The 72089-nt window shown below is 32.6% G+C and overlaps 1 pseudogene; it reads right to left on the bottom strand.

Moving 5' to 3' along the window:
* Window positions 1-7411: 7411 nt before the first annotated feature.
* On the bottom strand, window positions 7412-22630 carry LOC100926191 (annotated as a pseudogene).
* Window positions 22631-72089: the final 49459 nt, after the last annotated feature.

Genomic DNA, 72089 nt, shown 5'->3' on the forward strand with positions numbered 1-72089 from the left:
AATTGCTAAAGTCATTAATTTTTGTGCCTTGTATGCCTAATTTATTCCACTAATTTAGCCCTTTGTGTCTTAGCTAGTATCAACTAGTTTTGATAATTCCCACTTTATAATATAGTTTTTATATCTCCTAAGGCCAAGCCCCCTTCCATTGCATTGTTTTCATTAACTCCCTTGATATTTTTGATCTTTCATTCTTCCAAATGAATTGTTATTATTTATTCTACCTCTATAAAGTAATCTTTAATAGTTTGAATAGTATGAAACTGAAAAAAATAAGTTAAGTTAGCAAGAATTGTCATTTGTCATTTTTGTTATAATAGCTTGAATATACATAGGCAATTAACATTTTTTCCATTTATTCAGATCTGATTTTATTTGTGTGGAAAGTGTTTTGTAATTGTGTTTATATAGTTCCTGTGTTTGTTTTGGCAGATAGACTCCCAAATATTTTATATTGTTTATTGCTTTTTTTTTTTTAATGAAATCTATCTATCTCTTGCTAAAGGGCTTTGCTAATAATATATAGAAATGTCAATGATTTATGTGGTTATTTTTATATACTACAACTTTGCTAAAGTTGCTAATTATTTCAAGAAGGTTTTTAATTAATTCTCTAAGATTCTCTAAGTATCTCTACATGGTCATAGGAAACTATCTTGGAAATATATTTATATAATCCTTTTGTTAAAAGATTTGCAGTGATATTCATTAGGAAATTAGCGTAATTGATTTTGTTTCTCTGCTTTGGCTCTTCACAGTTTAGTTATCAGCACCACATTTGGTAGAACTCCTACCCCATTTTGTTCAGATATTTTATATAGAATTGGAATTAATTGCTTTTTAAATGCTTGGAAGAATTCACTAGAAAATTCATTTGGCCTTGTAGATTTTTTCTTAAGTAGGTCATTGATGATTTGTTCAATTTCCTTTTCTTATAAGATTATTTAAGTATTTTTATTTTCTCTTCTGTTAATTTGGATAATTTTTACTTTTGGTAAATATTCATCTATATCACTTCACATTGTTAGACTAATAAGCATTCAGTTGAGCACAATACTTTTTAATTATTGTTTAATTTTTTTCATTGGTAATGAATGTATCTTTTTCATTTTTGATATAGATGATTTAATTTTCTCCATTTTTATTAAAGTAATAAAAAAGTTTATCTTTTTTATTGTTTTTCTTTCATAAAACCAGCTCTTGTTTATTCACTAATTCAATAGTTTCCTTACTTTCAATTTTCTTAATCTCTCCTTTGATTTTTCAGAATTTCTAATTTGATATTTAATTGGGGATTTTTAATTTGTTCTTTTTCTATCTCATTTTGATTGTATGTCCAATTCATTGATTTCTTCTTTCTCTATTTTATGCACAGAAACATTTAGAACTAATTTGGCTGCATCCCATAACTTTTGATATGTTGTCATTATTGTCATTGTCTTTGATGAAATTGATTATTTCTATGATTTTTTTGTTTGACTCTCATTCTCTGGATTAAAGTATATAATTTCTAATTAGTTTTTAGTCTATCTTTCCATGTCCCTTTATTTCATATAATTTTTGTTGCATCATAACTTGAAAATGGTTAATTTACTATTTCTTCCTTTCTGAATTGATTGTGAGATTTTTATGTCCTAATATATGGTCAATTTTTGCGTAGTGTCATGTATGGCTGAAAAAAAGGGTATATTTCTGACTATCCCCATTAGGTAATGAAGTGTACAGTATGAAATTTCAGTAAAATCATCATTCATTTATATTCATATGATCATTTATTTCACTTCTATCTGAATCCAAAATTGATTTCAGGTACTTGCAGTCAGGATCAGAGTGATAATGCATAAAAACATAACTGTATTCTTGTATTACATTCTTGTATTAATGATACAAGAATTATATAGATAATTCCAAAGTTGAGTTAGGTAGAAAGTATGTGATAAAAGAATGTAAATAAAGGAGAAATCATCGTAGAATACAATACTAGGCAAAACCTTGAGTTTGAGTTTGAGATTTGATCTGGACATTGCCAAACAGACAGAATTAGGCTAGGCAGAAATAGGATGAGGATTTACCAGATTGGAACCCTGAATAAGAAAAGTTTTGAACTAAAAAAATGAACATGATAGCTGTTGATAATCTGAGCTGGCTTAAAAAATGAGTTAGATAAGATTGACAAATTATAAATGGTCAAATTATGAATGGCCTAAAATGGCAGAGTGATAAATTGGAATTAATTTGTAAGCATTTTGTAATTACTGAAGTTCCTAAGTTTGGAAAAAAGTGAAATGGTGACAGGTTTCCTCTTTGGCTAGAACAAAAATGTGCTTAGTTCTAGAACTGTAACCATTAAACTTCCAGAGAAAATTCATATCAATAAAATGAGCATCATTGGCCTTTTTGGAAATCCCAAATGCAAACTTAGCCCTCTAAAATGATCTCACTTTGGTAAGGAAAAGGACCCACACAGTAGAAGACAGTTTTTGTTTTATTTATTTTGTTTATAACATTTATTGTCCAGGCCTAGTACTCTTGAGCTTCAGAGCATATTTACAAATGTCATAGGAAAGAAAGTGCCCTTGCCCTTGCAGTGTATAATCGATAGCAAACAACATAAACCCAGGCCACGCAAGCACAAGCACACTCTCTCACATTTAAAAATGAAATAAAAGGTCCCTGTTGCATCCTAGATCACTGCATGATGTTCCAAGGCAGAGAAAGTAAGGCCTCAGATACAAACAGCCAGGGGGACAGAATCCAAGCTCAGCCTGTGTTTATATAACACTCAGCATCCAGAAGGGAAGTTCTGGGAATCTTCCAGATGGTCCCCAATATCCAGATGTTCTGCATCATATAGTCCCAACATCTGGATGATGAGCTTTTTTTTTCTTTTATATTAGATAGTTGGTACATAGATATAGTGAAAGAGGTTTTTGTCTACAGCAATTTTTTTAAGTTCCTATAGAAATGTCTTAGTGAGAGAAACAATTCATAGAGAATGACAAGTCAACTTCAGCAAAAATCAATCAGCTAATCCTGCGTAAAGTTGGAAGGAATCAAAGACTATCCTCTTTTATCCAGTATGCTATTTTGAAGGATGTGCACATTCATCACTCTAGCATATCATAGGTCAGTGGGGCTATAAATACACTCTTTAGGTCACTTACCTTCACCCTACACAAACCTCTTTGACTAAACTTTTACATTTGTCAAAATGCCCAGAGAGCTGGATCCTGAATGTAGGATTATATAGATTTTAAAAGTTAGGATCAAATACAGAAATAACAACAACAACAAAAGTATATGAAAATGGGGTATAAACAAGTTTGGATTTTTTTGTTTGTTTTCATAATAAAGATGTAGCATATTTGCTTAGCTATTTTAAACCTCCCTAGCAAGCCCTTCATACAAATGTAGGAGGAAGCAGACTAAAAGAAATATTTATTACAAGCTTTTGTTTTCATCTAGATGACATACAATATATAATTGAATTTTTTGGAGGGAAAGCTGCTCTCAAAAGAAAAACTTGGCAGCTATGTGGCACAGTGGATAAAGTAAAGTCCTAGAGTTAGGAAGAAATATGTTCCTGAGTTCAAATCTGGCCTCAGACACTTACCAGCTGTATGACTCTGGATAACTCATTTAACCCAATTTACCTTACTTTCTTTATCTATATAAATCAGAAGGAAATATCAAACCACTGTTAGCATCTTTGCTAAGACAACTCCAAATGGGGGCATAAAGAGTCAAAGACAACTGAAAATTTCTCAATTTCAAAAACAGAAAAGAAGTGATTAATTTTGAGCATCATGGGGGAGGTCAGCTTTTGCTTTGTTTTTAAGAAATGTTATGTGAGGGTTCTGAAACATTTTTTAATTTTTTTTTTTTAATTTCATTGTTTGGTAAAGCCAGTGGAATACTGTTCAGATCATGGATCATGTTTTTTGTTTGTTTGTTTGTTTTTGTGTTTTTTTTTAATTCTGTTTTTGGCTGAGGCAATTGGGGTTAAGTGACTTTACCCAGGGCCACACTGCTAGAAAGTGTTAAGTGTCTGAGGCTGGATTTTAACTCAGGTCCTCCTGACTTCAGGGCTGGTGGTCTATCCACTGCACCTTCTAGTGGCCCCCAGATCATGTCTTTAAATACATACTCTAAAATACATAAGTTTATAGAGGAAACAATAATATGGAATTTATAGTTATTGTTTGTACACTTTCCCCCCAAATACATACATAATTTCATAATTAATATTTTGGAAAAGAAAATATCACTAGCATTGAAATCTTTATGTTATACCCAATTCATATTACATGGTACACCAGTCAGGACTGCCAAAACCATCTTCTGAGACCTACCATTTCAATAACAACACTATCAAAAAAAGAAAGGTTTTTGTCCCCTTTGGGGACTGGAATTCCCATGTGGATCTCTAGACTCATCAGCAGGTTTTAGACCTGGCCTCTGTACCTGAAGAGAGCCTCAGTTCAGAGCAGCATCTCCAACAAGATCATTACATTCTTGAGCAAAAGTTTATCAAGCTACTACTACACACTCCCAGATTGGCTAACATAATAGGAAACAATAATGATGAATGTGAGAGAGGATGGGGGGAAACTGGATCACTAATACATTGTTGGTGGAGTTGGGAACTGATCCAACCATTCTGGGGAGCAATATAGAACTGTGCCCCAAGGGCTTTAAAACTGTATACCCTTTGATCCAGCAGTACCATTACTGGATCTTCATCCCAAGAAAATTTTAAAGGAGGGAAAAGGACTCACATGTGCAAAAATGTTTATATCAGCTCTTTTAGTGGCAACAAAAAACTGGAAAATGAATAGATGCCCATCAATTGGGGAATGGCTGAACAAGTTGTGGTAAATGAAGGTAATGGAATATTATTGTTCTTAAAAAATGATGAACAAGCTAATTTTAGAAAGACCTGAAAGGATTTATATGAACTGATGTTTCACCAGGAATAAATTGTACACAGCTACAACAAGATTATATAATGATCAATTTCGATAGATGTGGCTCTTTTCAAGATCAAGGTGATTCAGGACAGTTCCAATATCTTGTGATGGAGAGACCCATGCACCCATCTGCACCCATGAATTACAACATAGTATTTTCACCTTTATGTTGTTGTTTGTTTGCTTTTAGTTTTCTTATTTTTGCCCTTTTTGATCTGATTTTTTCTTGTGTGGTATGATAATTGTGAAAAAAAAATATATATATATAAGAATTGCACATGTTTAACATATGTTGGATTACTTGCCATCTAGGAAGAGAATGGAGGGAAGAGAGGAAGAAACCATTTTGAAACACAAGATTTTGAAAGGGTGAATATTGAAAACTACCTATGCATGTGTTTTGAAAATTAAAAAAAAAAAGCTTTTAAAAAAGTTTACCAAGCAAAAGTAAAGCTAGCAAGAGCTCTGAAAGTCTTTCCACCAAGCCAGAGGAATGGGGGCTGTTTTCAGTGAAAACAAATGCCATCTTCCATGCCAGGAGTGTGTCTGGGAAAGATTCCTTCTCCCCCTACCCCTCCTACCCTGCAGCCGAGACATCATACAGTCTCATAAATCTAGTTCATTGGCACCTCATTTTCCTCAGCTGGTTCCAGGTTCACAAGCATCAGGAGGAAAGTTCTGGTTTTCCACAGTAACCAGGAACAAAGTAAAACAAAGCAGGACAAAAACAGCTCCTCAGAAGAGCTGGGATCCCTGGGAGAAAACATCCACACTGCAAAGTTTTTAATCCATTCACAGTCACAGAGCCAGAAGGTGAAGAATCCCAATGGATTTATCTCCTGGGGGCCACTTCTCAGATCTACTCATTGCTTCCATGTTATCCCTCCAGAATCCTCACCTCCAGAAGCCAGTGGGAGAACAGGGCCAAAACTCAATCCATCCATCTTCCTCAAAGGACAGATCAAAGTTCTAGGGCTGGAAGGTACTTTCAAGGCCATCTTATCCAGTGCCACATTTTAAGTCACATAGAAATTAAATAGTAGAGCTGAGTTTTGAGTACCTGTCCTCTGCCTCTGAATCCAAAACTCATTCCACTGGATTCTACTTCACCATAGAAAAGAAGATGGCCTTGACTCCTTCTTCAAAACTATATTCTCCATCCTCTATCCTGCCAGTGGCCCATCAGCCAGGCTGAAGGAAGGGAGTTGGGAGGGCGGGTGCTGCTGCTCCATCAGCTAAGGGGGATGGGCTGGATGGGGGGATAGGGAGTGGGGAGAGTGAATCTTTTTTTTTTTTTTTTTTTACTTATAGCTTTTTGTTTTCATTTTCAAAATTTATACATGGATAACTCTTAACATTCACTCCTACAAAACACTGTGTTCTAATTTGTTTCACTCCCTTCCACCTACTCCCTCCCCAAGTCAGCAATCCAATATACATTAAACATTTCTATTTTCTCTATACACATTCCCACAAATATCAGGCTGCATAAAAAAAATCAGATCTAAAAGGGAAAAAAAATAGAGAAAGAAAACAACACTCAAGCAAAACGACAAAAGGAGTGAAAATTCTATGCTGTGCTCCACATTCAGTTATTCAGTTCCCACAGTCCTCTCTCTGGGTGCAGATGGCCTTCTTCATCACAATATTATTGGAACTGGTGTGAATCACCCCATTGTTGATGAGAACCACGTCCATCAGAATTGATCTTGTTGCTATGTATAATGATCTCCTGGTCCTGCTCATTTCACTCAGCATCAGTGCATGTAAGTCTCTCCAGGCCTTTCTGAAATCCTCCTCCTCATGGTTTCTTACAGAACAATAATATTCCATAACATTCCTATACCACGATTTATTCAGCCATTCTCCAATTGATGGGCATCCACTCAGTTTCCAGTTTCTGACCACTATAAAAAGGGTTGCCACAAACATTCTATCTATTCTTGCATACAAAATTTCTCAGTGTGAACAAATTCATATTTATTTCTGGAAGACTAAGTATCATTCTCCAAGTGTGTCTGGGGGATGGAGTATCAATCTGTGGGTGACTTAGTGTTTGCTGTGTGCATAGAGGTACAAGTGTGTTTATTTCTGAATAGGAGTGTATGGGTATTATTAAGAGTATATTAAGGTTTGCAGAGCAAAGAGGAGTGGGCTTTTCCCCTCTTTTTCATAAAGGGATTTTCATGTGAATAATGTGTGTGTTTGTGTGTGTGTGTGTGTGTGTGTGTGTGTGGTGTGTGTGTGTGTATGTGTGTGTGTAGGTGTATTGTCTGTCCAGGGTGGGTGTGTAGGCCCTGGATCTTAGCATATGACCAGCATGGGTACAGTACAGAGGGGCTTGAAGACGGTCAGGGCCAGGGTTCAAAGGCCCTGGAAACCTCACAATACAGAACACCACCAAGAACACTTTCTTCAGGTCTTTGCACTGGCAGTGACATCTAATGTCTGGGTTTGGAGGCCGGGCTTCTCCCCAACCTGATTCTCTTCCTTGGTGTCCAGGGCAGTGGTGGCAGCAGTGGCTGATCAATCTGGGCACTCTCATTGGGTGGGGCTAGGCCCTCAACCACCACCAGCTCTGCCTTGATTGTGTCCTGTAAGCCCAAGACTTTCTTGGTCTCGGCCCACCTGATAAAGAAGCAAAAGCAAAAGGATGAGCTGGAGGACTCTATGCTGAAGATTTTTGAAGAACCCAGCTGGTGGATACCATTCTTTGCGGCACTATCCACTGCACAAACAACTTGAACCTCATCCTCATACATTTTCACTTCCTGCAGATAGGGCTCCTGTGGGTACAGGGTAGTACTGGACAAAACTTTCATTTCTTCAATCATCCTATTCTTTTCACCATTATCTCTACAGAGTACATGACTGCCTTCATCATCTCATTGGCTCTCACCACCTTCATGGAGCTGCTGGTGATGACTTTCTTCTCTCTGAGGGAGGCAGACTGGGGTCTTCTGGTAAATAAGAATCTTGTCCTTCTTCCTCCCTTCCTTCACAGGACTGGGACTGGCCTGGGACCATTATGTTCTCCCTGGTGGCTGGGACAGAGTTCCCTGTCTCCAGATTCTCTAGCTCAGTCTCCAACCTCAGCATAGAGTCCTCCAGCTCGTCCTTTTGCATTTGCTTCTTTATCACCTCATAGTTCTAGGAATCGGTGGAGAGGGCCCTCTCCAGCAGCCATCATTCCAGGTCTTGGACTTGTTGCTGCTGCTGGTCATTCTCCAATTGTGGTCATTTTTTCTCAATTTCAGTTTACCTCTTTCTCATCTCTGTAATGTCCTGAAGCCTTTCCTGTTGGAAGGAGAAGTCCACAGAAACTTCCAGGGATTTCACAGTCTAATTCACAGTTAGAATTAAAGGTTCTAGATGATAAATGTTAAACATTTACCAAATGAAATTTATTCTACCACTTGGTCATTGGTATTTTCTATTCAAATCAATTAGCACTAATTAAACTATAGAATGTGTACTGTACTAGACTTTAGCAATACAAAGAGCAAAATATGGCTCCTACCTTTCCTTCATTTTGTATGATATTCAAAAACATATCTTAACAATAACATTCATTATCAAAATGCATCCTTATGTTAAATTTATAAAATAGGAAAGTAGTATTACCTCTCATTTTGCATCTAGGGGTACAGAGAGATTCAATCACTTGTCCAATGCGGCATGTATCAGCCAATGAAAAAACAGGTGTCCTGATTCCAATTGTGGTTTATCTTTATGCTATGATCTCTTCCTAATAATTCAAATATTTTATTTTTTATTTAAAAAATGTTTACTTTTATGTAGATGAGATATTTCTTGTTCTCCTAACCACAATTTTTCCTGAAACTTAAATGAAAAGAATAGAATGATACCCAGATTACCCAGTTAGAACATAAAGACTAGAACTTCTTTAATACCAGAAAAAAATAGGTCTAAACGTAATTCAAGATTGAATTCACTTTTTTTTCTGAAGCAATTGGGGTTCAGTGACTTGCCCAGGGTCACACAGCTAGGAAGTGTTAAGTGTCTGAGGCCAGATTTGAACTCAGGTCCTCCTGACTTCAGAGCTGGTACTCTATCCACTGCACCACCTTGAATTTACTTTTTTGCTGGCATATCATAATATTGTCTTGATTGAACTGACCAGCTACTAAAACTTTAAATGTTTTAATCAAACTGATATCATACTTCCCATTTTGCTGTTGTGAAGATGATTTTCAAACTTTTGAAGATAATTTAAGTGGAAAAATTGACTTTTTGTGTGAGGGTCTATAGACTTCTCTAATTAATGGAACACTTTATGAAATTTGGTTTAACTGCACAAAGCTCTTTCTTGCTTATTTTCTGATTTCTGGCTATACTTTGGAATGTCAATGTTTTGAGAAATCAAGAATTCACTAGAACATGCTTTATATAAGACCAACTTATCAAAGACTATTTATTTTTGGAAGTTTTACCTTTGGAAAGATGTAAGTTGTAAGAAAGAAATAAATGAAGAACCACAGCGTGATACATATCTCAACCTGGTTAAACACTTCAGCTGATGAACCCCTGAACTTATTTATCTGCCATATTTCTGTTTTCTGTTTTTCCTTTTGTTTTTAAAAACCTGAATTGTTATTTTGTTAAATTTCATTTAATTCAATTTGATAAATATTTATCTAGAAAACAAAAAAACAAAAAGGAACTGACATTTCCCACCATTAAGTTTCATGTTATTAGATTGAGCTCTGGTATATTCTATCAAATTCTTTTGGAATCCTTATTTTTTCTCAATCATCCCTTCCAACTTTGTATCATCTACAGATTCAATAAGGATATAACCTCTGTTTTTTTTTTTCAAGTCATTGATAAAACTTTTAAAAATCATGGGCTGAAATCAGAGAACCCTACACTAGAGACTCTCTTCCCAGTTAATATTGGACAATTAATGACTATTCTTTGAGTTACATAGTTCAACAAGTAAATGGTTTCAATTTTCTGGACATGAGTCTCTTCTAACCATCTCACTCTCTGTCTCTTTCTCTTCTGTCACTGTCAAATTTCTAGAAAGAGTATACATTTACTGCTTCAATTTTCTAACCATCCAATCATTCTCTAACCTTTTGCAATCTTGTTTCCTTCCCAATTCACCTAAAACTAATCTCCCCAATGTCACTACTGAACTCCTATTCATCAAATTCAATGCTCCTTTCTCAGTTTTTGTTCTTCTTGACCTCTTTACTGGATTCAACTTTGTAGACTACCCACTCCTTTTTAATACACTCTAATCCTCTGGTTTTCTTGACACTACATTTTCCTAGTTCTACTTTATGTGTGTTCTTCGATCTGTAACACTGTTCTCTACTGAAACACATTTAGTTCTTACCATTATCTAGTGAATAAAATTAAACTATTAAATTTGGCCATTCACCCTCCCCCTTAACCAGACTCTACCTTTACTTTTATTTCCTTTCATATATGTCTCATATTCCTTCACTTCACAATATTAATTCATGCTATTTACTTTCATACATTATACTTCAGCCAAACTTATCTATTGTGTGTCAATCATTTTCTTTCTATTCTCTCCTGTTTCAATGATTTCAATGATTTATTTTTGACATTTTCCTCTCAGAATTGATTTTTCCCCATTACTTCCACCTATTCAACCATTTGCCTTCTTGTAGGATCCAATGAAGTATCCAATCAAAGGTTAGCCATATATTCTTTCACTCATTCTAGACTGTCACAGGTTCAATCAACATATATATATATATATATATATATATATATATATATATACATGTGTATATATCTATGTATACATATACATAGATATACAGTCGAGTCTTACAAAATTTGCATATTTCCATTTCTCTATTATGCATCTGTCTGTCTGTCTAGATTTCTATCCCATCATCTTGTTATTTAAGTAGCTAGCTAAGTAGATATTTTTTATCTCCTCTGTGACAGTACTGCCTTAATTCTAGTCCTATGTTGTCAACTACCAGTTAGGTAGCTTCTCCTAGGTGTCATAATTAGATCTTGAATTCCTTGGGATCAGGGAATAACTTTTCCTTTTTTATTTTGTATCCCAAGAATTTAATGTAGTGCCTGGCACAAACTAGGTATTTAATAACGTTGGTTGATTTTTGGTTGTTGATTGGTGGTTGATTTTAAGCACTTCATATTTAAATACTTAAAACAGATTTTCTTCCTTAAAATACACCCCTCCTCCCAATTTTCTCACCTTCTAATAACTCTCCTTGAATTTAATCATTCTTCTTTCAAATTTATGCTCCACAGAGTAGCAAAGTTAACATTCCTAGGTTGCAGGACTGACCATGACATTCTCCTGATAAAAACCTTTCAATGGGATCTCTATTCTTAGTAGTATACAATACAGAGTAACTTAGCATTTAATAGCTCCACAATCTGGAGTCTTCCTTTCTTTCCATGGTATTTCATATTATTTCTTCTTGCATATTCTGTGTTCAAGCTAAATCATACTACTGTGTGTCTACTGAACTCAATAATTCATCTATCAGCTTTCTGACTTTATATAAAAGGTATACTATGCACTAAATGTACTACCTTCTCATCACCCCAAGCCTCCAGAATATCTACTTTCTTTCAAAGTGAATTTCAGTTACTACCTCCTATGGGAATCTTTTTCATGATTGTAATGAATTCCTCTAATTGTTAGTGCTCTCTCCATCTTTAAATTGCTTTATTTATTCATGTATCTATCAATATCCACCAGGGAAATGTAAGATATTTTGGAGCAGAGACTATCTTAATTTTGGCTTTGTATTTCCACTATTTAGTACAGTGTCATACATGCAAAGCAAGTATAAAATTGATATTAATTGAATTAAATAAAATTGAATTGAATTGAACTGAACTGAGTGGTTGAATACATTGAGTTGAATAAAATTCTGCTGTCAACTCCCCTTTAAAGCCTGAAAAGGGCTACTCCAACCCCAATTTCTTAAAATACTTTGTCTTGATCTCTAATTTTCCATTCGACTTCTTTTGAGATGTTTAGTTATTTTCATGTCTTATCTCTCCATTATCTTTCAATTTCTTGATGGAAAGAGTTGATCCATTTGTCATATCTGTATCTGAAGGATCAAGACAGGGTTTTAAGGCATAAGGCAATTAATAAGTTTTTGTAAAGTTGAAGTGAAGTGACATCTGTACATATCTCTAACTCTCAAATGAAATCACACCTTAGTTGCAAGTTTCTCACACAGAAGGTAGTGAAAGATTATTATGCTGGCTGAAAAAAAAAATAAACTTGGCTTTAAATAAAGAAGATTGTCATTTGGGAACTTGAGGGTTTAAAGCCTGGTAGGTAAGGAATTCTTTGTATTGAGGTAGATAGAAGCATCTGCTCTGTTCCTATTACATTTCAGTCCAAACCATTTATTTTCTGGTTGAGAGAGAGGGAGGCTTATAGCTATCCTATGTAAGCTCATGGGGCTTTTGGTAGCTTGCTGGTTAGTCCTTAGCCTGTACAGAGCAGGATGATTCGTATGAGCTTGCCAAAGGCCATAGTCACTCCTTCAAACATCTGTGGGAGATCCATTTCTCCCAAATAACAATATCCATCTTTGGCCTAGCTGGCTGAAGAGGCTTCATGCCAAACTCTCACAGCTGTTGATGCAAGGTTTCTGATCCATCTTCCAAATGTGTCACATGCCAGTTGTTTGGATTGGGGTGGGTTAGAAAAGACATCCATTAAAAAGAAAGCAGCTGCCAAACTGGGACTCTTTCCTGAATTTACACATTTTTGTTTTTTAGTGTATAAGTGTTTAGGAAGTGAAAATAAGAAAAATATTATTTCCCGGATAAGAAAATCAGCTCTCAGTGAAAAGCTCTCTTCCTATCTAACTGTGTCCTGATTTCATAATATTCCTAGAGCACTGGTCTTAAGAGTCAGAAAGAACAAAATTTGAAAAAAAAAATTGAATAATTTGGGCATTAGTAACTTTGTGATCGAAGCCAAGTCACTTAAATTCTATCAACTTCATTTTTTTCTTATTTGAAAAATGGAAATGATTAATAGTACCCATTATAAAAGGTTTTTTAATGATGCTAATGTGAAATAATATGTAAAAAGTGTTTCAACCTTAATGTGCTATATAAATGTTCATTGTATTAGTATTATTTATTATAAAATCTTTTTATTAATAGTATTATTTATTATAAAATCCTAAGATTGTTCAACTATTGGGGAAAAAGATATTTCATCTTTCAGGTCTGTGCTTTAATTGGTGCTGGGAAATTCTGAAGAGAAAATTCCCTCTCAATGCAGATGGTAACTGTTTTCCCATTTATTATCTTAGATGACTGGATTATTGAAAGATTGTGAGTTTTTCAGGATCACAGTTTATATTAGATACAGAATCTGAATCCTGAACTTTATTTCTCAATGTATAGTTCTCTAGTCTCTCTGTCACACTTTCTCTCATAACATTTTACAGTTTCAAAGTTCTTTCCTAAGAACAATCTTGTGAGTCAGTTAACTCACACATAATTATCTCCATTTTGTAGGTGAATAAATTTATATGGTGATTATATGACTTTATCCAGGTGAAATAATAATCCCGAATAATATGACTGACTTTGTATTAAACAAAGCTGAAAGAAGCTTTGTTCCAGCATACTTGAAACTTCAGATCCATTCCTGACAGAATAGATTTTGTTGTTACCATAGCCCTCTTTTTTCTCATAGTAAATTCCTTTGACTATTCCAAGAGACAATGCAAACACTTTATGAAAAATTTCAGTCTTTAGATATTCCTTTATATACAGAAATGGGCTATCATGGAGAACATTTCTTTCTCTAAGAATCAGACATATCCTAAGTAGATGCATAAACAAATTCTTATGTAATTGTGCTATCACATAATCTTATAGAGTCTAAAGAAATAAGACAGTGGTAAAATTTATTTCATGAACTGATTCAGATTACCCTTACATTCCTATAATCAAGGATCCCCAAACCAAATGATTTTGAAAAATCACAGTCATAGAGGAGACTCGTATCAATACTAACAAAACTTTAGAGATTGTGATTCATACTATAATATCTAGTTTTCATATTCTGTTTATTCTGTATTTAAGGAGAAGTTAGGAGGAGTTAGAAGTTATTTTTATAAGTGCAAGTTCCTTTTATCCTCCTCAAGCATTATAAATGGATACTCCTTCCTAGAAAATGTATATATACATAGAGATACTAGAGCTTTTAGCTGGCCAAAATGAAGCAACAAAACATTTAGACTTTGCTATTAACAAACATGGAAAATAAAGATAAGAATGAATGTTCTCTAAGTAGGTAGTGAATACTGACTGCATCTTCTCATCTTGCCTTTTTTTCTTGGCCAAATTTATTTGCAACTAAGCAAAAGAGAATCTTGATATTACCTAGACAGCAAAACAGTATTAAAAAAAATTTAATTTATACCCAGACATAAAGGTGTGAAGGAAAGAAATTATCATCATCAGGGATCATTCTGCAATACTTTTGTCACACTGGTGTGATGACTAAGACTAAAGCTTATCCACTTACCTTTATTAGAGACATTTTCAAGTTGACAGACCTTAGCAGACTCAAGTGGAAATGGTTTGGTTAGTCTCAAAGAAAATAGCCCTTTGAATCAATCATTCTATCATTGGGTTCTGTGCCTTTTACATTTCAACCCTAACCATTTATTTTTATATTTGAAATGGAAAGTGACTTATGCAGTAGTTTTATCCATATTGTTGGTGATTTGAGGAGTGATACTATGAAGTCTGATTAAAATAAGCTTGCCAGAGGACAAAGATTTTCCCTTTCTACAAATATCTATGAACATGTTTGGCTTCAGATAACAACTATCTTCACTTTAAAATTAGAATAAGTAGATATCATTATCTCATAAGGTCAGCAGAGTAGGCATAGTATACCAGAAGAGCATGTCTGACTGAAATATCTCAACTACCTTATTTTTGCATCACAAAACCTCTTACTTTCTTCAGGACCACAGCTGAAACACCATCTTCCTAAGAAAAGACTTTCCTGATTACCCCCACCCCCGACTACTAGTGCCTTCCTTACTTTTCAAAGTATCTTGTATTTAATTGTATTGTATTAATGAGTAATTCTTTTCTTTATGCTTATATAGGAACAAAATTAGTTTTAGTGAATGTGAGAATTTCTTCACTTTGACTTTACAACTTACTTGACATCATATAATGCACATAAGAAAGATTTTATGATAGTAATGAATGGGAAAAATCTTCCTATATGATAGCATAGCTTATATAATATCAGAGAATTCATACTGGAGCAAAACCTTGTAAATGGAGTTAGTAATAGTCTTATCAGAGTGAAAATACTGCACTCAGATAGTCACCATTTGTTTCTGAGACAGGTTATGATAGAGGAATAATCCCTTTATCTTGTCCAGAACCACATCATCATAATATTTCCTACACATTTCTACCCTTTACACTTAACAATCTCTCTACTTAATTTTATATTTCCCCAGAATATATGCTTCTTGAAGTCAGGAATTAATTTGCTTGCACTTTTATCTCAATTAGTTAGCACAGTGCTTGAGATATAATAACTACTTTATATGAATATTTAACATTATTTTTCCAATTACATATCAAGTCAATTTTTGGCATTCATATTTTACAAGATTTTGAGTTCCAATTTTTTTTTTCTCCTCCCACTTCTTTATCTGAATATGGATGGCATTTTTCCTTCATGTGTCCTTTGTACTTGTGGACCATTGTGCAGGTGAGAAGAACTGAGTCATATATAGTTCATCATTAGCCAATGTTGTTGATACTGTATACACTATTTTCTGATTCTTCTTGTTTCATTTTGCATCCATTGGCAAAATCTTTTCAGATCTTTCTGAAATCTGCTTGTTCAACACCTCTAATTCCACAATAGTGTTGCATTACATTAATATACCTTAACTTGTTTAGTCATTCTCCAACTAATGGGCATTCCTTAAATTTTCAATATTTTACCATCTCTAAAAGATCTACTATAAATAATGGTTTTTAAAAAATTGGTTCTAAGCTCCTTTTAATTTTTTTCCCAGAACATAAACTTTTTGTAAAAAGGGACTGTTTCGATTATTGTATTTGAATGCTCAATTCCTACCCTAGTGTCTGGCACATAGCAACAAATCAGTAAATGTAATGTTTACTGATTGATTGATTTCAATAAATGGCTTTGCTTTAAACTAATTAAGTTCTTTGGCTGACTGAAGAAAAACTCCTCAATGGAGCATTCATAAGTTATCAAATTTGAGTGAAAGTCAATCAACATGCATTTATTAGGCAGCTGTTATTTGCCAAGAACTGTACTAAGCATTAGAATTAAAGTGATAGATTTTTTTTAAAAAAAATTGTGCTTGTAACGTCTTCATATTCTAATGACGGAGGCATCATTCACAGTATTATGTATAAAGGGTGTATGTACAAAATCAATTAGAGATGAGAATCTGAGGAAGAGTGTTAACACTAAGGATGTTACAATGTAGGATTTATCAGAGACAGGAAAAGAGGAAGGTGAATATGAAAATGGAAAGAATTCCTTAGATAGGGAACAGGCAATGAGAATGCAGGAAGTTGAGAGTCAGAGAATCTTGTTTGAACCACAAGATAATGTCATTATATAGACGGGTGTGTAAATGGGGATAAAGAATAAAAAAACAAAACAAAAAAAAAAAAAAACCTGAAAGCTAAAAGACTGATGAATTTTATGAAAAGCTTGAATGCAATAAAAAGTTGTTGTTTGTTTGTTTGTTTTGTTCTTTGTTGTTGTTGTTGTTTTTTACTATGAAGGTGACAGTGTCACTAGTGTTTCTTGAATGGGAATGTATAATACTAGCCAATCAATAAACATTTATTAAGCACCTACTATATGCCAATCACCATGCTATGCTTTATGAATACAAAAAAGGGGAAAATAGTCCTTGTGCTCAAAGAATTTGCCCTCTAATTGTAGAGACAAAATACAAATGCATGTATAAAAAGAAGCTATATATAGGATAAATAAGAAATAATTAGCACAGGTAATGCATTAGAATTAATAGAGGTTAGGAAAGACTTTCTGTACAGGAAATTTTCATTTCAGATTTAAAGAACATCAACAATGTCAGTATGCAGAGTTGGGGAAGAAAAGCTTTGCAAGTATAGAAGACAACCAGAGAAGGTGGTCAGAACTGTGAGACAGAGAATCTTGTTTGTAGAACACCAAGAAAGCTAGGGATATTGGACCAAAGATTATATAGTGGAAAGTAAAGTATAAAAAATTAGGAAAATAGAAAAGAGTTAAGTTATAAAAAAGCCTTGAATGTAAACTGAGTTTTTTGTATCCAATCCCAGAGGCAAAAGGTATGAAAATAGTTTATTGAGTAGGTGGATGGGTGAAATGGTCAGTCCTGAGCTTTAGGAAAATCACATTGGTGGCTGTATGAAGAATGAACTGGAGTGGAGGTAGAGTGGTGCTACTAACAGCTAGTTATTACAAAAGTCCAGCTGTAAAGAAATTAGGACCTTTAATAAGGTGGTGATATGTCAGAGAAAAGAGAGGTGTTGAGAAATGTTGCAAAGGCAAAGTTAATAGGAATTAACAAGAGATTATCTATGAAGATTGAGAGATGATGAGGAGTCCAGGATGGCTCCATGATTGTGAGCCTGAGGATCTAGGAAGCTGGAGTTTCTCTCTACAGTAATAAAGTATTAGGAAAAAGTAAGGTCAACAGAAAAAGTGAGAAAGGATAGTTAGATTTGAGTATCATTACTATAAATACTATAAATAAATTCATGGATCTGAAAAGAAGAATGGCGTGGGTCACTTGCACTTATGTCTAGAGGGAAAGAAATGCATGAGGATTTAGAAAATGGGACTGAGAATGAGCATTCAGATAGGAGAACAAGAAGAAAGTGATATGCCAAAAAATTAAAAAGAAGAGAGTATCAAGGAAGAATGGTGAGCAGCCATACCAAAGGCTGGAGAAAGTCAAAGAGAATGAGGACTGGAAAAAGCACATCAGATTTGGCAAGTACTAGAACACTGATAACTTCTAAGAGGAATTTTGGAGAATGAGATAAGAAGCCAATTATAAGGGGTTGAGAAGATGATAAGAAAAGTGAAAGTAAAGGCATGTATTTTGGAAGGCTTTTTGCAGGAGTTTAGCTATAAACAGCAGAAAAATTATAAAATGACCTTTAGTGAAGATGGAAGGATTAAGTTTTTTTTTTTTTTTGTTGTTGTTGTTGTTTTTTCAAGAAGGGGGAAGATATGTCAACATGTGTAGCTAATAGAGAATAAGGCAGTAGATAGGGAGAGAATGAAAATAAATGATAGAATGTGATTAATAGAGGGGACATAGTCAAACCTGCACTTTAGGAAAACAATTTGACAAATGAATGGAGGGTGGACTTGGGTAGGCAGAAACTTATACCAGGAAAACAAAATATCTTGCTGCTGCAATAGTCCAAGCATGAAGTGATACAATTTCCATAAGAATGGAGGCAGTATAAGATGAACAAAAAGTGCATGCACAACATATGTGATGAAAGTAAAATTGGCAGGACTTGGCAATCAATTGTATTTGGGAAATAATGGGAAAAATCAGGAATGACATCCAGATTTTAAACCTAGATGATTACGATTATAGCAGTGCCCCTGACAGTAGTTGGGGAAGAGGGGACAGTTTTTAGGAAAATACAGCAAATTCAGTTTGGAAATGATGTATTTAATATAGATATGGAACATCTAGTTCAATATGTTCAATAGGCAATTGCAGGTGCAAATGTGAAGGTTAGCAGATGAATTGGATAAATAGTTTTGATAATCCTCTACACTGAAATAAAAATTGAATTCATGGGAGCTCATGAGATCACCATGCAACATAATATATATAGAGAAGAGAAAAGAACCAAAGATAAATTCTTTCTGTCAGGGATATACTTGAGCCAGTTCTTACCAGCTTATGATTACTGATTCTTAAATTTTCAGTATGAGCATTTCCTCCTTGGAAATTGTCAAATTCTATAAATCATGACTTGATTCATTGTTTTGTTCATTTCCTTCACTTCAAAAAGTGATGAAAAATGTTAATAATGCAGATTAAATGTAAAAGTGTGTCATGCGTACTTTTTATGGAAAACCAGTTATTAAACATTTACCAGCATGATACTGCTTCGTAGATACATATGGTTACTGAGCACAGCCTGTATCAAGATCCATTAAAAGATATTGAAAAGGAGTCATCAAACAGATAAGGGAACTAGGAAAGAATAACATAATAAAAACCTGGAGAGAAGAGGATAACAAAGAGAGGATGATGATCAGCAGTTTCAAAGATAGCAGAGAAGTCAAAAAAAGGATGATAACTTAAGAAAAGACTATAAAAGTTGGCAATTAAGAGATCATTTGGCAACTTTGGAGAGAACAGTTTCAATAACAAGGTAGGGAGCCAGGCTGTAGAAAATTAAAGAAAAAATAAAAGGAAAGGAATGAAGATTCTTCCTGGAGATGGACTTTTCAAGTTTAACTACAAATAAAAGGAGAGATTAGAAACAGAGAATATACATATTAAGTAATGATTTAATAATAAGAGTCATGATCATGCTTATAGGCAATAGAAAAACAGTCAATAGACTGGGTAAAGCCTGAAAATAAATGAGAGAGTAGGATGTAATGGAGTCACTTACACATGTAAAGAGATTTTCATATAAGACTGAGATGAAGGAGGTCATGGAAGAAAAAATCTGATTGATGTGATATAAAAAGGAGAGGGATAGAGAATCTTCTTGCAAAATGTCCAACTTTTTTCAATGAAATTTGAGTCAAGGTTTTCAACTGAAAGGGTAGGAAATACAGATTGAAAGGAGATTTGAGAACACATAAAAAAGTTGGAAAAGAGCTTCAGTGGAGAATGAGATCATGAGTCAATTAAAGAGGTGTAATAGGATTGCCTTGTCACTAATTGAGATTATGTTACATAAAATTGTAGTGGAAGCAATCAACACAGTATTATGACTTTTCCATCTTCATTTGGAAGCGGAATAGGAGTAAAAATAGCAGATAGTAGGAGTAATGCAAATCTGAAGTCTGGCAGGGAAAAACTAATGACAGGATAAGGGGCAAGAGATTCAGGAAAATCAAGGCAGAGTAAAGTTAAATTGATTCACTATGGTATCAAACCTGAGGAAGAATGGAGATGGCAAAAGAACTGAGGGAGTGAAGGTTTAGAGGTCACAGTAAACTCTCATACTCTCAATTCAGAGGTCAACATTTATATGAATACATGGACAAGGTCGTTAATTCTTATGAATAATAACTATCATTCTCTCCTAAGGAGCATAACTTAAAATTGTTTGACTTGGCAATGAAAGAAGAATACTAGATGATAAAGACATCTTCTTACAAGTCAAAAATAAAATGAAATATCCCTTACATACTTATATATTCATAGCAATAATTTTCCCCAGTAGTAAAGAAAAGAGAAATAGTATAGATGCCTATCAATTGAAGAATGGTTAAAAAAAAAAATTAGTAGGTGAATACAATAGCAAATGAATACAATAGTTGACCCTTCACCCCAAAGAAACAATGAACAATTATGGTAATATTTGTATGAATTGAGGCAGTATGAATTAAACAGAATTACTAAAACAATATGAACAATTATTAAAATGTTATAAATAGAATGATAATTTAAAAATTAAATGGAATTCCATAAGTACAGAGGCCAATTTTGATCTAAGAGTTGAGAAAATGTATTCTCTTTGCATAGGTGAAATACTATTGAAATTCAGTATTGCATATACTCAGTTTATAACTTGATTGGTTTTGTTTAACTGTTGTCTTATTTTTCCTTTTTATTTCATATAAGTTGTGTTTCCTTGGTTAAGGCAATATGAAGGAATATATTCATAAAGGAAGCTTGAATACAAATAACAGATATATAGGAAAAAATTAAAAAGGAAAATTTCTCAAGAGATTTTGACCAATCATCATCTTTCTTGCCTAATGCAATATATTGCAAATTCACTATTTTGCCATTTACTTCTAAATTACTATGAAGATCTTTCCTTGCTTCTAAAATGATGATGATGCTAATCTCAACCAAAATGAAGTCTTTTTGATTTGCTTTGTTACTTTTGTGCAACAAAACTTCCTGGAACTACTGATCATAGATACATTTAAAAGAAAATAAATAAATAAAACTTTCAGTCTTCCCCTCATTAGTCATATCACTATACTAAAATCTTGAGATCTTAAAAACTATAATGTTCTTGGATATGTATTAGAGAAAGGATCTTTCCTATATAAAAAGGGAAGTCTGTAAAGCCACCTCTGGTTCACTTAGGGCCAACCACTCTCCACAATTGATCTGTAAATTCAGTTTAAGAACCAAAAACAAACAAACAAACAAACAAAAAACATAAAAGCAAGAACAGCAGAAGATAAACACAAAAGCATATACTGATCAGAAGCATAGTGTCATCGCTTCTTAAAATCAGAAAAATCTGAACTAGGTAAGGATTGGTATAGACTATAAGTGTATAGTGTGTGTGTGTGTGTGTGTGTGTATTGTGTGTATGCATGTGGTTCTGTGTACTGTTACTTAGCTATGTTGTGTAAAAGGGGGAAAATCAAAGACAGGGCAATATTACTGCTTACGTGGAAGGAATGATGAAAATGAGAAAATCATATTAAAAAAAATAAGATTTACCCAACTCATTTTATTTCTCTTTTCTCAGCCAACAAGTATGAATTTTAGATTGAAAAAAATGTTAGTTGTGATTTAATACTGAAAATAAATAAGAAGATTTCAAGAAAGCTAGCTGAACTACATGTAAGGGTATTGAAAAGCCAATGGTCAGATGGGGTTATGAAGTTGTCATCAGTGATCTTTGAAGGATAATGAAAAATGGAAGAAATATGAGGATGAATGTATTCTTAATTTTCACTCCCCCAAAAAAAACAAGTAAAGAAATGCCAGCTTCAAACTATAGGCCAATAGGTTTGTCAAGGATTCCTGGCAACATTCTAGAACCTATTGTTAAAGGGATGGCTAATGAATGTCTTGAAAAGCAAGCAATTATCACAAATTACCAGGACTTCATCAAAAATATATTAGTATTATTATTAAAATTATATTAATATGATAGTATTAATTAATTTATTTTTTTAACATCAGGATTACTAAACTGATACAACAGAAAAACTGCTGGTATATTGTTTACCTATATGTTAGGAAGGTATTTTACAAAGTTTCACATTTAATTTTGTGGCACATATGAAAAGATGAGAGCTAAATATTAGCCTAATTGTGTTAATACCTCATTAGTTAAAGGCTAGAACTAAACAATAGGCATAAATTTTCTGAGTCAAACTGTAGAAAGGTCTCTGTTAGAGTGCTCCAGGGATCTGTGATTGGTCTACTTTGACATTTTATTTATTAACATCTTAGCTAATGTTCTCCTTCATTTAAACCCGGTGACATTCAATCATTATTTCAGCTCATTGCCATTCCATTTTGGACTCTCTGGACTTTTCTTACAAGGCCAGAAAGGCTTCTCACCTTGGGAGATCCTTGAATCCGTATAGTCCCTTCATCTGATGAATGAATTCTTCCCTGAATCTCCATTTTGGGGAAGTGTTTACACCAACCATGCTCATTCCAAATTTCATTCAATTCATGATTCCTCAGATGACTTGTTGCTTTTGCCTCCAATGCTTATAATTCTTTCCTTATAGATCTTCATTATCCTTTTATACATTTTCTTCTACCAATATACTACATGCTGCTTGCAGGAAAGGATCATTTTATTTCTTTTTGGGTTTGTATCTTTATATGCTATATTTAGCACATTTCCTGATACTTATTAAAAGTTTAATAAATAATGCTTCTTGACTTGATTCCCTAATCACCTTCTAGCTAGAAATCCTGCTACTGAATGCTTATACTCTATTCTAATTCCAGTATTTCCACATCTTATCCAGTTCTTGGCTGACAATAAAGTGATATTGATCTGGGGGAGTATGAATCAGTCTTATGTCTCTATGATTTTATTATTCCTGTAAACTGCCAAACTTAAACATTTCTCTCTGGTGCTATTGCCATATTATTTCCCTATTAAAATATAAATCAGGAGCATATCTTAAGTTTTGCATTTCTATCTCCAGACCTAGGACAATACTCTGTATATAGTAAGCACTTTATACATTTTTTTAAAATTAGTTAATTCAGGCATTAACATGATATGATGGCATCAAATAGAAATGATTCTCAGAGTTTCATGATGGAAGTGAGAAGAAATGTCTTTTCAAAACATATAGGTTGTTGATTTCATTATGTATCTATTTCAGTCTCACTGGAAAACTCTTCCTTTTTTTGCTCATAGGAATTCCTGTATCCCTCTGCACTATAAAATGTAAGTCCAATGAAGGCAAGAGATATTTAATTTTAAACCTTATATTCACAATAATTTTACAACATAGTAGGTATTAAATACAAACTTATTAATTTGAATTAAACCAATATTAATTCAATCAAAACTGATGGTCTCTACTGTTGAGGATTATGAAGCTAATAAATCCCTTGAATTTAGTTGTTCAGAGTTGCAACAAGGGTAAAGATGATCCATAGTCTACCCTAAGTCCATCACTTATCATAAGAACTCTCAGTAGGGGTGGGAGGATACCATCATGTTGCCCAAGGTGGAAGTGAACGGGCCCAAGAATGGAAATAGAATAGATTTAGTGTTCTGTTCCATAAACAGTTACATTGGAGCAGTAAGTGGTGGCTATACTTCCAATTTAGAAGAGATAGGTAGCCTCAAAACACTCTCAACTCAACTATTAAACAAATTTGATGACCTTAGTGATAATGCCAATTCCTAAATGTATCAACTTTCAATTAGTTTTAGGCTTTAAATTTTCATGGTTAATGTACAGGAGAAGAAAAATAATCTTCTAGTCATATAATTTTCAAAGCATTTTAACATGCATTTTATCAATTGGTCCACAAAATAGTCTTGTGATTTATGATAAGATAGTATTTTTTCCTATTTGACAGAAAAAGAAACTAAGGCCTATCAAGTTTAATTAATTAGAGATGGAAGGAAAGAAACAAATATTTATAAATACCTACTGTATGCCAAGTATTTTGCTAAGTAGTTAAAATTATGTCATCTGATATAGCACAAGTTCATATTTAAGTAAGGCAGTGTCAAAATTAGACTCAGAATTCAATTCAATGAACATTTATTAGGTGCCTACTATTTGCCAGATTCAAAATCCACAAGATGCTTTAAGAAATTATGCATTTTATACATATATGATATTAGGAATACAAAGAAAGTATAAGAAAGTGAATTGTTGTACTATTTTTATGTGAAATTTTAAAATACATAAATTCCCACATTTCCTTGTTCTTTCCCAAATGACATTTCCTTCCAAAATTCAGACTTTTTGTGTACTCACTTGTTAAACTTTGCCAAAATACTTACCCTGGGGTTATCTCACCCTGAGGGGTCAGTGAAACACCTGATTAATTTATTGTTTTCCATTCCAGTCCCTTTCCCAGATAGCATCTGTGAAAGAAAATCAGGACAGAGTTCTAAAAGATAAATATCAGCATTCATATTTTTTGAGAGAAATAGAAGACATGCATTTGGGGGGGAGGGGGGTGTCTGCTTTCACACAATGATAACTTTATATTGATTGCAAATTCCTATTCTAAAAATGAAGGATAATATCAGAGAGAATGAAATTTCCTCCCCACATACATACATTTTTGCTGACCTGAAAAACATTATATAGCAAAATCTCCAAATGTCATAGTGGACCCTTTTTCATTCTTCTGATAAAGCCTCTCAATATTTTAAGATTAAGAGCAAGATACCTTATCTTCTTTAAAGGGTATGTTTTTGGCAAGGGGGTGGAGGGCAGAAAAGGGGAGAAAATTATTCCCTGGGAGGAAAATGGATTGTAGTATACCAGCAATGTATAGATTCTCTGAAGGAAAACAGTCATAGCTTTTTAGAAAATTATCCTTCCTTAGCATGTTGATAAACTTCTCTAGAAGAGGAGCTGCTTTGTCTCTTTAGTGGTTTAATTTCCTTTAATCATCTTTGATGGAGCAGCTTGTGCACATAATTACTCCAGGTATTTTTTTAAGTGGAGATTGAATTACTTTTATACTACGACCAAATCTAAAGAAAAAATAAAATAAAAATTTTGAAAACTTCATTTTTGCCATCATTGTGCTTTCCCACTGCCTGTTTGGAAAGGAAACTTCTCATTTTAATTCTATTTAAACCACATTTGCAAATGTGCACTAAAATATAGATTTTAGACACTTAGGTAGAATGGGAAGATGTTGTTGAGCGGAGCAAAGTAGTATTCATTATCTAACCAAAAGAAAAGATTTTGGAAAGGGAAAAACATTCTCAAATGGCAAGACTTTGAAGAATCTACTGGTTATTTTTTCCACTCCAATGATTTTAGACGTCCCCACCAAATTGAAACACCATTTTCTGAACAATAATGTAATACATTTTTGACATCACAAAAGAATGCTTTTAAGGCATAAAAAATGCATTTCCCTTATGTAATCAAAAACAAAAAACTCTATAAATTATAATGCAATAAACAGTTCAATTCTTCTATTGAATATATTGGAGCAGTATGTGCTGATTAAGCTCTTAGTCATTTATGTTAAATGTCTAATGAAAGCTTTTTGAATCTGGTTTAACCCATATTAAATGCCCTAGTGGTGGCCCTCGAATTAAAAGAGAAGAAGAAAATTAATCCTATTCTTTGTTCCCTTTATACATTTTAATAAATTATGCTGCATCCTCCTAATGCATTTATATCTCAGACAAAATGCCAAATGGTTTGATCCTTTCAACAAAAAGGCAAGGAACAAATTTGCACATTAAAATGTAAAGCAATTCAACAATTCAAGCATAGTGTTTTCCAGAAGATGATGTGTTTTCTATGTTTCTTAATAACTTTGCATGGTGATTTCTGCCTTATATGTAAGTAGGCTTTTCTGAAAGTTTGCAAAGATGTCCCTCATCTCCCCCTTTGTCACCTTCCCCAGTATTGTGAAAGTCTAAGGAGTATCTTGTACATTCATACATTAATAGATTCAGCTGCTTTAACATAATGATTTGCAAGTTGATAGGGGCATTTGTTAGGAAAAATAAGGATCTTGGGATTCAATCCACACCCTTTGTGATAAAGCCCTTTTACTTAGGGAAAAGGGGGAGGAGGAGAGGAAAGACTATAGAATCTCATTAGAAAAACCCCAGGGGAGAGTCTGGCTTGCTGTCCGGAAGGAAAGGCAGTCCTGGTAGGGTTGTCAGATGACAGTAGCTAACCTAGTTTCATTTGGGATGGTATACAAAGCACTTAAAAACACACCCTGGACCACAATAACCCAGCTTAAAAGTCTTTTCCTCCTTTGTTTTCTGTTTTTTTTTTTTTTTTTTTCTTCTCCTTTTCTTCCAGGAGTAAAATAATGCATGTGACTCTTGGTGTCTATGCAAATAATAACATTTTCTCTAATCAAGAAATAGTTTTGAACTAAGCCCATGGTATTTGCCAACTCAAATAAAAGTTGCATGTTCTGTAGAGGGGTGATAGGTGACAGATTTGGAATCATTTAAAACATCATCTAGAAACTGTTCCATGGTAGAAAGCATAAATTAGGTTAGAAAATAACTATAGAATGTAAGAAAAGTTAGATTAGACCAGGAATCAGGAGGCCTAATCAGGAGGCCCAAGTCAATAATAAGTTGTGTGGCTGTGGGAAAATTGGCCATTCTCCTCACTTGTTAAACTTAATGACCTTCAAGCTGCCTTCCTTTGCTTCCCTCAAAACAACTCAGAGGTAAACTTTTCAAGTTTCCAAGTATCAGTTATATAGTGTAAGTCACAGACATTGAAACAAAGGTTGGATCCAACATTCAGACTAAATATTGTGACTTCAAATGTTTTTACACTATATGTTGTTATTTTCAAAAGTTAGAAGATATTCCTAACCCAGAGATTGATGACAAAAAAAAAAAAACTTACATTAAAAACAAAACAAAACCCAAAAACTCCTCATTAAATATATATATATCCTTGATCATCAATATTCATTGGTATTGTGGAGATTTTTGGTATTGTAAAGCCTTGGATGGGATTATTCTATTCCCATGCATTTAGTAAAATTGCTCTTAAAGACATGTGAGTTGGCCACTCAAGAAGTATTTGAGAAGTAGATGGACTCTCCATCTGATAGCAGAAAGCTTTTCTTAATCATCACCATCATCCTAAATAGTCATCATCTCTAATATTTTAGTGAGGCTATAGGTAAATTTACATCTGCTCAATTTTTCACAGGACATTAATTATAAAATAATAGCAGAATAGTACTAATCCTCAGGTTCTTTCTATAAGAATCTTAACAACCACAAAAAGAAAAGATGAAAGGATAAGATAAATGATAACAACAATATTATTTTATATAATTTTATAGTAAAAGTTATTTTATTTATATCATTTTATTTAATGATTATTAAATAATGATCTTGTGAGGTAAGTAGTTTAACATTATTATACTGATTATAACAACAAGAAAGCTAAGGCTCAGGCAGATTAAGGGTTTTGTCCAGCATCAACAAATACTGGAAATAGGATTATATTCTAATCTTCCTATCACTTGGCTTACAAGGAAATAAAGACATTAAGTTTTAGATTTTGCAAGTAAGTGGCTCTAAAACAATGAGTTATGGTAGATAAGAAAGGTAGAAGATATCTCAGAAAATTCATCATTAATATGGTAGACTGAATCATGATAATGACACTATTATATTAAGTGGTTGGTTAGTTCTAGATCCCTCCCCTTATAGGAGCTTCATTTTTTTACACTAACACCAAACGTTGCAGGATAGCTTGTAGCCATATTATCAAACACACTACACACGCACACACACACACACACATGAACACACACACACCTTCATTATCCAGCATTAAAGTAATAAGGAACTTTCTGCAAGTATTTGAAAAAGAATCATGGAGAAGAAAATAATTAACACAAAAGAGTTCATGTTTATGGTAAAGAATTAAGTCCTTTAGCTGACCAGTACTGGAGACAGTTTTGTAAAGCAGTGACTATTTGAGCAATCCTGGGAGGGGGAAAAAAATTATATATATATATAAACTTTATTGGTCTATGTACAAGTCCAGCTATACCATTATGGTCCAGATATTCCTTAAATGCTTTAGTACTTCTGAAGTTTAGGTACTATCTGAAATAATGTAATTTCTATATTTTAAAGTAACCTTTAATTTCATGTAATCATTTTAATATATTTTAGTTCCTTTAAGCTGAGATACAATTATGGTGATTCAATAAAAGTCTCTGATTAGATGGAGATCTCACTAGTTAGAAGAAGAGGAACACTCAAAAAGTGAGGTCAGTGATTCATTGACTCAAGAATATCAAGAAGATTAACATGGATGATACCACCAGGGGCCCCTTACAAAAAAGATTAAAACATTATCACTTTGGAAACTGAATAATAGGAATGTTAGTCATACTTTCCTAGGGTTGTGTCCTGTTATGCAACTCCAATATCCTAAGGATTTAAACTCTCATTGGTTCTAAGTAAAACTGGCTGCTGAAAACTCTTGGCAAACTTGCTAATGTGGTACAATTATAATGTGACTTTCTTCATCCTGAATAGACTTTCCTGGAAAATTTTAGGAAACTCTCTACCACAAACGACATTTTCTACTAGTCCATGCCCTCTGATTCCATCACTTCACTAGTGACATAGCAGTTGATGTTACACATTTTTTTATCTGAAAACTTTACATAAACAAAGGTTCAGTGGCTCTGTGCCTTCAATCTGAGAGTGCAAGCAATCCAGAAGGGACAATTAAAAATTATTGACCTATCTGAAGGACATGACCAAAAAAAAAAAAGAAAGAAAAAAGCCTGGATATCATTTTATAAGAGGTCATTAATGAAAACTGCCCCAATATTATAGAAATAGAGGAGAAATATTCATTGAAAGAATCCATTCATCCCCCTGGAAAGAGATCCCATAAGGAAAACCCCAAGGAACATTGTTGTAAAACTCCAAAATTATAATCTCAAGGAAAAAATATTTCAAGCTGCCAGACAAAAACAATTCAAATATGAAGAATCTACAGTCAGAATTACATAGGATTTGGTAGCTTCTACAGTAAAGCATTGGAGGGCCTGAAATACCATATTCTAGAAAGCAAAGAGCATGAGGTTACAATCAAGAATTAACTACCCATTGAGATTCAGCATCATCTTTCAGGGCAAGAGATGGAGCTTCAATGAAGTAGGAAACTTTCAATGGTTTCTATTGGAAAAAAAAACAACTAAACAGAAAATCTACAAACACAGGACTCAAGGAAACCATAGAATGGCCAACAGGGCAAACATATATATTTAAAGGCTAAACTGTTGACATTCTTAAGTGGGAAAATAATATCTGTAACTTTTGAGAAAGTGTAGCAGAGGGGGGTATCACATGTACTGAAGGTGTGATTGTCAATGTTTGTGACATCAAAGAAAAAGACATTGTGGGGAGAGGGGAGAAGGTCTGTACTGGAAAAAGAGAAAAAAGGAGCATAATTGGATAATTAGTTCACACCAAGAAGCCCAAAAAACCTATTACAATGGAGGAGGAAAAAGGAGAGGAATGAGGATTATCTGAAGCTTGATCTCATCAGTTTTGACTATTAACAGGGAATAAATTAATCATTCATTTGGGTATAGAAATATATCTAATCCCATAAAGAAATAGGAGGAGAAAGAGAAAAAGAAAAGGGAAGGACAGACTAGAAGGGAGGGTAGAAACACTAGGGGAAAAGATAAGATAAGGGCTGATGAGGTGATAGAAATAAGATGGTAGGTGGAATGGGTTAAAAAATGTATTAAGGTGGTCATGTATACTTATTGTGTATCTAATTTATATTTTAATGTATTTAACATCTACTAGTCATCCTGCCATCTAGGGGAGGGGGTGGGGGGGTAAGAGGTGAAAAATTGGAACAAGAGGTTTAGCAATTGTTAATGCTGTAAAGTTACCCATGCATATAACCTGTAAATAAAAGGCTATTAAATTAAAAAAAAAATGTATTAAGGAGGGAGGGGTGATAGAAGATAAGGTCACCACCTTATCCACCCACTGGTGGGGTGGATTAAAAAAAATAAAAAAGACTACTATCCACTTAAAGTATATAGGTATTTAAGGAGTACTAATGTTTCTGGTATGAAAATTGTGAAGCTCTTTTCAGGGCTGCTTAGTCATCTTTGGGTGTCTACTGTCACCCAGCTCTCATTTGTAGCTCCAATGAGCATGCAAAAAAGCCACATAGTGGTAAGAATTATCTCAGCAGATGAGACAAACCAAGTTGAGAATAATGAAAGAGCCCCAACTCATTGGTCTTTTAAGGGTGGAGTATTTATCTCAAGTAAATGTTTCTAGCCAAATAGGTGAATATTAACAATTTGTTCAAATGGGAATGAAAGTGGCTGCAGCAGGCATGGTAGAGTGCTTAAAGCTTAATCATGCAATGAAGACAATAACTTCCATTGCATATTGAGCCATTTCCAGTCATCTTGACTTTTGTCTTTCCACTGGATTTCAATGACTTAGGAAGAAAGAGTAACCATGAATATGTCATGTAATTCTACCTCACTTAAGTTCAATTTATGTATACGTCAAAATACTCATTTACTATTTTTACTATGCCATTAATGTGCTATTCAACAATTTTACTATTTCATTATTTTACTATTCAAACCATTTCATTATGTTGCTATTTTATTCCATCCCCAACCTCAATGTAATCTGGCAACAAAGCAGCAAGCTTGTATAAAGTTGGAGTTGTAGATACAACACTGCACACAGATTCTTTAAACCATTGAATTATCTTACTGGACTGAAGCATCAGTGGGATTCCACAACCTCCCTCAGTGGAGAGCAGCCTTTTCAGTTGAGCACTGCTCATCTTCTGGCATGAGGAAGGGGCTAGAAAAAGTGCCCTAAAAATTGTCTATTTCACCTAAGGCAACCCTGCTTACCCCATCAAGCAGGACCCTATCTTGAGACTAAAACAAAACAAACACAACTCACAAATGGTATGGGCTAAATGTGCACACTTAAGTACAACAAGAAATTCAGAAGACCTAAAACATGAACAATTCTTGTTCCAAGAGAACTCAGCAGGTATTACATCAAAATGATAGCCCTGTGTGAAACAGGACTGGAAAATGAAGATCAGCTTATCAAAGTCCATGTGCAATACATTTTTTTTATTTGTTTAATGTTTTATTTTCCCCAATTACATGTAAAACAAATTTTTAACATTTGTGCCTTTTAAAGTTTTGAGTTTCTGCCTCCCAACTCCTCATTGAAAAAGCACCATGAAGTTTTTTCCAAATATTTCCATAAAGATCATGTAACAAAATAAAGCAAAGATAACCTTCTCCAAAAGAAAAAAAAAATTCAAGAAAAATGAAAAATTATAAGTATGCTTTAGTTTGTATTCAGATACAATCAGTTCTTTTTCTGAATATGGATAGCATTTTTCATGATAAGTCATTCAGAGTAGTTTTGGATCATGGTATTGCTGAATGCAAAATCATTCTCAGATTATCATAATACAGTTTATTCAGCTATTCCCCAATTGATGAGCATTCCCTCAATTTCTAATTCTTTGCCCTAAAAAGAGAGCTGAAATAAATAATTTTTGTGTATATAGATCATTTTCCTTTAAAAAACTTCTTTTGGGAAACATACCAATTATTGTTAGGTCAAAGGGAAATCATGATTTTATAGACCTTTGGGCATAGTTTCAAATTGCTTCCATTGAGAATGGTTGAATCAGTTCACAATCCCACCAGCAATGCATTATTATCTTATTTTCCCACATTACCTCCAACATGTCTTTTTTTTTTTTTTCTTTTCTGGCCCATTAACGAATGTAATATATATAAGTAGTACCTCAGGATTGTTTTAATTTGCATTTCTCCAATCAATAATGAGTTGAGTGTTTTTTCATATAGTTATAAATAATTTGATTACTTCATCTGAAAATTCTTCATATCATTTGATCATTCAGTTATTGGGGAATGTCTCTTAATATAAATTTGACTCAGTTTCCTATGTTTGAAAAATGAGCCTTCAACAGGGAAACTTGCTTAAAAATTATTTTTTATAATTGCCCTTGCTAACTCTATTTTCCCCCATTTATTCTATTGTCTCTTCTTTTACCCTGTCCTTCCTCAAAAGTATTTTTTTTTCTTCCTGACTACTCCCTTCTCCAATATAGACTTTGGGGACCAAACAAGGCACAACATAGACAAAAATACTTGAGCAAATAAAAAGTTAATATAAATAGATATACATTTGTACAAAAGAAACTTGATGACATAGGCACTATCAAATATATTTATACTGCTCAGAGTATAAGTGACAGTTTGTTTACACCTATTGGAATACAAGGGAGCTGTGGGAATACACAGGAGCCATCTGACAGTGGCTGCTGGAGATCCAACCCAGACTTGCAGAATGGATCTCCTGTTGTGAGAGGATGATACAAGGAGACTGAGAGGCAGTTGCTGCTCTCTGACCTCTCTGACTGACTGGGAAAGAATCTATAACTTAAAGTCTTAGTAATGAATGTTAAAAATTATTCTTACATGTAACTGAGGAAAATAAAATATTAAATTTTTAAAAAAGATTTTGTACAAGCAGAACCAAGCAATCAAGATTAGAAGAAAAGAAGAAATTTAGGAAACTGTTTATAGCAAGCATCTTATAAAGACCTCATTGCTTAAATCTGCAGAAAAATGAGTCAAATATATAAGAATACCAGTCATTCCCAAATTGATAAAGGGATATGAAAAGGGAGTTTTCAGATAAAGATATTAAATCTAGCTATAGGCATATGAAGAAGTGTTCTAAATCACATTTAATTAAAGAAATGCAAATTAAAACAACTCTGAAGTTAACACCCTACACCTATCAGACTGGTACATATGACAAAAAAGGAAAATGATAAATGTTGGAGAAGAATGTGGGAAAATTGGGACACTAAAGCAATGTTGGTAGAATTGTGAACTGATCCAGCCATCATTCCTTTTTGTGTTTTTTTTTCCCCCTTTTTATCTGTTTCTCCTTTACAACTATGATTAATGTGAAAATGTTTTACAAGATAGTACATATATAACCTATATCAAATTGCCTACCACTTTCAAAAGAGGGAGAAAGGAGGAAAGAGGGAGAAAAAGTTAGAAATTAAAATCTTATAAAAATGAATGCTAAAAATTGTCTTGGTGCATAAGTGGAAAAAATACTGTTAAAATGGGAAGAACACTGGGTTTACTAGCAGAATATGTTCTCTCTCTTCAACATTGTTTAAAGCCAATGGAGAAATTTTGAATGCTGTAAAAACTATGCCATTGTACTTTCAAAGAGTGTTCACATAGATGATTAAGTCGACACACTCTTTGCCAGAGCTAGCTCAGCATCTGCTCTGAAAGAAAGTATGTGAGAGAAATATCAGGCTGTCTCCAAAACTGAAGGTCTACAGAGCCATTGTGCTAATAACAATATACCCGCTCTAGCGAAAATTGAACTGCTTCCTTATGAAATGTCTTAGGAAAATTCTAAAGTTTACCTTGGAAGTTACCTGGGAAAATCAAGGTAGCAAACCCTGAAGTCCTTTTTCAAGCTGAACTGCTATTCATTTAAACTCTTTTGCAGAGTGCAACTCTGATGGACTTACCACATTGATCAAATGCCAACTTTATCTTTACTTACAACACTATTTTACAAAGCACTCATGCAAGACGTGTGCTCACAAGGAGTTCAGAAGAATGTTCTCAAGGTCCCTCTGAAGATGTTTGGTATCAGAATACAATGGCAAGGGACCATGCAGCATGACATGCCCACATCAAAGAAGTGTGTTCTACCAACAAAGTAGAATTACAAGAGCTCAAAATAAATGTGACATGTCCAAATTGATAGACATTTCCATCCAAAATATTCATGTGGATAATTATATAACTCATTATTTTAAAGTTACTACTAATAATAACAAGCATTTTTCATAACACTTTAAGGCTTTCAAATCACTTTATGTGTGTTAGCTCATTTGAAACTCCAGCAGCTTTTTGAAGAAGGCACTTTAGTTTCTCCCCATTTTAAGGATGAGAAAACATGGATTGAGATGTGAAGTTGTTTGCCAAGATCATAAAGCTAATAAGTTTTAACAGCAGAATTTCAATTCAAGTTTTTCTGATTATAAGTCTACTATGTAATACATATCCGATTGCTTTTAAGTATTAGTTACTATCATTGGGTTTGTACCCAAGACAGGAAAAGTGGTGAAAAAAAAAAAAATCTTTTAACTGTGTGATTGATTCCTATTTCATTTCACAATCAAGTAGCCTTTGTTGGCTTTATAAAATATTTATTAGGACATATATCTGTATCTCTACATGTGCACATAGGTATACAAATCTATACATATACACACACACAAGTGTATGTGTATATATACATATAAGTATAGTATACATATTGCCTTAAATATGTGTATAGCATTTGTGTTGTATGTGAATTTATGACATTTGTAATATATAGCATTTTTTATATATTTGATTTTCTATATACCACATTATTTCCCAAGTATATAACACATATCTTGTTATTGTTTGATCATTATCAGTCACATCCTTTTGGGGATTTTCTTAGCAAAAACACTGAAACATTTTGTCATTTCCTTCTTCAGATTATTTTACAGCATAAGGGATAAAGCAAACAGGGATAAATGACTTGTCCAGTGTCGCCCAGTTAGTATGTGTCTGAAACTGGATTTGAATTCCTGAACTCATGAGTCTTCTTGATCTTAAACCCAGTACCCTACTCAATGTGCTACCTAGTCATCCCCTATAGCACACAAAATAAATACATGTATGTGTATAATACATTGGTATTATGTATGTATGTAGTTGTAGTATGTATATGCCAGTGAGAGAAAGAAACAGAGACAGAAACACACACACACACACACACACACACACACATTCTGATTTCCTGGAAAGAGTGTTTTGTAAATAGAGGAACAGTGTTCTTTTTCCATCTCTTCTACTTTCTACTATAGATTACCTTAAATTGATTAATTAACATTTTGAGTTTCAATTTCTACAAAGTGAAATGAGAGGTTAGGGATGGATGATGGCTTGTAACATATCTTCTACTTCTCAATCTCTGATCTTGTGTATGACCAGAGAAGATATACACACATAAGTATTTATCAATATTTCTATAAATAATATTCACATACACACAAGAAAGTGAAAAAAAGTCCAGATCTGTGACTTCACAAGCATAAGGAACAGTCTATGAAGAAATTCCTTCAATCAAATCAGACCAGTAACTTCTTTATAACACTTTGAGAGATGATCAGGACAACTCCAATTTTAATAACTAACCCAGGATCAGACACTAGAGTCAACACTAGAACCCAGGTCATTCTGAGTATACTGTTTAGCTCTCTTATCCACTTTCCTTTCTCCCTCCCTCCCTCCTTTCTTCCTTTCCTCTCTTTCATCCCTCCCTTTCTTCATTCCCTTCCCTTCCTTGCTTGCTTTCTTCTTTCTTTTCTCTTCCTTCCTTCCTTCCTATCTATGTTTCTATCTGTTATCTATTGTATGTATGTATGTATACATACCCACATATGCATGCATATGTATATGAAGATATATATATATATATATATACATACTTACATATACATGTAAAGAAGGATCCACAATGTCCACTTCTCTATATATTTTCTGAACCTAAATATTATCATGTATTTGTAAATAATCATATATATGTATACATACATATAATATATATGTACATACATACATATTATATTATATATATATACATATATATGTATATAAAGAGATAGGGGGGAGAGAAAGACAGAAAGAAATGCATATTCTATACCTACATACATATATATCCTATCAGTGTATTTTCTACACTGTGTATTTTATTCTTCATTGACTGCATATTTCATATCTCCATGAAGCTGTGTTGGTAGCAGTGACAGTATGGAAATAAATACACATTGGTATTCGAATGGAGATTTGCCTAACCAAACAGACACACACAAAAAGTATTTGAATACAAATGTATTAACTTCAGAAATAAATCACAACCGGAGGGCAACATGAATAAACTGAGAATTTTGGGAAGGAGTTAAAAAACAGCTGTAGTTGAAAGATGGATCATCACACCCAGAAGTTTAGTTGCAATGACTTTTTTTTTATTTCTTTTTAAGCAGAGAATGACAAAATCCCAGGAATCATATAGGACTGCAGAATTTTTATTGTTTGTGTATCTGCTGTCCGTGTATATATGTGTTTAAATATTGTTCTCATTGATGGTAGTTTTATACAGTTCTACCTTGTGTTGGGGGGGACTCATCTATTGGGGGGTTAAATATATTAACTTAGGAAAAGCCAATTTCATGTGTTGTTAATTCCCAACAATAAAACCTTACTCCTTCTGATGGAAAATGAAATTACCCTTTCTATACCCTTTTTATCTGTCAATTAAATGTTTTCTCCCCAAAATAAGCCCTATGCATTATTGCTAATATTTCCTTAACTCCCAACAAAATTAACAACAAAATGGGAGTAATTCACTACAGTAATCCCAGGGGAAAAACTGTCAGGTTAAGATGTTGGAACTATAACCTACTCTTTCCTCTTCAGGGTTGAAACCTCCAGTGAGTTGAAAGTGTTTATGGTATCTAGGTGAAGTTAGGCTGGCATTTTGTGAAGTGCTTAGAGCCTACATGCTATTTTAAAAATATAAATTCCCAATAGTATTTTATTTTCCCAAATGCATATAGAGTTTTCAACATTTATTTTCATAAGATTTTGTATTCTACATTTTTTTCTCCTTCTTTGCCTAACTACCCCCCACACACATCTCATATTAGCAAGTAATCTGATATAGGTTATACATGTACAATACTTTTATCTATAATGTTCATATATGTCACGTTCTATGAGAAAAATAAGATCAAAAGGGAACAACCCATGAGAAAGAAAAAGCAAGCAAACAAACAAAAAGTAAAAATACTATGCTTCAACCCACATTTAATCTCCACAGTTCTCTCTGGATGTAGGTGGCATTTCATCACAATGCTGAGAAGAGCTAAGTATATTATAATTCATCACCACATAATTTTGCACAATGTACAATGTTCTCCTGGTTCTGCTCAACATCAATTCATATAAGTCTTTCCAGGCTTTTCTGAAACCAGCCTGCTCATTATTTCTTACAGAACAATGATATTCCATTACATTACCATACTTATTCAGCCATTCCACAATTGATGGGTCTCCACTGAATTTCCAATTCCTTGCCACTACAAAAAGAACTGCTTCAAACTTTTTGCACATATGGCTCTTTTCTTTTCTTTTATGATCTCTTTTGGATTCCCAGTGGGAAACAACTGGATCAAAGATTATGTACAACCAAATTGCTCTCCAAAATGGCTGGATCAGTTCACAATTCTCCCAACAATGCATTAATGTTCCAGATTTCCCACTTCCTCTTCAACATTTATCATTATCATTTCTTGTCATCTTAGCCAATGAGATAGATTTAAAGTGGTACCTAAGAATTACCTTAATTTGCATCTCTTTAATCAATATTGATTTAAGGCATGTTTTTATATTACTTTTAATGATTTTAATATCTTGTTTATTTTTATTATAGAATAAACTAAACATTTTCATAAAATAGTATAATAAAAAGATAATTGCACATGAAATGGTTAAATCTATTATATACAACTTGATATTTCATATGATGACTATGTAAATTTCTTTTTTCTTTTTTTTTCTTTCTTTATAACTTTATATCCTAGAAATGGCTACCATATGTACGGATATATATATACATATATATATGTGTGTGTCATAATTCTATACATCCTTATATTTATCAGTTCTTTCTCTGGATGCACATGGTATTTTTATTCATATGTCCTTTCTAAGCTAATTTGGATATTTATAGTAGTCAAAATGATTTATTCACTCAAAGAAATTCTTGAAACAATATTGCTGTTACTCTATGCAATGTTCTCTTGGTACTACTCATCTCACTCTTCATTGTCTTGTGCAAGTATTTCCATGTTTTTCTAAGATATTTGAGCTCATTATAATATAACAATATTCCATCACAATATATACTACAACTTGTTCTGGCTTTAATTTTTTTCATCTGAAAATTGTTCATTTCCTTTAACCATTTATCAACTAGGGAATGATTTGTATGTCCATAAATTTTATTCACATGTCTATATATTTTAAAAATAAGCCTTTATCAGAAACACTCATTGTAAAAATCGTTTCCCATCTTTATGCTTCACTTCTAGTCTTAGTTGCATTGGTTTTATTTATGTAAAAATGGCTTGAAATTTGGTTTAACCAAAACTGTCCAAACATATAAATTTTCTAATGGAGAAAAAAGATATTGTGGCATAGCTTTTTGCTTCTATGTGTGTTTTCATATTGCTTTCTACTCCTCACCAATGGTAGAAATAAGTTTGTAAGGAGATCAGAGACAAAATTGATAAAATCATTGCTAAAATGGAAAATTTGATTGTGAAATATAATGCAAATACAATGCAAATGCAAATCTTATTGGGCATAAAGGAAATATATACATACAAAATAGTTTCAAGTTGGACCTATTAGGGCCTAGTAGTACCTGAAAGGGAAGGAGGAAGAATAAGACTCCAATAGGAGGTAATTCTTAATTTGAGTCCTAAAAAAAGATAGAGTTTCTGTAAGAAAGAGAGAAGAAAGATCCACATTCCAGACATATGGTATAGAGTATGTAAACATACAGAAAAGGAAAAGGCAGTCATATACAAGGAAATGTAATTAAGCCAGTCTAATTAGGATACAGTACATATGAAGAAGAGTAATGTTTAAGTCCAAAAAGGCAGATGGAAACTGGTTTGTGAAGGGTTTTTAATGGCTAGCGAAGTCATTATATTTTTATTTTATGGACAAGAAGAAACCACTAGTTTCTGTTGATCAAGAAAGTGACATCATAAGATATGTGTAATAGCACTAATTATTTGGCAGTTTCATTATGGGTAGATGGGAGAAAATAGAGGATGAGTTGTAAATATTTATGTAGTGATGAGACAAATTTATTGGCAATGGATAGAAAGAAAGAATGAATCAGATGCAAGAGACAATTGTGTCCAAGTAGCAAAATGACAATTTATCAGAAATAGAGGATGAAGAACTGTGAAGGATCAGGATAACTCCCTAGCTGTGAAGCTGGATGGCTAGAAAAATGGTACTGCCCTGAAAAAATTATGCTATTTAAGGGGGCAATATTTTTTGGGGGGATAACAAATTTCAACTCCATAAGAAAAAGTCATGATTAAGTAAACTAATCAACCTTTTCCACACAATGATGGAAATCCATTTAATTATATAATAGAAAGAAGTATAAATATATTTTAGTTAGGAAGTCTCTATTATCTCACAGGACAGAGGAGTGAAGATATAAAAATTTCAAATAAAGATAGTGAAGATGATGGAAAATAGAATTCACAGAACTGATTAAGGAAGTTTAAGAGAAATTGAATTTTTAAAAAAGTTCATCATGAGATGAAAAAAGTTGAAGCATTGTATTAAATTATTACAGGGTTAGAAATTTTAAAGTTGAGAGGAATATAATGCAGTCAATAATATAATTTTAATGCTTAAAGGGACCTTAAAGATCTTCCAATCATATGATAATGAGTTTACTTTTTGCAGAGAACTTACATATCAATTAGAGATACTGACTTTGTAAATAGAAACATTAAGGGTAAAAGATTATGTAATTTGCCCAAGAATACATATAAGCCAATTAAATGGTACAGTGGATGGAACCCTGAGTGTAGATCTGTTCTCAAATATTTACTATCTGTAAGACTCTGGACAAATCACTTCACTCCATTTGCTCAGTTTCTAATCAACAAAATGGGAACACATTGGAGAAAGAAATGACAAATCAGTCTAAAATCTTTGCCAAGAAAACACCATAGAGCAGAAGTTCAGTTCCTGAATATAAGTGGTCTGCTCTTGCCAGAAACTATCTGCATAGCCAAGGAAAACATGCTTTGCTATATCCAGCCCTGACTGCAAAAACAACAACAACAACAAAACCTGATACAGCTTACTAAATTGATGTTCTGATCAAGGGAATATTGACAGCAGTTGAATCCCCTGGTAACGTAGGAAAGGGGCTAGAGTCCATTGGAACTGAGAACAGAGGAAAACCAGTGCCTCTTTGAGCAGTTATTTTTGATAGCAGATGATCAAGTGAATCTCTGTATTGGAGATGTTATCCTTTTCCATGAAACACTCTGTCACAAAGCTGATGATAGTCATCGCTTTCCCACTGTCATAAGGGCAAAGGGTGGTATTGTGGGTATCAAGATGGACTGATGTGTAATGCCCCTGGCAGAGACCAGTCAGGAGACTACTACCCACATTCTGGATGGACTGAGTGAGGGCTGACTTTGCCAGTGATATTTTGTACTGAAGTTTGGGAATAATACGCCTTCTCCATATGTCAAGATAGGGAATGACTATGTGCTGACCCTATATGCTAGTATTTGCCAGGAAAATGGCACTGTCCTCACTGGGGATCCAGAAATTCTTCCTGATGGAGAATATGATCAGAAAGTTTGTCAGTAATGTTGCTAAGAATCTCCTAGCTGTTGTCTATCAAACTTAGAATGATAGTCATCTTTATGTGGAAGAGATAGATCTTGCTGAAGCCTAAATATCTTCCCAGACGTATTTATTTGAGAAACTTCCAATGGCAACTATAATTTCCCTTCACTGGACTATGCCTCCATCCACTTGAATATCTCTATCAATGTCTCCATTAACTTCAGTGCCATCAACATCTGTTTCTTGAATAAGCTATGGTACCTGACCTTTTTTTTTTCTGGCTGAGCCCTATGGTGGAAAACAAGGAAGTGTCCTGGTTTTCCAAAAGGAATATATTAAGCAATATTCTCTTGGCTTTTTTTAACATTGCACCATTATAGTTTCAATCTTGCATCTTTTAGAATTTTTCACTGGGGCTATTAAAGCTTCCTCTTATGCTCCTATGCTTTTGTCACAAATTCTGTTTATTTTCCCCCTAAATATTTGTTGACCAATCTTCATTTAAGACAGCTTCATTCTCCCCACCTTTTCTTTTTGCACCAAGGATAATTCAAGAACTGTTAGAGAGAGAGAGACAGGAAAATGAGATGTCCATTGTTTTCCAGAACACATCACTGCTATTCATTTAATCAAACTCCTCAAACCATTTTCTTCTAGATTTACCATGGTCTCTGACATGGAGTTTAATATGAACTCTAGAAATCCAGAAAGAAATGGACCCAGTCTAGCAATAGCTTACATTCTGTCACTCACCTCTGCCCCTGTGCTAGTCCAAATTAGCTAGCATGACTTTTTTATTATTATTTCCAACTTTACTCTGTATTCCTTTAAGGCATTTGAAGCATGAATTTCAGTTACAGTATTTGTTACTGCAGAAATGATGAAAGTAAATCATGCTGCTTAAGATGAAAAATATGGCATTCACAACACCATTGCTCTCTCTACTTTGCCCTCCATTGAAAATGTGCTTTTATTTTTTTTTCTACCTCATCAAAATGCAAAATACAGTTTGAAAAATTAAGCTGGGACCTAAGTGTTTTTTATGATGTTTATTTGTATTGTCATCCTTCAAATGCATTTGGTATATGGGCTGGTCTGTGGGGAGCCTGTTATATTTATGGATTGCCACAGCAACTTGGGGAATGGACTTGAGCAGTTCAACTCATTCAGTGCAAATAGAGCTGCATGGATGTGTATATAGTAATTTTCTTCTTCTGAATAATGCTTAGTTGATTTCAAACTTATGGAATAATAACATCTTATTATAATATTGCATATTAGACTTGCTTGGATTAATGTCAGCACTTCCATTAGTACAGTCTTTGGCTAAAGATGGAAGGTTTAGGTGTAGAAATTCCCAAACCATGGTTCAGTACCACACTATAATATTGCCAACTTTGTAAAACTATGTGGGCTTATATAAGAAAGAAACAAATCTTCTTGGATTTGTTGTTGTTGTCTTGTTTTCTTGTTATTTTTATATAGGGGGAAAAAACTAACAGAATGATTATTTTTAAAATAACTTGTCCATGGAGCTTGTCAGAAAGTGGAAACATAGCACAAGTGTTCTGATTCCAAAGCAATTGTTTTTAACCACCCATATCCAGTGTCTATTCTACTATCCTGAAGTCCAATCCTCTCTATATAATTATTGGCTCAATGCAGATTACATGAAATTAAAAGGATTATTTAGCCTTTGAGAAAAGGAGGATGTCTAAAAAAAGTCTTAGAGATCTAAAGACTAATGGCAGCTATTAGCACAATGGATAGAGTGCTGGAGTTGGAGTGTAGTAGACCTGAATTCAGAACTGGCATCAAATATTCAATAACTCTGTTACCCCAGGTAAATTACTTAACTACTTTCTCATTATCATCAACCTATAAAATGGGAATATTGATAGTATGTACATCACTAAGTATTTCTGAAGATCAAATGAGATAATATTTATAAAAAACACTAAGCAAAACCTGACCCATATTAGATGCTACATAAATGTGTATTCCTTTATTTCCTTTTTAATTTTTAAAATTTTTTTATCTGAAGGATAAACACACACAAATTTACACATATACTCACATATGTATATGTGTATGTATATATAGAGAGGATATGTGTATATAAACATATGCATATATATGCATGTGAATTTATATATGTGTGTATATATACACACACACACATAGAGAGACATACACATGTATGTATGTCACCCATAGTGTAATGGCAAAAATACTATGCTAACTGTTATAAAACTAGGCTCAACATCTTGATCGATTTTGAGGTGAAAGTACATCCTTTCAGAGCTCAGTTTTCTCATTTACAAAAAGGAAGATTTATCCTTTCCTTAACAGCAAAAATGAGATGATGTCTATTATGAGTTAAAGTGCTTTGTGATTGTAAGGTGCTATATCATTACTTATGGATGATGATTTTGGTAGTAGTGCCTGTTTTGTATGTATGATTTGTTGTTGCTATCTTTTGTTTTTGTTATAGGTGGAAGAAAAGAAAAAGAAGTAGCAAAATAAGTCTTGGTAGCTACAAGGAAATATAGAATGTTCAACAGGAAAAAGCCAGGAAAAGATGCCCAATCAAAAATTGTCCCAGAAGTGTTCAAAAAGAAGAAGTTGGGTCAACCATAAGTTGTCAATAGATGATACTTGGAAATTTCACATCACCTGATTGTGGGATAGAATACACACCACCATTTCAATCAACAGCAATAGATATTTCAGAAACCTATTTCACTATAGGAACTGGAGAAATGCAGCTAGATTGTCTGAGAGCCCAAACAGGAGAATCAATTCCAGTTTTCAAAGCTTAGATTTACAGGGACAATGGAGATACTTTTTTCCCTCTGTTTCCTTGGTCCCTTACAGGGTCAAGTCCCATATAATTGTTCCTCCCAATATCTAACTTTTTCTCTAACTCTGAAGCTATACTGGTTTCTCAACTCCACCTTCAACATTTTTTATCTCTCAGCATTACCAACTCTTATTTCTTTTAAAGGATTGCTTCCATCCATTCCAGTAAATTGTAGAGTTTCTTAAGAATTTCTGAAATCAGATTGAAAATGGCTACTTGAAAATCATCAGTCATTTGTATGTGTGATTTATGTGAATATAAAATCAATTTCATTTATTTGTAATCAATAATATAGAATTTTTAGTAAATATTAATTGTTTTAAAATCATAAGTTTTAGATATATACACGTGTATATTGTATAGGTACACAGTATGCTTATATGCATATGCAGAGAAAAGCACATAGACATGTATGCATATCCACATGTAGATATGTAACTCTAATGCCAAAAGCAACTTTAGAAATATCCTATTCCAACCCTTTTATTTACTAGTTAGACATCACAACTTAAGTAAGTTGTATTTTGCTGAAGTACAAATAAAACCATCTAAATACCATTTAGATTCAATAATTTGCAACCCTCAGACCTTTGCAAACTAAGCCTTGGTTTGAATCCAAGTATGAAGATTTCAGAATTAGTGTTCTTACCAGTCTAAGTACTGAAATCACTGCATGATTAAACATTCCATGATTTAGATCCATTTATGGATCCTATGGTTTCATTCCTTATCTCATGTAAGTATAGCCTTTATTTTTCAATCTGAAAAATGGAATGAACCAATATCTATCTTATCAAAATATCATGGAGATTTTCTGAAAGATAACTGCAGTTATGTGCCATATCCCAAGTATATTTGATATACATCTATTCCTCCCAATATTAAATTACCACCTAGGAACATGAACAATGAACATTTTCTTTGTTACAAGCTCTCTCTCTCTCGCTCTCTCTCACTCTCTCTCGCTCTCTCTTGCTCTCTCTCGCTCTCTCCCTCTTTTTTTTCTCTCTCTGGCTTTAGCTTTATTGTGTCCACATATGTGAGTTGAGAGAAATACATAAAGTGGCTGTTCATTAAGAAGAGAAAACTGCAGCCTTTAAATCATGAATTTATGCAATTTTTAACTGTTTTTAACAAGCACAAAATGGTTCACGGGAATTATGCAAGTATAGATCATTTTAATTTGAATCATTGTGGAATCATAAAGGATTCAGTTCTTTAATTTTGTGCCTTCAAGTCAGCCACTTTGATTAAAAAATAATAAAGCATGAGAGCCGTAGGGTCCTTGCAGGTTCTCGGCACTATCATGGCTTCCTGATCTTTGGTGCTAATTCTCCTCATTAATATTAATAAAAGGCTGATAGGCCATCTCAAAGCATGATACGAAAAGCATGCAATTAATTGCTTGTAGTATTTTTATGCTTATTTTGCACAATGAAATAATGCCTTGGGACTGACTATCAGCTAATCAATAATATCAAATGTGCTGAAAATGAGCACCTCTAGTTCCTTTTTCATAAATCTCCTTTAATTCTGGAAACATGAAAATGCAGTGGAAGTTGTTGTGTGTCATTTTGAAATTAAAATCAGCATGCAATGGGGTTTAGTTTCTTGAAGCTCTAGCGCCTCTATTTGATTTTTTTTCAACCTCTGGGTGTTAAGGCATCTTCCATTCCCTCAATTGTCACATTCATGAGATCGTCTGATCTCTTCTGGGCAACCTTTGAAATTATGGATTATAGTCAGGCAATGTTTGAATGATTTGATTCATCAGATTATTTTGTTTATTATTTTTTCCCTGATGAATTTCCAAATTAATGGGCCAACTTAATTGAATTGGCTTTTGTAGATAGACGACACTTCCTAAAAGATAGGTATATTTAACAAGACTAATCTACATCTAGAATTATCATATTGTTCCTTCTAATTTACCAAATTTTAGAACACAGGGTATGGTATCATTATTCTCAAATTAGGTTTTAGCTAAAAAATGACCTAAATGACCTAGAACTATATGAGGACTTATCATTACCAATATGTTTACCTCTTTTTATTCTTTGTTATTTTTATTACAGATTAATCAAATGGATGGTTCTAATTACATTATTCTACTATTTATAATTTTAAATGGTTTCCATTACAGAAAAGGTAAAGTTCAGACTCTTTAACCTGTCAAGGTCTTCTAAAATATAAGGCAAACCTACATGCCTAATGTTTTTTCAACAATAGAAAGAAGTACTTGCTTTTGAACAAAAGTATCCTCTACTTTTTTTCCTTCTTATCTTTGTTAATATTATTCATTATGGATAAAATGTTCTCTCCTGTTACCAAACTTTGCTTTTTTGGAAAAAAAGGAATAACTTTAAGGAACAACTCAACATCAGTACATTTTTAAAATCTTTTCTTGACTTTCCTAGAAATTAGTTTTCCCTCATTTTAATATCATAGTATCTGCATTCCTTTTAAGAACTTATAATTACATATTTTTTTATCTTTATATAGCAATTTGAACCACTTTATCACTTGCACAATAGATTCTCACAGACAAAACTACTATAGATTCCAGATACTCTGTGGGTATGCATGCACTCAAAATCATAGCTCCTACTGGTCTACATACTTTACTAATCATCCAGAGAAAACAATATGTTCAAACTTAAGATATTTAATGGAACATCAGATTTAGCAAAGTGGCAATAAAATTATTTCCTCAATCTGGTCCACATTTTCTGAATAACGTGGTAAGAATATACATAGTAAATATGAGTAGAAAGCACAGGTATAGAGAACTTGTGTGGCCAGGATACAAGTATAGAATAGCAGATAGATGGATAGAGACAGATATATAGAAAGACAAATATAGATATAGAAGCATATATATATATATATGTATGTAAACATATATATATATATTATACCCACACCTACACACACACACATATATATGTGATTAGAATGGAAGTATAAATATAGATATTACATTCCCCCATTGCATATGTAGAGAGGCATTTCTTACTAAGTAAAGTTTTCTCTTATCTTAATGGATCTTAGCATCCTGGTAATTTCTGGCATTTTTCTCACCATGGCCCTGATCTCCAGTTATCTCCTCTCCACCAGACTATGTCATGGCCATCTCTATATAATATCACCCTGCACAGGTATTTTATCTTCTTCCCTTCCATTGATTTTAACATGCTTTTATATATTGCTTTCCTCCATTAGAATGTAATATTTTAAAAAATAGTAACTTGCTTAATTTCTTATATATTATCTTGAGTGCCCTTAATAAATGTTCTGTTTATTCTCTCTCTCTTGCTCTCTCTCTCTCACTGTCATATTGTCATGCTCCTTTGTCCTTTGGCTTGCCAGCACACTTTTTTTATGTGTCATGAAATATTCTTAAACCCATAATCCACTGGGCATTTCTTATTACTAGACCTCTGTAGGTACTCTTTAGAATCATTTTGCATATTCCATGGTTGTTGCTGGCCACTGACAGGTGTGAATCCAACTTATCATGTTGTTATAGAACTTTTCTCTGCTTCTGCTTTCCTTTCCAACTGGCATGAGTATTTTGCTATAATATTCGTTTTTCCTTACATGAATAGTGGTGTTCATTATGCTCTTTTTGTTTAAAATACATATGTTTTTCTATACTTCAATAGCTTTTTAAAAAAATCATCTTTTTAAATTTGGATGGCATAACATTTAATATGTGACCTTTAAGCCCAAAATGTTTGAAATGAAGGAAATTTAAGTTTATTAACATCTCTAACTCTATAATCTTATGATCCATGATACTTGATTTGTAATTGATCCACATGTCATCACAAGTCATAAGGCTCTGTGAATTAGTTTTAACAATTTAAATATGGACCTCATTATCAGCTCTCTGGGTATTGCAAGAACTTGTTAATAGGTCTTCCTGAGTCTACCCCTTCCCCAATCTATTAGTCATAATCTGTCAGAATAATTGTCTCCCTATAAAGATACATTCCAACTAAATCCAATCCAACAAGCATTTATTAAATGCTTATTCTGTGTCAGGTATTACACTTGGTGCTAAAGATACAAAGACCACATAAAAAAATTGTTCTTATGTTCTAAGACTTAACTTTCTTTGGGATATAATCACATAACACTTTCATCATTGCAGTTTAGTCATTTAAGTCATGTCTAACTCTTTATGACCCTACTTTAAAAAATGCTGTGTTTCCTTGTTGCCTACCAAGTAAAGTTTAAATTGTTAATTCCAAGCATATAAAACACTTCATTATTTGCCATAATTTTTATCTGACTATTGCATTTGTTTTTTGTGATATAGCCAAATCAGGTTATTTTTTGTCATCTCCATCTTCCTACAGGCAAATTCTGTAGTAATGTACTACATCCCTCTCTTTGCTTGTTGAATTTCAAACACTACTTTATTCCATCATCTATACCATGATGCCTTCACTGATTTGTGTCTTCCTTATAAATCAGTCACTTTGTATCTGAATCTCAACAGTCAGGTTATTATGTAATGTATATTAGTGTTGCTTGTGATGAGCACTTTACATTTAACTCTGACATTAACCTCTATAACTGTAAATAGAGCCCTGTAACTTTGGTTCTCTCATCAGAATGCAGTATACCTGTAGTCACAATTCCCTTTCCTTTTATACCCTAGTAATCCAGATGGAAGACAACATCATAGCCTCACCAAAGGAACATCATATATATATATATATATATATTCAATGAATCAACTCTGTTGATAAATACATTATATTTTATAGAGGAAAAAAAATGGAGAAACCTCTAAGACAATTAGAACTTTCTTTAAGGTTGTCTGTGTGCTATAATTAAAAGGGTTCTGCAAGAGAACTCCAAAAATGTGCCCCACTGAGGATTCACAGTATCTGACACCCCATTATTTGAAAATAGACTGTTGTGATTGTCATTATTTCTTTTTAAAAACTTCTGAAGGCATTTAATCCACATGTTTCATCAAACATGTTTCTGAACTTTCTCTCCTCCAGGGAAAGGAAAAAGATAAGGAAATAATAGATTCTATAAAGTAAACAAAGACAGTGAACAGAGCATTTAAGGGAGAAAAAAAGGAGAAAAGAGGAAATACATGAAGAAAAGTTTACCTATAATTTTTCTCAATGTTACCCATGCCTAATAAGTATAGGATCAAAGATTTAAAGCTGAAAAGTAGCTTAGAAACCAATTGATTAAAAAAAAAAAAAGGTTAAGTGATTTACCATGAGTTTTGTGGCCAGTTAATATCTGAGGCAGTATTTGAACTCAAAACGTCTTGATTCCAAAACTAGTAGTTCTTTACTCATCTCTCCTATAGAGTACATACATTTAAGTCCAATGATAAGTCTATAGAATCATGGAATTTCAGAGTTGGAAAGGATCTTTGAAGTCATCTTGTCACAGCTTAACTGAATTTTGTAATTGTAGATGAATTCTATGATCATTAAGTTCAACACAAGGACAGAGAGTCCTTGTTACATAGGCAACAGGTAGTAATTGACATTTTTGTTTGAAGATCTAATAAGGGAAGAAATCTGTCATGCTCTAAGGCAGTCCATTCTCTTTGGCTCTTTTAGTATATCTTTAATTGTTATAGTTTTTCTCTTTCTTTCTCTCTCTCTCTCTCTGCCTCTCTGTCTTTATCTTTGTCTGTCTGTATGGGTCTGTTTCTAAATTTGTCTCTGTCTCTTTATGTCTGTGTGTCTGTTGGTCTGTCAATCTGTCTGTCTGTCTGTTCCCCACCCCCTTTCTTTCTTCCCCCTATCCCTTTATAACAATCTTAAGTTTTCCTTACCTTATTGTCTAGTTCTATTCTATTTTCAGGGATCATGTAGAAGAAATACCCATTCTATTTTCACATCTTCTAAATACTTGCAGAGAGCTATAGTACTATCCCTGAATATTCTCTTCTCCAAGCTAAACATTCTCAATTTTTTCTAATGAGCTTAATATTTCATGAAACTTTCAGTTTTCTACTTATTCTTTTCTGGATTTCTTTATTAAGTACTTAGTCCAAATCAGAACATCCTGAGGTCTGATTAGGGCAGAGTATAGTAGAGTTTCCAGTCTTCTAAGGTATTCATGTCTTTCTACTGTCCAAGTTTATGTTTTTTTTTTTTGTTGTTGTTGTTGTCATATTACACTTTTGACTCTTGCTATGTTTGTCGTGCACTAAAAAAGCCAGACCTTTTTTCAAACATGCTGCTATGTAAGCATCCTTCATGCATCTTTTACTTGAAAGGTACTTTTGTTGTTGTTTTCATCCTATAGTAAATCTTTATATTTAATGCTATTAAATGTCAACTTGTCAGATTAGATCAAACTTTTTTTTATCATGAACTTTTTGAATCCTGATTTTGTCATCCAATGTATTAGCCATCCATATAAGATCTAAGTTATCTGCAAATTTGATAGATATGTCATCTATATCTTTATATTTAGTCATTGAAAAATATGTTGCACAATATGAGGTCAAGAAACTGAGCACTTCTTCCTAAATTGACATACATTCCTCAATGTCTGACTGTTTTAGTCTGACCATTTAACGACTTCTGGACACATTTAAATGTATTATCATCTAGCTGACATTTCTACACTTTTCTTTCTCACAAAAAAAGCATGAGGACTATATCAAATGCTTTGTTAAAAATCTAGTTAAGCTATATTTATAGTATTCTTCTAATTACCAAGTTAGCAGTGCTTTAAAAAAAAAAGAAGTAAAATAAGCGAGGTTTAAGTTTATCTTGGATAAAGTTGCCCACTATCACTATTACTATTCAATATTGTATTAGAAATGTTAACTTTGGCAATAAAAGTTGAGAAAGAGATTAAAGGAATTAGAGTAAGTAATGAAGAAACCAAATTATCACTCTTTGCTGATGATATGATGGTATACTTAGAGAACCCCAGAGATTCTACTAAAAAGCTATTAGAAATAATCCACACCTTTAGCAAAGTTGAAGGATACAAAATAAACCCGCATAAGTCATTGGCATTCTTATATATCACTAACCAACAGTTAGAGTTACAAAGAGAAATTCTATTTAAAGTAACTACTGATAGTAAAAAATATTTAGGAATCTATCTGCCAAGAGAAAATCAGAAACTATATGAACAAAACTACAAACCACACATAGAAAGTCAGATCAAACCAATTGGAAAAATATTAAATGCTCTTGGATAGGGCAAGCAAATATAATAAAGATGACAATACTACCTAAACTAATCTATGTATTTAGAGCTATACTAATCAGACTCCCAAAAATTATTTTTATGACCTAGAAAAAATAACAATAAAGTTCATATGGAAAAACAAAAAGTCAAGAATTTCAAGGGAATTAATGAAAAAAAAAATCAAATGACAGTGGCCTAGCTGTACCAGATCTAAAATTATATTATAAAGCAGCGGTTACCAAAACCATTTGGCATTGGCTAAGAAATAGACAACTTGATCAATGAAATAGGTTAGGTTCAAAGGACAAAACAGTCAATAAATTAAATACTCTAGTGTTTGACAAACCCAAAGACCCCAGCTTTTGGGATAAGAACTCATTGTTTGACAAAATTTGCTGGGAAAATTGGAGATTAGTATGGCAGAAACTAGGCATTGACCCACACTTAACACTATATACCAAGATAAGGTCAAAATGGGTTCATGACCTAGGCATAAAGAATGAGTTTATAAATAAATTAGAAGAACATAGGATACTTTACCTCTTGTGTGGAAGAGGAAGAGATTTATGATCAAAGAAAAACTGGAGATCATTATTGATCACAAAATAGAAAATTTTGATTATATCAAATTGAAAAGTTTTTGTACAAACAAAACTAATGCAGACAAGATTAGAAGGGAAGCAATAAACTGGGAAAACATTTTTACAGTCAAAGGTTCCGATAAAGGCCTCATTTCCAAAATATATAGAGAACTGACTCTAATTTATAAGAAATCTATCCATTCTCCAATTGATAAATGGTCAAAGGATATGAACAGACAATTCTCAGGTGAAGAAATTGAAACTATTTCTAGGCATATAAAAGAAGCTCCAAGTCATTATCAATCAGAGAAATGCAAATTAAGACAACTTTGAGATACCACTACACACCTGTCAGATTGGCTAGAATGACAGGGAAAGATAATACGGAATGCTGGAGGGGATGTGGGAAAACTGGGACACTGATACATTATTGGTGGAATTGTGAATACATCCAGCCATTCTGTAGAATGGTTTGGAACTATGTTCAAAAACTTATCAAACTGTGCATATCTTTTGATCCAGCAGTGTTTCTACTGGGCTTATAACCCAAAGAGATCATAAAGAAGGGAAAAGGATCTTTATGTGCAAGAATGTTAATGGCAGTCCTCTTTGTAGTGGTCAGAAACTGGAAACTGAGTGGATGCCCATCAGTTGGAGAATGGCTGAAAAAGTGATGGTATATGAATATTATGGAACATTATTGTTCTGTAAGAAATGACCGGCAGGATGATTTCAGAAAGGCCTGAAGAGACTTACATGAACTGATGCTGAGGGAAATGAGCAGGACCAGGAGATCATTATATACTTCAACAACAATACTATATGATGATCAATTCTGATGGACATGGCCCTCCTCAACAATGAGATGAACCAAGCCAGTTCCAATGGAGCAGTAATGAATTGAACTAGCTACACCCAGGGAAAGAACTCTGGGAGATGAATATGAACCACTACATAGAATTCCCAATCCCTCTATTTTTGTCCACCTTCATTTTTGATTTTCTTCACAGGCTAATTGTACACTATTTCAAAGTCCGATTCTTTTTGTGCAGCAAAATAACTGTATGGACATGTATACATATATTGTATTTAACTTATACTTTAACATATTTAACATGTATTGGTCAACCTGCCATCTGGGGGAAGGGATGGGGTGAAGGAGGGGAAAAGTTGGGACAAAAGGTTTTGCAATTGTCAATGCTGAGAAACTACCCATGCATATATCTTATAAATAAAAAAGTTATTAAAAAAAAGTTTGTCTTGATAAATTCATGATGGTTCTTTTTGATCACTGCTTCCTTTCACTAACCTTTTTAAAAACACATACCAGATTTTTTCTCAAGAACTGGTATTCAAGCTAATTGGTATATTTAACCTTTTGTCGAAGTTTTAAGAGTGCACTAAGACTTGAAATATACTGGACTGTATTCTTTTTTTTTTCCTTTTTGAGAAATCACACACACACACACACACACACACTATCTTGTTCTTCTATACCTTTCCTTTTCTACCTCTTTTTTATATGAAGTTCAGAGATGATTTTTCTTTAAATGATTTTTTAAGAATAAATTATATTCTTACATTACATAGCTAATGAATAGAATAACTAAAAATTAGATGTCATTTTTCCCCTCCCTTTTAAGATAGACATGTGGGTTAGGGGAGGGCAATTAAATCTTCTGCCTCCTAGAATTACACTTTCAAGTTAAGAAAACAAATCACAACAATGACTAATGGCAATGATGACAATGAAAATAATCTTATGGACACTAGAAAGTTCAAACACATAGTAAACTTTTTTTCTCATTTTTTCCTCTCTCTTTTCTTTCTTTTTTTTTTTCTCTTTTCTCCTCTTTCTGTTCTATTTATTTTACTTGTTTTCCTATTGAATTTAAATTTATGTTTTTAACTTACCCATATACCATTTACATACTTACAACTGTTTGAATGCTACTAATGTCACATTCCCAGATATCAGAACTGTATTGAACATTGTACCTCATTAAGATATCAGTATGTTCAAATTAACCTTGACGTTGCTTGGGTGACCAACTGTATACCCTTGATATCTATAAAAAGGGAATTTGTAAGCTATATAACAAAGCAATATCCATGTTTAATCATCTCAACCTTCAAATATTACACTGGAAAATATTCAGAATAACAGATCTCTATAATGTATATGTAGCAGAATTTCCAGGATCTACTTCCTCCTCTAATGCTTGCCCCTGAATTAAAAAGAAGAAGAAAATTAAAGGAAATATTAAAGAGTCATTGCAACTTACATTGAAATGCGTAGTGTCTTACAACACATGTATAATCCATGTAAAATGGCTTGCCTTCACAGTGATGGGGGGATAGAAAATGTGGATCTCAAAGTTTGGGAAAAATGTTACACTTGTTTTTACATGTAATTGGGGAAAATTAAATATTAAATAAAAAGTCATGGTGGGAAGGTTGAAATAACCCTTTAAATAGTGCTCATTAAAGGTAGATGTGGAGTGATATCATTAATGGGATTCCATTTCTAATAATGTAGATGTCCTTTATTCATAGACCTTTCTGAATTATAAAAATACAATTACATCAAGCTATTATTACTCCCAATTCGATCTAATACAAATGAAGTGTAGTAGTGGCTAACAAGGTCACCCACCAGACAATTATTGAATTAGTGATGGATCCTGTTCCATTACCCTGATCATCCCCAAACCAGTTCCTTAGTGAATATTTAATTTAGAATAAGTACATTACCAGTTGATTAGTGTCATCATTATGTTTATAAAACATAATCAAATGTATATTTGGGAATAACTCCAATAGATAAGTCCTGATTCCAAACCCCCAAGAAAGGCACATTTATTTATGCTGGGAGGTATATAATAGCACTATGTAACTTAAAGTATAACTCATGTCACTCACAGTAACACTACTGAGTATACCATCTGTTTGGAAACAACATCCTTATCGTGGAACTTTTAAGCAAAGAAAAAGAAACAAAAAACAAAAAAAAACCTTGATGATCATTGAAATGTCAACAAAGATGTTGCCCAAGCTGAGTTCTGAAAATAGTGGGGCCAGAACAGTTTCCTTCCTGAAACAAATTCCAAAAGTTTTGAGTCAAACATTAAGCATTCTAATATTTCAAGGGAAATATTATTAATATTACATTATTAATATATACATGTGTAATGGGTACATAAAAGGAGATTCTTAGCATGAGCAGTATGTTAGGTTAGTTAGGAAAACCACTCTCTTTCAAAAGATGCCTGAACTTTCTGAGAAATCAAAAAGAAAAAAAATGCAAAGAACCACAAATCCAGAAGGAAAAGTCAAGGTGGTAGTCTTGATCACCAAAAAACATGTACAAAGCTCCTATTTTCCTAGGGGATAACAACATATTCAAAACTGTTGCATATAGCATATTTACAAAATAAATATACAGTGATTTTGATGAGCTAGAAGGATAAAATAAGGAAATCAGGAAACACACAATACAATTTATTCTAAATTTTAATTAGAAATTGGTGAAAACAAAATGTTTTTTTTTTCTTTTTAAAAGTTCACAAATTCAGTGAAATTTATCAATAGATTTTGGGGTTTTATGGACTCAAGTTTAAAAACCCATATTCTAAAGAATATGTTTACTGTTTCAGACATAATTTAGTTACATTAGGCATCACAAAAATAGCTCTATTGCCATAGTTAAAAGCATAAATACACTACTTATCAGGTCTGGTTAAGTTTTTTCTTCACTCTGCCACTTTCTCCTTAAGCTATTGATTCATCTAAATCAGAATAATTCAGTGTGGGAGCATAAAGATACTTCATTGTTTATTATAAGCCAGGAATAGCCATAGTTAATAGAAAAGGACTCATCTTTGGACCCACAATTGGAGTCAACAAGTTATATTCCTGATATTCCTTGAGCTCTTTCATCTTCTAGTGATCTCACAATTTTAATTTCCCAAGTTTAATTTTCCACTTCAACTGTTTAAATTTCAGCACACTAAATGGACTATCTATCTAACCTAGCATTTTTGTTTTGTTTTGTATTGTTTATTCTTACTTACATTCTTATTTCAACCATATCTCTTAATAGGATATTGTCTTACCTTAATCCTTGTACCTATCCTGTTAACTTTCCATGCATATTTCTTAATTAAGATATATCCTCCTACTTTCTAGTCTTCCCAATTTGAATATTGTCTCTATTAGTAATCCCATTCCTCTTTCAGTATAGCTATTGACCTCCTACCTATCCTCTTTTAAAATCTCCCATTTTATCTTTTAATTTCATTATAGTACAGATGACTCATGCTTATATCATTTAAGGAAATTTTTTTCATTCTGTCAGTGATCAGAATCATATGATAAAGTAATGAATGTCTGACTGTGGATCAACTGATCTTTCACTTGGAGAACTATCTAACTGTGAATTAAAAAGACCATTGCCTCTTGAAAAGTTGTTGAGAGCTGAGAAATAATGTTAATTTTTCATTTTTCTTTAGGACAAAATAATATGGACTATTCTGTAACATATGAGGGAGTTGGATGCAGTAGTCTCTAAGGTTCCTTCCAATTTCAAATCTATGATTCTATGACAAAATAATATTCATTCAATCGTTTATTTTTATTCTTAAATAAATTATGGTGCTTTGTGTTGTTCTAAATAATAAAAATTATTAAAGACATTACATTTAAGCAATTCACAATCTAGTAGAAGAGGTGGACTATGTTTAATTAAATTCAATGGAAATTGAAGGTTCAGTTTAATTGACATTGTTTAAAACACATAGAAATAAGTTTAAAACACATAGTAAGGCATATATGCAAGTTACTAGGCTAAGCATTGAGGATATAAAAATTAAAAAGAAAACATGGTCTTTGCTCTTGAGGATGTTTCAATAAAATAATAACATATATGTACATATGTATATGATGTATCTACAAACATATATACATCTAAAACAAAGTACTATGGGAATAATAAGTGTCAAATAATTGACTTTAGAGAAGGAATAGATCCTCTCCATATGGAAATGTCAGGAATATTTTACCTGTTTCTCAAAGAAAGAGCATGATTTAGGTAGGTGAAGATAAGAGTAGTAAGAAAAATTTAAATACAGGGCAAATGCTCAAGGTAAGAAAACAGAATATACGTTCTGGATTAATTTAAATTGGTGGGAAGAGAAGGTTTAGAATGTGTTGTAGCTGTAGTTAAATCATGAAAGGTAATTTGAGGATAGATTGTAAATGACCTTAAATTTCAGCCTCAATTCAATAGTCATTGTGATCCAGTGAAAGTTTTTGTCTTTTTTTTTTTTTTTTTTTTTTTTTTTTTTTTTTTTTTTTTTTTTTTTTTAAGAAAAGGAGTTTATAGTCTTATCAGGAATTTAGGAAGACTAACTTGGCACAGAGAGGTAACAAGAATTATAGAGAGCTACTTTCAGTGAGTTGATAAAGAGCTACTCTCAGAATCACGAAATGTGATTTCAAAGGTTATCTCTGAAACATAGTTTATATGTATACCTAGGCAAGTCACATGCCCTCTGTGTCCCCGAAGAATTTCCAAGACTATAATTTCAATAGAGGAAATTTCTAATTAAATCACTGTGTAAAAGTGAAGGTGGGTAAGAGTTTGGAAGCTGACAAAGAAAAAAAAAGGACTTACTGCAATATTCCAGGTCCTGTAGAAGGTATTGTGCCAAGAATACAAGTCTGGCTTAATATTAAGAAAATTTAAATGCAAGTAGTTTTATTAATAACAAGAATAACCTAAATTATTTGATTATATCAATAAATGCATGAAAAAAAGACTGAACACTTATTCCTGTAAAAGCAATAGATAGCATTAATATAAGTTGATCTTCTTTTAGTATGACAGAAGTATCCATCTAATACAAAGAGAAATCATCTGCAATGGAGATGAATTTAAGATCTTTCCACTAAGATTAAGGTAAACAAGTTGGAAATCAGAGGAAAGGGAATAATCATTTGCATAGTACCTACTAATTTTAACTGTGCTAATTTCTTCATAATATTATATCATTTGATGTTCTTTATTATAAGTAATATCTAATATAGTAACAATTACCACAACTACAAAACATTCTTAATGTGAATAAAAAAAGAAAACACATATAAATGGTGGAATATTAATCGTTCATGTGTAGGATAAGCTAATGCAATTAAAATAATAATGCTAATTTAATTGATTTACTTATGATGTGCCAAATTAATAAAATCACCAAAATATTTCTTAATAAAGCTAAAAAGATAGCAACAATTCAGGAACAAAAGGTCAAGAATTTTAGGGAAATTAAAGGAGAAAAAAAAAGTGAGACAAGAGAACTATGCATTTCTAGCTTTCAAACAATACTAAAAAGTGATAATCACCCAACAAATTTGATACAATTTTATGCGGAATGGATATATAATTAGATCAGTAGCCTACTGTTGAATAAAAACAAAATTCTATCTATAAAAGCAAGAACTTACAATTGATTTCTCACCATATGTACCTCTTAGTTTGGGTTTCATCATTGTATCCCCAAAGGATAAACTCAATTCATTAGTATTTTCATTAGCCTCTGTACTTATTGTGGAGGGCTAGAAGAAATGGCCAAAACAAATAAGGAACAATGATGAAAACAAAACAAAAGTTAAAAATAAAAACCTTTAAGAGCTTTTTATTAGATATGCTAGAGGGGGAAAAAAAAGAGCTAAGATGCCACAGTAAAAGGAGAGATTTCTTCAATCTCTCCCAAATTTAACATCCAACAATTTAAAAATAACATCTCAAAATTTTGAATTTTGGAGTGGCAAGAGCAACAAAATTACAGGGTGAAGTGATAGTCCAACTCTGAATGCCAATATAAAAGGCACACATGGGTTATCACAATGGGTTAAGAGGTGAATGGAATCCTGCACACATAGGATATGGCAAGCCAGAAACAAAGTCTAAGGATACTACACAATGCAGACAGTGTGGGTCAGACATAACAGCACATTTTGGAAGCATATGAAACTGTAGTATCAAATTCCAGAGCTCTTGGCCCCCAGATAGTAAGGAAGGGGGATAATAAGAACTATGGTCAGAAGGAGATTATAAAGGATCTTTTGCTCCTATCAGGCAGAGGATTCTGTTTCATATTGCCTACACTTGCGTCTGACTTAATTTGAGGATGAAAGCAAAAACTAGCAAAGTAGATTTCCCAGACGCAAGCAAGTATAGTGGGTACACTTGTAGAACTAAAACAGTACTTGTGATAACCCAAAGAACAGAATCCTGGCTAAGAGACTGGTGAGCAGTGTCTCCTCAATCTAACTCTGAAAATAAGGGAATAAAAAGCCTGAAGCTTTGAATGTTTTTTTCTCTACTTCAGGATCATAGTCCAAGTGAAAAGTTAAGAAACAGACTGTGGAAATGAGAAAGTAACAAATATCAAGGACAAAAAAGAATTGGATCATAGAAAGTTGCTATAGTGGCAGAGAAGATCAAAGCACAAACTCAGAAGAGACTGCTTGCAAAACATTAAAGAAAAATGTAAATTGGCCTCAAGCCCAAAAAGAACCCATAAAAAAGGTCAAAAAGAATTTTAAATATCAAAAAAGAAAGGTAGAGGAAAAGTTGGGGAAAGAAGTAGCAGTGATGCAGAAAAATACTCAAGAAAAATATACCTTAAAAAAAAAAAGATTCATCAAATAGTAAATAAAAGAGACACAAAAATCCAATGAAAAGAAGGAATCTTCAGAAAACAGAATGGGCCAAAAGGAAAAAAATGATACATAAAAATTGACTAACGAAAAAAATACCTTAAAAAATATAATAGACAAAATGGTAAAATAGGCACAAAAATCAAATGAAGAAAGGAACTACTTTGAAAACAGAATTGGCCAAAAGGAAAAAGAAATACAAAAGCTAACTGAAGAAAATGATTCCTTAAAAATCTAAATTGTGCAGTGGAAGCTCATGATACCTTGAGAAACTAAGGAAGAATAAAGAAATTTAAAAATATGGAAAAATGGAATAAAATGTGAAATATCTCATTGGAAGAAAAAAACCTGATTATAAAAGAGAAGAAAATTATTTTGACAAAAAGGCCCTAAACATCATATATCAAGAAATTATCAAGGAAAACTTACCTGATATCCCAGAAGCAGAAGATAAACTAGAAATGGAAGTATACAAATAATAATTAAGGAGATGAATAGAATCTTAAAAAACTTAAATATGATAAAACTCTAACAAAATTAAATGAGGATAAATAAGAATAGTTACTTTTCTGAGAGTATATGATACACAAAAATTGATCATGTATTGAGACATAAAATCTCACAATGAAATGAATAAAAACAGAAATACCAAATGTGTTCTTTTCATATCAAAATAAAATAAAAATAATATTTAACAAAATGTTGTGAAATAAATATTCTAATCTGAAAGAATGAATGGGTCAAAGATCAAATCATAAAAAAAAAAAATCATTAAAAAGAATGGCAATAATGAGACATTAAAAAATTTGTGGCATGCAGCCCAAATAGTATTTGGAAAATTTGTGTAGACATATTTCCATATTTATCAATCTACACAAGAAAAATCAGATCAAAAAGAAAAACTGAGGAAGAAAAAAAAAAAAGCTGACAACATTAACAATAAAAATAGTGAAACTACTATGTTGTGATTCATATTCAGTTGCCATACTCTGGATGCAGATGGTTCCCTCCATCAAAATTCTATTGGAATTGACCTGACTCACCTCACTGTTAAAAAGAACAAAGTTGCAAAAAGACATTGTAAAAAATAATTGGAAATTAAATAATCTAATACTAAAAAAAAAAAGGGAGTTAAAGGGGAAAAGAAAACAGCAATCAATAATTTCATTAAAGAAAATGACATCAATGAGATAAAATAACAACAATTTATTAGATACAGCTAAAGCAGCACTTAAAGGAAGTTTTATATCTCTAAAGGCTAATATAAACAAAAGGAAGAAAGAGCAGATCAATGAATTAAATGCAATTTAAAACCAAAAAAATAAATAAATAATTCTCAATTGAGCACTGGATTAGAAATCCTGAAAACCAAAGGGAGATGAATGTAATTGAAGGTAAGAAAAAGTTGACCTGATAAATAAAACTAGTAATTGATTTTATGAGAAAAAAACCAAGGGTATAGAAAAAGCATTGATTAATTTGACTTCAAAAAAGGGAAGGAAAGCAAATTTCCAGGACCAAGACATAAAATGGTGATTTCACCACCAATACAATTGGAAATTAAATAATGAAATAGGAAATTAAATCAAGCATTAGAAAATATTTTGCCCAATCATATGCCAAATAATCTGAAAATTTTAAGTACAATTGATGCATATTTATGAAAATAAAAATTGTCTAGATTAACATAAGAATTCTAATTTCTTATGTTATGTTATGTTATGTTATGTTATGTTCTAATTCTAATACTTAAATAACACTATCTGTAAAAAAAAGAAATTGAAGATATTATTAATGAGCTCTAAGAAAAAAAAAAACAAAAGCAAAATTCCTGAGCTAGATGGTTTCACAATCAATTCTACCAAATATTTAAAGAACAATTAATTCTAATACTATTAGCTACCTGGAAAGTAGGTAAAGAAGAAATCAAATCAAACTTCTTCAATCCTACAAGTATGGTACTAATACCTAAATCAAGAAGAACTAATACACAGACAACTATAAACCAATTTCCACAATTAATATCGATGCAAAATTTTTAAGTAAAATATTATCAAAGAGATTACAGCAATTTATTACCAGTCTCATACACTCTGATTAGGAGAGATTTATACTAGAAATAAAAAGCTGATTTTCCTCATGGAAAAATTTCAACATAATTGGCCAAACGAAACCAAAATCAAAGAAATCATAATTATTTCAACAGATGAAGAAAAAGCTTGTTTCTAAAATATAAACATTCCAACTAAACAAACAAAAAAACAAATTAAAGATCATAGAATAAATATTTTCCTTAACATGATAAATGATATCTATATAAATCCATCAGCAAGCATTATATGTAAAGGGATAAATTAGAAGACTTCCCAGTAAGATCTGCTCTGAATCAAGGATTCCCATTATTACCACTATCATTGAATATTAGGAATAAGAGAAGAAAAAATAATTGAATGACTTAGAATAGATTATGGGAAACAAAATTATTATTTTTTGCAGATAATATGATAGTATACTTAGATACTCTTATCAAATCAACCAAAAAAACTATTTGAAAAAATAAACAATTCTTACAAAGTGGCTAGACAGAAAATAAGCCCATAGAAATCATCACTATTTCTACAAATTACCAGCAAATATCAGCAGTAAGAGAAAGAAAAACTGCACTTAAAATAACTGCAGATAATATAAAATATATGGGAGTCTATCTGCTAAATCCAGAAATTGTATAAACACCATATGAAACACTTTCACACGAATAAAATTAAGTCTAAACAACCAGTAAAAGATCAGTTGCTTACAAGTAGGATAAATCAATATAATTTTTTTAAAAAGACAATTCTATCTAAATTAATTTACTTATTCAGTAGCATACCAATCCAACTACCAATAATTCTTTTATAAATTTAGAAAAGCAATAAAATCATTTGGAATAAAAAAATCAAAAATGAAAGGGGATTAATGAAAAAAAAGTTCAAAGAAGGTGGCCTAGCAATACTAGATTACAACCTGCATCATTAAGTGGTAATCATCAAAACTATGTTACTATTGGCTAAGAAAAAGATTTGTGGATCAGTGAAATCGATTAAGTACACAAGACATAGTAGCTAACGACTAAAGTAATCCACTGTTTGATAAAATCTCAAACTCTAGCTTCTAGGATTAGAAAGCAGTATTTGGTTGGAATTGCTAGAAAAATTGGACAATAATGTGGCAGAAAGTGGACACAGACCATGTTAAATTATTTACCAAATGAGATCAAAATGAGTACATGATTTAGATATAAAGCATACATAAGCAAATTAGGAGAGCAAGGAATAGTTAGCTTGTCAGATCTATGGAGAAGGAAAGAATTTATGAACAAACAGGAGATAGAGAACATAATAAAGCGCAAAATGGATTATTTTAATTATGTTGAATTTAATGCTTTGCATAAATGAAACCAATGTAACAAAAATTAGAAGGAAAGGAAGAAACTGTGAAACAATCTTTATAACAAGTATCTCTGTTAAAGGTTTCATTTATCAAATATAAAGGGAACTGAATCAAATATATAAAAATATGTCATTCCCCAATTGATAAATCATCAAAGAATATGAACAGCAATTTTCAGGTAAAGAAAACAAAGATATATAAAGTCACTGCAAAAATGCTCTAAATCATTGGTTAGAGAATTACAAATTAAAACAGCTCTGAGGTACTATCTCGCATCTATCAGATTGGTTACCGTGAAAGAAAAGGAAAATTATACATAGAAAAGATGTGGGAAAATCAGAACAGTAAATCATTGTTAATGTCACTCATGAATTACTCCAACCATTCTGGAGAGCAATTTTCAACTCTGCCCCCAAAAACGACAAACTGTTTATGCTTTTTCATCCTACTATGTCTGTATCACAAAGAAAGAGCACAAAAAGGGGAAATCACCTACATGTACAAAATATTTAAAGTACCTTGTAGGTGTGGTAAAGAATTGACATTGGAGGGATGCCCCTCAATTAGGGAATGGTTGAACAAATTGCCATATCTGAATATAATGAAAAACAATTGTGCTATATAAGAAATGATGAGCAGTTAGAATTCATCAAAACCTAGAAAGTCTTACATGAAATGATGCATAGTGAAGTGAGCATTGTACACAGTATCAGTAGCACTGTGTGATGATCAAGTACAAATGATTTAAAATTTCTCAGCAATACAAAGAGCCAAGAAAAATTTCGAAAGATTCATGAGAAAAATGCTATGTCCAAAGAAAGAACTGATGGATTCTAAATGACAATTGTGTATACTTTATATGATTGCATATACTCTCTACCAAATTGCTTACCATTTTAAGAAGAGGTTGTTGAGAGAGGGAGATATCTAATTTGGAACTCAATTTTTAAAAATGAATATTAAAAATTGAAATACTATTTAAAAATAGTAGTTATCATAGAGTTGTAGTAATAATAAAAGTTTCCTATAATAGTTTGCTTTTTTGGTGTGTTTTAAAGGATAGAAAGCAGAAAGGTAGAAACATTTATACAAAAGGTATGATTTGGGGAAAGAGGAAGATTCTGAGAAGATGCTAGAGTAGTCAGAAAATTCCAAGCTCTGTTGACTTCACATCTAAACAAAACAATTGCACCTCAAGAAGAACACAAATTGGTGAAAAACAAATAAGACTTGGGACAGAACTGAGTTCCTCCTGGGACAATCTGAGAAGATCCAAAGAAAGACCCAATGTCCATGGTTTAACCATTGTTAAGCATAAATACCTTCAGGCTGGCACCCCAGAAATAGCAAGCAGCAAGCCCTAGGGCAATGAACTGGGAATGCAATTAAAAAATCTAGAAAAAACAAGCTAAAAACCCTTAATTAAATATCAAATTAGAATTTCTGAAAATTAAAGGACAGATGAATAAATTTTAAAGTAAGAAAACTATTGAGATTAAAAAAAACAAAACTAAGCTGGTTTTATGAAAAATAAACAAAATAGATAAACATTTAGTTAATTAATTTAGAAAAAGGAAAGAACAAAAATAACAAAACAACAAATAAAAAAAGAAAATGAACTAATCATCAATGAAGAAGAAATTAAAGCAATAATTAGAAGTCATTTTGTCCAATTGTATGACAACAAATCTGGCAATCTAATTGAAATAGGTAAAAAATCTACAAATATATATAAATTGTACAGATTGACAGAAGATGAAATGAATTACTTAGTTCCATTTTAGAAAAAGAAATTGAACAAGCCCTCAGTGAACTCCATAAGAAAAAATCTCCAGGGCCAGATGAATTTATAAGTGCATTCTATCAATGACTTAAAGATCAATTAACTTCAATTCTATGTAAATTATTTCAAAAAAATAGGTAAAGAACCAGTACACCAAATTTCTTTTATAACACAAATATGGTACTGATACCTAAACCAAGATGAGCCAAAAAAGAAAAAGAAAATCACATACCAATCTCCCTAATAAATATTGATGTAAACATTTTAAATAAAATATTAACAAAAAATATATAATTTATCAAAAAAGTAATACACTATGACCAAGAGGAATTTTACCAGAAACACAGGACTGGTTCGATATTTGGAAACTTATTACCGTAATTAACCATATCAATCTTGAGGTAAAATATGAGGTGGGGGAGATGAGAGCTAAAAATATAACGAATTGTGAATAGTAATTATATAAGGAAAGAAGCTTTTTCATCTCCATTGAAGCACATTTTTACAAGGATAATCATAAATAAAGTGAAAACATTTTCAATTTGACATACATACACACACATATACACACACACACACACACACACACACATCCAGGATGGTGGTACAGTGGATAGAATACCAGTCCTAGAATCAGAAAGCTCTGATTTCAAATCTGGATTCAGGTATTTACTAGATGTGGGCAATTTACTTAATGATGTTTGCCTCAATTTCCTCATCTATAAATGGAACTAAAGCAAAAAGTTGCAAACCATTCTAATATTTTCTCCAAGAAAATCTCAAAAGGGATCACAAAATCAAACAAGACTGAAAAAATGGCTTAAAAACACCTAAAATCTTAGCACACTTTAAGCTATTAATGGTTTGATATTAATAATGAGGATATAGTTTCATGTATTAATAGCTTAAAATTGCACAGATTTTTGGAACTCCCTGAAGATAATGGAACATGCATATACACATTTATGAACTTGACTGATTTTTTTCCCATCCTTGTTTTGCTCTTCAATTGAGTGAAGAATCCAAACAGTTACAGTTTTGGAAAATTTTTTATTTCAACATAGCATATTTTTCCTAGTACCATTCTCAGGCTTTTTTGGTATCATTTTATCACAAAGAAATGTATTTAATCAAATTCCTCTTGCAACTGGCATACTGCTAGTCAATTTATAGTAAACAAGAAGTGTATTTTAATCTAAACTGGGAACTTGGTGATTCCAAGAAAGGCATTGATCTTAAATGGCAGAGTTGGTCTTCCTTTGTGTGAAGAATCTTTCAAATAAGACTACTTGAGTGTTTGAAGGTATCATCACTTTGATGTTTCAAAGCCTCAATTATTCAAGTACTGCAGAGCTGAGCATTGTGTGTCTGCCAATGTCACATTTAAAAAGCTCTGATGTGTAAGGTGTCATGTTCTGTTCAAAGTCTTGTGATTGAAATTAAGAGAAGAATCCTTTCATATAAGCAACTGCTGAAGCTCTCGAAGGCTACAATGTGGAGCTGAAAGCCTACATTCATTAAGTGCTTGCTTGCAAATTGAATATATTGTCAATGGGTAGACAGTTTTGGAGGTTGGAAGTTCAGCTTATATTTTTTGGCTGGGGAAAACTTTTGATATCTCTGATTGAGGTTGCTTATAGCATCAGGAGACTGATTCAGTCAGTGATGTATGTGACAACTTAGCTGTGAAGATTGAATGAATATTTTATCTTATCCATCATCTGTTCATGCTGCAAGGGCATTTCAACATATGGCAAAAATTATGCTGTCCTTCTCCCAGATAGATCAGAAGGTGTTTCCTGAAGGTACCTTGTATAAATACTCTGCCTTCTATCTTTATAATAAGTTGTTTCTTTAGTGAAGATTTTGTGATGAATCTTTAAAATCCATTGCTTCATAGAGCAAAGAGGCAGACTAATACAGCAGAAAGAATACTAACTTTAGTGTCAGATGGGTTGGGGTAAAAACAAATCCTCCCTCTATCCACTCAGTCTCTATATGACCTTAGGCAAAAGCCCATTAACCTCTGTGGATAAAATGAGGAGTTTGGAAGAAATGGCCTGTGAACTTCCAGCTAGCAATTTATGAATCAAAGATCCTAAGGGCACCAAAATAGTTGATCTCCCTTGTACTTTTCAATGCTCACCTGAATATCTCAATATAGGGCTCTGGTATTTTCCCTTTTATGGGGATGTCCCAACGTCAAAGAATATTGTCTTTAAAGTGTCCTGAGATCATTGAGTAATTGACATTTTGTGCTGTTGTTTAAAAATGAAAAGAGCACTTTTAGATAAGATTGTGTTTATCTGGTGACCAGAAAGCAGTTGTTGTTGAATTTGAGTTATTCATTTATTTAAAACTTAAATACAGAGTACGAAAAGGGGAAAAAATGCCATTTGAAGAGTAGAATATAAAACAGAAATAAAAATATAAAACAATAAATTTCCACTTCAAGAAAGCATATATAATAAATTCTAGATATTGTCCTCAGAGCTGTCCATCTTTTCTTTGCAAACTTTTATTTTTCTATTTAGTATAGATATATTGATATCCATATCCATATATACTTAATCTATTTATCATCTATCTATACACACATCTATACATATACACATAAATGTACACATGTATACATATACACATTAATGAACATATATACATACATATACATAGTTATCTATAATCATACACACATATACATATATATATATACATCCATCCATCTATTATGCTTGTTTTTCCTCTATATCTCTTAGGTGGATAATGTCTTCCTTCATAAGTCCAAGGATTTCCATATTTTTCTAACTCCATTAACTCATTTCCTATAGCACAGCAATATTGCAGCCTGATATCATCTAATTATTTTAAATATTCTAAAACAACATTGATTAATATACATATAGTATAGTTTCCCTATTTTGTTTCTTTTGATTAAATCTATTTTACCTTTTACATTGTCTGAAATCACAATTAATTCCCCTGCTTTTTTATGTAACCAAATTTTGCTCCTAATCTTTATTTTATATTGTGTATATTGCTTATTTCCTATCCCTCCCGATTCCTCTACTTTACTTCTATCCACTTTTTTGCCCTCTTATTTTATGTCTTATTATGTCTTAATTTGTATTTCTCTGATTAATAATCATTTGAAGAATATTTTCATATGGCTAGAAATAGTTTTAATTTCTTCGTCTGAGAATTGTCTGTTCATATCCTTTGACCATTTATCAATTGGAGAATGGCTTGATTTCTTAAAAATTAGAGTCAATTCTCTATATACTTTGGAAATGAGGCCTTTATCAGAACCTTTGACAGTCTGTCCTTATTGAGTTTCTTGTGATTAGTTTTTGATGTTTGCCTTATATTTCTCTTAGATCTCATATGTAAAATATTCTGTTAAGTTCAGGTCTTTTTGGATATTAAAAAAAAAAAAAAAAAGTGTTGACTCTGCTCCTGAAGGGGCTTCCTCCCTTCGATTGTCTGCTCAATGGGTGGGATGCCCGATTCTCTCCAGAATGTATAATAAAATTTGCTTTGCTTCTAGAAAAAAAAAAAAAAAAGTTCAGGTCTTTTTGCAAAAAAAAAAAAAAAAAAAATCCTGAATGTCTGGGCAATTCAGTGGATGTTCTGTTTTATTTTTTCAATATTATGCTTAACTTTGCTGCATATGCTATTTTTTGTTACAACCCCAATCTTTATGCTATTAAATATATCATATTTCAAGATCTGTTGCTTTTTATGTCGTTATTACTAGGTTTTTTGTGATTCTAATTATATTTGAATTACTGTTTTCTTTCTTGTTGCTTGTAATATGCTGAGGATTTCACAATTTGACTATGATATTGGTATAGGTTTTCCTCATAGGATCTCTTTCAGTTGGTGATTAGTATTTCTACTTTCTCTTCCTATAACACTTTAAGAAAATATTCTTTGATTACTTTTTCTCGTATCAAATTCCTTTTTATTATAGCTTTCAATTAGTCTGGTTACTCTTATGGTTTCTCTTCTTGATCTGTTCTCCAAATTCATTGTTTTTCTTATAAGATGTTTCATATTCTCTTAAAGCTTTTTTTCTTTATATTTTATTTTGTTAATTCTTGTTCTCTTATAGTTTCAGTGGCTTCCCCTTGCCCCTTTTAATTTTCCAGGAGTCATTTTCTTCCTGAAGATTCTGTATCTCCTTTTTCAGTTGGTTAACTTTCTTTTCATAATCTTGTTTTGGGAGGTTTGTTTTTATTTATTTTTATTTTTCCTCAATGTCTTTCATGTTATTTTTAAAGTTCTTCTATTAATTCTTTTGGGACATGTAACTATTTGACATTAGAATCTGGGGCAGAAGCTTTTGTTGCTTCAGTATTCTTCTCTGAAGATAAACCCCAATATTCTCCATTCACAAATTAGCTTCTTGTGGTTAGTTTCTTTCTCCTTTGCTTGCTCCTTGTTTTTGAATTTATTTAAAGCATCTTGTTTTTGGAATCCCCTTTAGTCCTGAGGTATGAGTGATGGTACCTCTGGTCACAGATCTGCCTCCAGTTCTGAGCTCTGACCTGGAACCTAAACCAGTATCTCAGCCTTTCATGGCTTCCAACAACCAGAAGAGTCCCTAGCCCAGTGTTTCTGTGCTCACAAGTGTGTTCTGATTACTCCTTTCTCAGCGCCACTTCTAGGCAGTCCTTATCAGCATAAGCTCCCTTGTGTTCCCCAACTCAGATGTCCAACTCCCCACACTGTTTAAGAGGTGTTCATAAATTCTTAAGAGTGGGGATGAGGTTACCTCCCAACACAACTAGTCCCAGGGTTCACTGCTTGCTATTTCAGTGTAACTGGCATAGGGATATTTACACCTCACAAGGGCCAAATCTTTTCCCTGGGGTTTTTCTTTGGATCTTCTCTGGTTGTTCTGTCTCAACTCTTGTTTACTTTTGCTATTCTAAGTTTGTCCAGAGGTGCTATTTTGTATTGAAAATATGGAGAACCTAGAATTTTCTGAGCTACTCTTCCATCTTCCCAGAATCCTTTCTTTTTCAAAGTTTTAAGGAAAATAATGTCAAATGTGTCATAGAGTTTAAGAAAGTATTAGCACTGAGAAAAAGCTACTAGATTTGGGTTTTAAGAAATCACAAGAAACTTGAGAAGTGTGGTTACAATTCAATAACATCACAAACTATGTTATTGGGAGGTTAGAAAAGAGCACAAGAAGAGAATATGTGGAGAGTAAATGTTAATTCCTTTTCAAGACAAAGAATGGATGGGGACCTGATAGCTTGTAGGGATGGTAGGCTCAAAAAAAGTGTTTTGTTGTTGTTTAGGATAATAGCAGGTTATTTGTAGGCAGCAATTAAGGAGGCGATACATAGGGAGAATTATATGGAAATTATTGTGCAGGTAATATACAAGGCAAGAAAAGAAGAGTTAGAAGGAAGGGTGAATGTAGAGGGACTGGTCTTGCAAAGGAGAACAATTAATACTTCATCTGAATTTAGAGTGAAGGAGAAAATAATAGGGCAAGATAAGTGGAGGCTGTGCATGTCTGTATGAATATGTATGTGTGTTATATGTATATGTATACAAAATATGCAAACATATATATCCTTATATTAGCACATTTATGTTACCTTGATAAAGCATTGCTTTAATTAAATATATAATTTTCAATATATAGGATGCATTATTATATATAATCAAATATATTATATTTGAGGGTAGCTAGATAGCACAGTGCATAGAATGCTTGCTCTGGAGTCAGAAATACTCATCTACCCAAGTTCCAATCTAGATTCAGCTATTTACCACAACATAACATTCTTACTTTTTCTGTTATTGTTTGCTTCCATTTTGTTTTCTTTACCATTTTTTCTTTTTCTTCCTTCTTGATCTGATTTTTCTTGTGCAGCAAAATAACTATAAATATATATACATATATTGGATTTAACATGTATTTTAACGTATTTAACATGTATTGGACTACCTGCCATCTAGGGGAGGGGGTGCGGGGAAGGAGGGGAAAATTTGGAACAGAAGGCTTTGCAAGGGTCAGTGTTGAAAAATTACCCATGCATATGTTTTGTAAATAAAAAGTTTTAATAAAAAATAAATAAATAGATTCAGCTATTTAATAGCTGTGGGATCATGGGCAAATCATTTAACTCTGTCCCAGTTACTCATGTAAAATGAACTGAAGAAGAAAATTAATAGTATTTTTGAACACATAATCTTAATTGGGGTCAAGAAGAGGTGGTTATAACTGAATAATAACAATAAATGTTATATATATACAAATGCATATCTGTATGTATACAGGGATTTCACATTTAGGTATATATCACATATATTTCCTTCCTCTTTCTGGTTATTTCACTCTGTTGCATCATGTAATTATTCCCATGCTTCTCTAAATTCCTCATATTTTTCATCTTAAGATTCCATTGCATTCACATACAAGAATTTGTTTACCCATCCTCACATAGATTCCTACCCAAAAAAATAACCCTTAAGAAAAGATAAAGAAAGAAAAATGTGCTTCAGGCTTCATTCAGACACAATCAGTTCTTTCTCTGTATATGGATAGCATTTTTTCATCATAAATTCTTCAGTGTTAGTACTGAATCATTGTATTACAGAAAATAGCAAAGCCATTCACATCTGATCATCCCACAACTTTGATATTGCCACATACACAGTATAGTTTACTTTACTTCGGCTTATGGAGGATTTTCCAGTTTTTTTTTTTTTTTTTCTGACAGCATTCTGGTCATAATTTCTCATAGAGTATTAATATTCTTTCATAATCACATATCACAATGTATACAGCCTTTACCCAAATTATAGGCATTCCTTTCCCTCAACTTCCAATTCTTTGCCCTGAGAAAAGAGCTGATATAAATATTTTTATACATATAGTTTTTCTTTTCCTTTTTAAAAAACATATTTTGTGATTCATGCCTAGTTGTAATAGTGTCAGGTCAAAGATTTTATCTTTTGATCATTTATCAATTGGGGAATGGCTCTTATTTTTTTTTAATAAATTGGATTCCATTCCTTACACATTTGAGAAATGAGACTTCATCAGAAAAACTTGCTTCAAAATTCTTTTCATAGTTATTAGAGCTAACTGTATTTTCTCTTTTGTTTATTCTATACTTTCTTTCTTTTTACCCTCTTCCTCCTCAGAAATGTTTTGCTTCTGACCAAAAAAAACCCTCCTCCAATGTGTTTTCCCTTCTATCACCCTCCTCTCTTCTTTATCTCCTTCCTCTCCTACTTTCCTGTAGTAAATAAATAAATTCATTTACCCATATTGAATGTGCATTTAAATTCTTCTTTGAGCCTAATCTGATGAGAGTAAAGTCCACTCATGATCCTTCACCTCACTTTGTTCCCTCTCATTTCTATAGGCTTTTTCTCGCTTTTTTATGACAGATAATTTACATCATTTTACCTTTACCTTTCTCCCAGTACATTCTCCATCACCCCTTGATTGTATTTTATTGTTTACATATTATCCCTTCATATTCAACTCATATTTGTGCCATTTGTCCACATAAACACCTTCTATCAGCCATAATAATGTAAAAGTTCTTTTGAGTTACAAGTATATTCTTTCCATTAGGAGTATAAACAGATAAAACTTATTAAGTCCCTTATGGGTTCACTTTCCTGATTACTTCCTTATATTTCCTGTAAGTCCTGTATTTGAAAATAAGATTTTCTACT

Source organism: Sarcophilus harrisii, chromosome 1 (assembly GCF_902635505.1).
Source record: "Sarcophilus harrisii chromosome 1, mSarHar1.11, whole genome shotgun sequence".
In the NCBI taxonomy this organism is placed as follows: domain Eukaryota; kingdom Metazoa; phylum Chordata; class Mammalia; order Dasyuromorphia; family Dasyuridae; genus Sarcophilus; species Sarcophilus harrisii.